The following is a 60,948-nucleotide window of genomic DNA, read 5'->3' as shown; positions in this document are numbered from 1 at the left end:
ATGTTTGTACAGATTTATTACTCTATTTATTTATTTATTTATTTTACTTGTACCTATCTATTCTATTTATTTTATTTTGTTAGTATGTTTGGTTTTGTTCTCTGTCTCCCCCTTCTAGACTGTGAGCCCACTGTTGGGTAGGGACTGTCTCTATATGTTGCCAGCTTGTACTTCCCAAGCGCTTAGTACAGTGCTCTGCACACAGTAAGCGCTCAATAAATACGATTAATTGATTGATTGATTGATTCTAACCGTGGGCCAAACACTGAACCAAGCACTGAGAACTAGACCTAGCTGAGCATCATCATCATCATCATCATCATCAATCGTATTTATTGAGCGCTTACTATGTGCAGAGCACTGTACTAAGCGCTTGGGAAATACAAATTGGCAACATATAGAGACAGTCCCTACCCAACAGTGGGCTCACAGTCTAAAAGGGGGAGACAGAGAACAAAACCAAACATACTAACAAAATAAAATAAATAGAATAGATATGTACAAATAAAATAAATAAATAAATAGAGTAATAAATATGTACAAACATATATACATATATACAGGTGCTGTGGGGAAGGGAAGGAGGTAAGATGGGGGGATGGAGAGGGGGACAAGGGGGAGAGGAAGGAAGGGGCTCAGTCTGGGAAGGCCTCCTGGAAGAGGTGAGCTCTCAGCAGGGCCTTGAAGGGAGGAAGACAGCTAGCTTGGTGGATGGGCAGAGGGAGGGCATTCCAGGCCCGGGGCACCCAGGAGCACCCTAACTGAGGCCCAGAGAAGTGAAGTGACTTGGCCAATTAATTTTTTTCACAATGTGTATATATCTATAAGTCTATTTATATTGATGCCATTGATGCCTGTCTACTTGTTTTGTTGTATTGTTTCCCCCCTTCTAGACTGTGAACCTGTTGTTGGGTAGGGATTATCTTTCTTGGTTGATGAATTGTATTTTCCAAATGCTTAGTACAGTGCTCTGCACACAGTAAGCCCTCAATAAATACAATTGAATTGATTGATGAATGAATGAATGAATAAATAAATGAATGAATGAAAGGTTACAGAACTGACATGCAGTTTACGGTAGAGGCTGGGTTCGAACCTAGGCCCTTCTGATTCCCAGGCCCCGGGCTCTGTCCACCTGGGCCATGCTGCTTCTACCTCTCCTTCCACTCCTCAGAATGCCAGGTGCTGGCTACACAGATGGCCACACACCACCCTCTGCGACTTGCCACCCTCTGGTGGCTTGGCCACCCCTGTTGGGATCAGTCATGGTAATTATGATGGTAATTATTGAGCACTTACTCTGAGCAGAGCCCTCTAGTAAGTGCCTAGGAGAGGACAATAGAACAATACAGCATGGGCCTGGGAGTCAGAAGTACTAGGTTCTAATCCTGAGAACCAGCCTGGCTCAGTGGAAAGAGCACGGGCTTTGGAGTCAGCGGTCACAGGTTCAAATCCCGACACCGCCAATTGTCAGCTGTGTGACTTTGGGTAAGTCACTTGACTTCTCTGGGCCTCAGTTCCCTCATCTGTAAAAATGGGGACTAAGACTGTGAGCCCCCCGTGGGACAAGCTGATCACCTTGTCACCTCCCCAGCGTTTAGAACAGTGCTTTGCACATAGTAAGCGCTTAATAAATGTCATCTGTATTATCATCATTACTATTCTGGCTCTGCCACTTGCCTGCTGTGTGATTTCCCTTCTCTAGGCCTCAGTTCCCTCATCCATAAACACATGGACTTGTGTCCAACCTGATGACCTTATATCTACCCCAACGTTTAGAACGGTACTTCATACAGTGCTTAAACATACCATTGAAAAACTCATATCATCAAAAAGAGAGAGATTGATGATGATGATGGAATTTGTCAAGAGCTTACTACGTGCCAGGCACAGAACTAACCGCTGGGCTGGATACAAGCAAACCCATGGACACAGCTACTGTCCCATGTGGGGCTCACAGTCTCAATCCTCATTTTACAGGTGTGGTAAGTGAGGCACAGAAATGTGAAGTGACTTACCCAGGGTCACACGGCAGACAAGTCGTAGAGCCCATGACCTTCTGACTCCTAGGCCCGTGCTCTATCCACTAGGTCATGCTGCTTCCCCAGCATGCTGGACCTCTAATCCCAGTCACTAGCCTGCTCTGTGTGACCTTGGACAACTCTGTGACTGTGATAAAGACAGTGAGCCTCACATGGTTTGAAAAGGGACTGCGTCCAACCTGATCACCTTGCATCTACCTTAGTGCTGAGAACAGTTTTTGGCACCTAGTCAGCGCTTAAGAGCCATTTATTTATTCTGCTTGTACATATTTGTTCTATTTGTTTTGTTGTCTGTCTACCCCTTCTAGACTGTGAGCCCGCTGTTGGGTAGGGACCGTCTCTATATGTTGCCAACCTGTACTTCCCAAGCGCTTAGTACAGTGCCCTGCTCACAGTCAGCGCTCAATAAATACGATTGAATGAATGAATGATCAATGATTATGATCATGTCCATCATGACTGTTATTGATTTCTGACTCCATCCGTCCCCCTCGCCAAGGTCTGGGGCTTGGATCGCACTCCTCTCCAGGGATTCCTCGACGGCGGACAGAGCCGGTCCGGGGAGGGGCCTCGGTCCGGGGAGGGGCCTCAGTCCGTAGGACCCCTCTCCCCTTTCTAATCTCCCCGGCCCCGGATACTCGGCCAGAAAGGAGTCGCCCACCAGCTTCCCCGCGGGGCTCTGCGGCGACGTTCTGCTCTGGCCACCGCCGCCCCTCTCCTCGGCTGAAAGGGTACGCGGGCCCTTGGACCCCGGATAGCGACCGTCCACCGTCCCCGCCCCTTGCATCATCATCATCATAAGCAGAAGAACTGTGGTATTTGTTAAGCGCTGACTGTGTGCCAAGCACTGCACTAATCGCTGTACAAGCCCCCCGGCTCCTCCCGGGCGCTCCCTCCTCCCTCCTGCTCCGTGGGCTGCAGTCCCCTGCCCTCCATCTCTCTCTCCTCCGCCCGCCGGCGGCGGTGGAGCGCTGGCCGGCTGGCTCCTCCTGCTCGCTCCCCGCCTGGCTCCCCGTGCTCCACGCCAGACTCTCCGTGGTCCCCTCGGGGCCTCCGGGCCCGGCTCGGCCCGACCGGCGGCTCCCCCGCCTACTGCTCGATCCCTCCCAGGAGGCTGGCCGCCCGGCCCACCTTCCCAATCCCCATGGAAGAGAAAGAGGTCAGCAGGCTCCCGGTCTCCCGACCCCCTCCTCACTTCCCTTCTCCCCCAATCTCCCCCCTCCGCTCCCCTAACCTTCTTCCCAAGCCACTTCGTTTCTCTGCGCCAGTTATTTCATCTGCAAAATAATGAGGATTGTATTTGTTAAGCGTTTACTCTGCCTAGCACTGTTCTAAAGCGCTATTGAGACTGTGAGCCCCACATGAGACAGGGACTGTGTTCGACCTGATTAGCTTGTAATAATAATAATAATATTAATAATAATAATGTTGGCATTTATTAAGCGCTTACTATGTGCAAAGCACTGTTCTAAGCGCTGGGGCGGTTACAAGGTGATCAGGTTGTCCCACGGGCGGGGTGGGGAGCGGAGCTCGCAGTCTTAATCCCCATTTTACAGATGAGGTAACTGAGGCCCAGAGAAGTGAAGTGACTTGCCCAAAGTCACACGGCTGACAGTTGGTGGAGCCGGGCGCTTAGTACAGTGCCTGGCGTATAGTAAGCGCTTAACGAATACCGTCATTCTTATCATCATTATTACCCCTACCTCATTCCTCCACCTCTTTCTCCCCTTTCTCCTTCCCCCAGGTACCCCTACCCGCTTCCTCCACTGCCGCCTCCCCATCTCCTCCCCACCTCCTTCTCCCTCAATCTCCTTCCTCCACTACCCGCAGCCCCTTATTCCCACTTCTTTCTTCCCCCACCCCCACGCCCCCATCTCCTCCCCATCTCCCCCCTACCTCCTTCCCTCACGTCCTTCTCCCCCAATCTCCTCCCCGCTACTACCTCTGGCCCCTTGTCCCCACTACCTCCTTCCCCCATCTCCTCCCCTGCTATCCCTACCTCCCACCCCCCTCTTTCTCCCTCTGTCTCCTGCCCTCCACAGCCCCTAGCCCTTTCCCCCACTTCCTCCTTCCCCATCTCTTCCCCTGCTACCCCTAGCCCTCCCCCCTCCCCCTGCCCAATCTTCTTCCCAGTCTTCTCTCCCCGCTTCCTTATTTATTTCCATTAATGCCAGTCTCCCCCTCTAAACTGTCAGCGGTGGGCAGGGAATGTTTCTGTGTCTTGTTTTATTGTATTCTTCTCAAGGACTTAGTACGGTGCTCGACACACAGTTAGCGCTTGGTAAATACGATCGAATGAGGGAATGGATGATAACTTCTCCACCCCTTTCATTCATTCATTCAATCGTATTTACTTAGCGCTTACTGTGTGCAGAGCACTGTACTAAGCGCTTGGAAAGTAAATTCGGCGAGAGATAGAGACAATCCCTACCCCACAATGGGCTCACACCCCGGCTACCCCTACCTCCTCCCCCCACCTCCTTCTCCCCAATCTCCTCCTCCCGCCCCCCCCCCCCGTTACTGTTATCCCTTCCCCCCCACTTCCTCTTTCTCCCATTTCTTTCCCTGGTACCTCTGCCTCCTTTCCCCCACTTGCTCCTTCCCCCACTAACCCTACTTCCTCTTCCTGCTACCGCTACCCCTAAGCGCTGGGGTGGATACAAGCAAATCGGGTTGGACAGAGTCCCCGTCCCAGGTGGGGCGCACATTCTCAATCACACTCTGGGCGTGTCACCCTGCTCCTCAAAAATCTCCAGTGGTTGCCTATCAATCTTCGCATGAAGCAAAAACTCCCCACAATCGGCTTTGAAGCTCTCCATCCCCTTTCCCCCTCCTACCTCACCTCCCTTCTCTCCTTCTAATAATAATAATAATTATAATAATGGTGGAATTTGTTAAGCACTTACTATGTGCAAAACACTCTTCTAAGCGCTGGGGGGGGATACAAGGTGATCAGGTTGCCCCAATTGGGGCTCACCCTCTTAATCCCCATTTTACAGAGGAGGTAACTGTTATCGACAAGTAGGGTGCAAAATAGGTTAATCGGTGTAAATCGGCCGCAGGGTTCTTGTACCCAGGGTGGTGATGCAGATAGGAAAAATGACTCGGAGACATGAGTTCAGATAGAGCAGTAAAGAAGGAAAGTGGCTACCTGCCCGTTCACCTCCCGGGAGAGGTACGAGTGACAAGCAGCCCCGATCCCATTCTCACTGTGTCTTTTATTGAGTCACAGCAACATGGGAGGGAGCATTTAGGAATTTCAGGAATCCAATTAGGACCGACAGGATGGATGAATGTAAATTCTATGATTTTACTGCCTTGTTAAGGTTGTTATCTGCCTTATGGCCTTGTATAAATAGGTGTGTAAATTCCATTATCTTCTGTTGTTACTGTCTTGTCAGGATGTCATCCTAAATTCTGTTATCTTCTGTTGTCACTGTCTAGTCAGGATGTAGTCCTAAATTCTGTTATCTAATGTTGTCAGGATGTCATCCGACCTACGACCTTACATATATAAGTGTTACTTGTTAATTGCCTTGAAGGCATCTGTTGCAGACAATACAAAAAGGAGTTGTTCTCTCAGCCTGCACAAAATGGAGGGTTACTGTTAGCCTACACAAAATGGAGTCAGTCATGTCAAGTCCGCTGTGGACAACAGTAACTGAGGCACAGGGAAGTGAAGTGGCTTGCCCAAGGTCACACAGCTAAGTGGTGGGGCCAGGATTCAAACCCATGACCTCTGACTCCCAAGCCCACGCTCTTTCCACTGAGCCACGCTGCTTCCCCTACAGCCCAGCCCGCACACTCCGCTCCTTTGCTGCTAACCTCCTCACTGGGCCTCGGTCTTACCTGTCCCGCCATCGACCCCTGGCCCACGTCCTACCTCTGGTCTGGAATGCCCTCCCTCCTCAGATCCACCAAACTAGCTCTCTTCTCCCCTTCAAAGCCCTACTGAGAGCCCACCTCCTCCAGGAGGCCTTCCCAGACTGAGCCCCCCCTTTTCCTCTGCTCCTCCTCCCCTCCCCATTGCCCTTACTCCCTCCTTCTGCTCTACCCCCTTCCCCGCCCCATAGCACTTGTGTATATTTGTACATACTTATTATTCTATTTATTTTATTAATGATATGCATAGATCTATCATTCTATTTATTTTGGTGCTGTTGAGGCCTGTCTACTTGTTTTGTTTTGTTGTCTGTCTCCCTCTTCTAGACTGTGAGCCTGCTACTGGGTAGGGATTGTCTCTGTTGCCGAATTGTATTTTGCAAGCACTTAGTACAGTGCTGTGCACCCAGTAAGCGCTCAATAAATACGATAGAATGAATGAATGAATGATAAAAACCCATGACCTTCTGACTCTCAAGCCCATGCTCACTCCACTACATGCTTTGCACATAGTAAGCACATAATAAATGCCATCATTATTATTAAATACAGACCCCGGGACTGGGTGGGGGGGGGGCCTGCTAGTGGACCAGAGGCATCCAGCAGTCAATCCATCAATTGATCAATCAGTTGGTGGTGTTTATTGAGCGCTTACTGGGTGCACAGCACTGGACCAGCGCTTGGGAGAGGACACTAGAAGGGAATTAGCAGACACATTGCCTATCCATAATGAGTCTAGAGAGGGAAACAGACAGGCATTCATTCATTCATTCATTCAGTCGTATTGATTGAGTGCCTACTGTGTGCACAGCACTGTACTAAGCACTTGGGAAGTACAAGTTGGCAAGTTAGAGAGGGTCCCTACGCAACAGTGGGCTCACAGTCTAGAAGGGGGAGACAGAGAACCAAACAAAACATATTAACAAAATAAAATAAATAGAATAAATATGTACAAATGAATAAATAAATAAATAAATAGAGTACTAAATACGTACAAACATATATACAGGTGCTGTGGGGAGGGGAAGGAGGTAAGGCGGGGGGATGGGGAGGGGGAGAGGAAGGAGAGGGCTCAGTCTGGGAAGGCCTCCTGGAGGAGGTGAGCTCTCAGTAGGGCTTTGAAGGGAGGAAGAGAGCTAGCTTGGCGGATGTGTGGAGGGAGCGCATTCCAGGCTAGGGGGAGGACATGGGCCGGGGGTCGACGGCGGGACAGGCGAGACCGGGGCCCAGTGAGGAGGTTAGCAGCAGAGGAGTGGAGTGTGCGGGCTGGGCTGTAGAAGGAGAGAAGGGAGGTGAGGTAGGAGGGCGCAAGGTGATGCCTTGAAGCCGAGGGTGAGGAGTTTTTGCCTGAATGGCATGGGAAGTGGCAGGGTGTAGGGATAGATGCTTAAGTGTTGTGGGGTGGAGACGGGGTTCATTCATTCATTCATTCATTCAATCGTATTTATTGAGCACTTACTGTGTATAAACCACTGTACTCAGCCCTTACAGACAAAGGCATAAGGAGGTTAGGGAGCCTAGGATCTAGTGGATTGAATTCGCTAGGACTGTGGTTCCTGCAACAGAGATTTTTGTCTCTACTCTGCAGTTGCTCTCTCTCGATTAACCGGCGGCGGAGCCCATAAAGGTGTCACAGAAGGCGAAGAAGCTGACCGAGTGACCGAGGCGACCGAGCCACCGGCCCCCGCGTCCCCAGAAATCCAGCAGAATTGCCTCCACACAACCTCATCTTCCGATCCAGCGTGCGGAGAGGCTTCGGCTGCGTTCTCGGGGTCTCCCCATATCTGGGGGCCTCTTTGGGCCGGAGTCTCCCGCCCCCACAGAGGGACCTTCTAGTGGGCTAGCGACTGGACAAGTGGCATCCGTCCTGAACCCAGCGCTCCCGGTTTGGCGTCCACGGTCTTCTCTGGAAAGGTCAGTCGTGGCTCCCCCGCCGGGATCGCAGATACCGCTTTGTTGGGTAGATTGAATCAAGTCTGGTTTTTTGTTTTTTTTTTCCCCAAAATAAAGGCAGAACGCGCGCTTCTTCCTTAGCCGACTTCACTCATCCAAAAGAAATGCATTCTGAAAAAAAGCGCCTCCAGAACACCTGCACTTCACAGTTTGGGAGCGTGGAATGTCAGAATTCATTTAGTTGTATTTCTTGAATGCCTACTGTGTGCAGAGCCCTGTACTAAGCACTTCGAAGAGTACAATAGAACCCTCAACAGGCACATTCCCTGCCCGCAACAAGCTGACAGTCTAGAGGAGCTGGGTTCTCGTCCCAGCTCCCACATTTAATAAATATGGTACTTGCTATGGTTACAATAATTATCATACTTGTTAAGCGCTTACTAGGTGCCAAACATTGTTCTAAGCACTGGGGTAGGTATAAGTTCATCAGGTCGGATGCGGTCCCTATCCCACATGGGGTCAAAGTCTAAGTAGGAGGCCAAACAGGTATCAAATTCCCATTTCAGACATGAGGAAACTGAGCAGCAGAGAAGTGGCAGAGCTGGGTTTCGAACCCAGGTCCCCTGTTTCCCAGGCCTGTGTTCTTTCCACTGGATCACTCTGCTTCATAGCCTGCTGTGTGACCTTGGGCAAGTCACATCACCTCTCTGGGCCTCAGGTCCCTCATCTGTAATCTTAATCTTAATCTGTGAGCCCCTGTGGGACATGGGCTGTATCCAACCTGATTAGCTGTACCCCATCACTTAGAACAGTAGTAGGCCCATAATAGGTACTTAGCTAATACCATAAGAAAAAAAAGAAAACTGATAAAATGAGAAGGCTCATGAGTCATTTCTGAAACCTGACCTTAGCATCAGCGATTCCCTCCCATCCTCTGCCCAGAGGAAGATCTCCAGGAAAGTTCTTCAAACAGGGCCGGGTCTTTTGAAAGATATCAATCAACTTCGTATTACCAAAAGGGATTTTCAAATACATATTGATTACTATTATCATTGTTGTTATTATTATGGTCATCATCCCTCACAGCACAAGTGTATCTACCGACTGCATTATACCCTCCTAAGTGCATAGTTACAGTGCTTTGCCCAAAGAAAGCACATCGTAAACACCATTCATTGATACCTTCTACACCGGAAGCTCGTTATCGGCAGGGAATATGTCCGCTAGTTCTGGTGCGTCCACTAGTTCTCGCCCAAGCGCTCAGTGCAGTGCTCTGCATGTAGTGAACGCTCAGTAAATTGGCTGAAGTGACTTTGTGGTCTCGGCATAAAACCTGCCCCCTGACTCTCCCCTTGCCTGATTGACAGACAGCTGCTCTGCAGGCAGAGAGTCAATCACTCAACCAATCAGTGGTGTCTGTTCAGCGCTATGTGCAGAGCACTGTCTGTAGCACCTGGGAGAGGACAATCTAACAGAATTAGCAGACCCTGTCCCATAATGAGCTTACAGCCTAGAGGAGGGGGTCCTGAGGCATCCCAAGTGCAAACAGTAAGCGCTCAATAAATACGATGGATTAATTGATTGACTGACTCTTGGCCTAGTGGAAAGTGCACAGGCCTGAAAGTCAGAAGACCTGAGTTCTCATCTGGGTTCCACATGGTATAGAGGATAGAGCACGGGCCTGGGAGTCGGAAGGTTCTAATCCTGACTCCATCACTTGTCCGCCTTGGGCAAGTCACTTCACGTCAGCTGTGTGACTTTGGGCAAGTCACTTAACTTCTCTGTGCCTCAGTTACCTCATCTGTAAAGTGGGGATTAAGACTGTGAGCCCCCTGCGGGGCAATCTGATCACTTTGTAACCTCCCCAGCGCTTAGAACAGTGCTTTGCACATAGTAAACGCTTAATAAATGCCATTATTATTACTATTATTATTATTATTATTCTCTGGGCCTCAGTTCCCTCACCTGTAAAATGGGGATTTAGACTGTGAGCCCCACAAGGGACAGGGACTGTGTTCAACTCCATTTGCTTGTATCCCCAGCACTTAGCACAGTGCCTGGCACATGGTAAGCGCTTAACAAATACCATTATTATTATTATTATTATTATTATTATTATGCCTGCTGTGTGACCTTGGGCAAGTCACTTCACTTCTCTGGGCCTCAGTTCCCTCATCTGCACAATGGGGATTCAATCCCTGTTCTCCCTCCTCCTCAGAGTGGGAGCCCCTCGTGGGACCTGATGATCTCCTATCTACCCTAGCACTTAGAACAGTGCAGGGTACAGAGTAAGCATTTAACAAACACCACAATTGTCCTTATTATTTGTGTGTTCTTGTGTGAGAGGGTGTGTATGTGGGCGCCCGCTAGTATGTGAATGTCTGCCTGCCTGACTGGGCATGCGTGGGAGGCTGTGGGTGAATTTGGAGGGGGAAGGGGGTGGCTCACAGCTTACAAGCAGCAGAAACATGGGGAAACATTGTTCCGTGTCTTAATCGGTCTTGGGCCGGGTTACTCTTTCACTTGCCTACACGTCAGAGAAGGGAGTCGTCCCACCCAAACCACGGTGGGTCGTCCACCCACGCACCAGAGAGTGGAAGTTCACCGGGACAGGCACGTGCCTGCCCAGTCTTGTGCTTTCCACTTCCGTTGTGGGCAAGGAATGTGTCTGTATTATAATAATAATAATAATAATGTTGGTATTTGTTAAGCACTTACTATGTGCAAAGCACGGTTCTAAGCGCTGGGGTAGATACAAGGTAATCAGGTTGTCCCATGTGGGACTCAGTCTTCATCCCCATTTTACAGATGAGGGAACTGAGGCCCAGAGAAGTCAAGTGACTTGCCCAAAGTCGCACAGCTGACAAGTGGCAGAGCCGGGATTTGAACCCACAACCTCTGACTCCAAAGCCCGTGCTCTTTCCACTGAGCCACGCTGCTTCCCCATTCCATTGTACTCTCCTAGGCATTTAGTACAGTGCTCTGCACACGGTGAACTTTCAATAAATACGATTGAATGAATGAATGCATTCCCACCAGGCAGTAATGTGACAGGATTCCTGTGGTGGGGGTGAGATTTGCATCATCACCACCATCATCATCACCATCATAATAGTACTTGTTACGCACATATTGTGTGTGAAGTACTGTTCCAAGTGTTGGAGTAGATCTAAATTAATCAGGTTGGACACAGTCCCTATCCTACGTGGGGCTCACACTCTTAATCCCCATTTTACAGAGGAGGTGACTGAGGCACTTAACAGAGAAGTTAAATGACTCACCCAAGGTCACACAGCAGATCTGAGTGCCAGATCTGGGATTAGAACCTATGTCTTTCTAATTCCCAGGCCCTTGTTCTAGCCGCTAGGCCATGTTGGCTTGGGAGGAGCCAAGTGTACAAGTTGGGGTAAAGTGGGAGAAGAGAGGGAAAAAGCAAAGAGGGAGTTGATGGAAAGTCTTGCTGCCAATGGTTAGGGGATCTGTTCCATGTGGAGAGAAATGGGTAACCACTGGAAAGTTTTGAGGAGGGGGAGCATATATTTTAAATGATGTTCTCAGACTTCAAGTTCACTTTGGGAAGGGAATCACTGAATCGTATTTATTGAGCACTTACAGTGTAACGGGATAACAGAGATGGAGGGTACGTTCCCTGCCCTCAAAGAACTTAGAGTTAGTCATGTTTATTGAGCGCTTCCTATGTTCAGAGCATTGTACTAAGCACTTGAGGGAGTACAATACGACTGTAGACAGATACATTCCCTGCCCACAGTGAGCTTACAGTCTAGAGGGGGAAACAGCCATCAATATTAATCAATCAATCAATCAATCAATCAATCACAGATATGGACATCGTGCTGTGAGGCTGGGAGCGGGGGATGAATAAAGGGACCAAGTCAGGGGGATGCAGAAGGGAGTGGGAGAAGAGGAAAGAAGGGCCTAGTCTGCAAGGCCTCTTGGAGGAGATGTGCCTTCAGTGAGGTTTTGAAGTGGGGGAAGAGTCACTGTCTGTCAGATATGAGGAAGGAGGACGTTCCAGGTCAGAGGCAGGACGTGGGCGAGAGGTCGGTGGCACTAGAGACGAGATAGAGTAACGGTGAAAAGGGTAGCACCGGAGGAGCAAAGAGTGTGGGCTGGGTTGTCGTGGGAGTGTGGCAAGGTGAGTAGGAGACTAGCGAGGTAGAAGGGGGAAACATGTCTACCGACTCTGTTGTATTGTCAAGCGCTTTGTACAGCACTCTGCATGCATTAAGCACTCGATAAATACCATTGATTGATGGATCAATTGATGTTTTCAGAAGATGATCTGGGCATGAGAATTCAGGATGAGCTGAGACGATAAGAGGATAGGGGCCGGGAGACCGGCAGGGAGACTCATCCGAGAGTCCAGGTGGGAGGTGATGAGACTCTGAAACCCCGGGTGTGGATAAAGGGTAGGGAGGAAAGGGGCAGATCCAAGAAACACTGTGGAGGGAAAACCGGCGGCAGGATGGAGGGACGGACGCATAAAATAAGTCAGAGGCCACTGCGGTAGGATTGAAAGAGGCCAGCAGAGGTGGGTATACCCCTCCCTGTCAGGAATCCCCTCCCTTTCCTGGAACAGTCTAGGAAGTTAAGAATTCCTACAAGAGCTCGTTGTCTCTAGACTGTAAGCTCATTGTGGGCACGGAACATATCTGTTTATTGTTCTTTCTTACTCACCCAAGCGTTTAGTACAGTGCTCTGCACAAAGTAAATGTTCAATAAATACTATTGAATGAATGAATGAATGAAAAAGATCCCTTTAACATAGTATAAAGTGATAAACAACAAAGGAGGAGTGGTGGATAAGGGGCTGTCCTACAGAAAGGAAGGGCCTGCATCAGTGAACCAATTCAGAATTTTATTTTATTTTTTTTTAGCATTTGTTAAGCACTTACTATGTGCCAGGCACTGTACTTAGCACTTGGGGTAGATACCAGCTAATCAGATTGGACACAGTCCCTGTCCCATCTAGGGCTCACGGTCTCAACCCCTATTTTACAGATGAGGGAACTGAGGCACAGAAAAGTGAAGTGACTTGCCCAAGGTCACACAGTAGGCAAGTGGCAGAGCTGGGATTAGAGCCCAGGTCCTTCTGACTTCCAGGCCCTGGCTCTATCCATTAGGCCATGCTGTTTCTGTAATACTACCTATATTGGCATTTTCCATATACTCTAAAATGCCAAGGCTTGACCTCTGTGGTGTTTGATTCAATCTGTCCTTGTCCCAAAGGTTTCCCGGGTTATCGATAGGTGTGGTATCAGCACTCACTTGTTATAACTGTCTTTGATCTGTAACTCTACTCAAGTGCCTAGTATCTGAGCCCCTAGGTGGGTCCAAGTAGATTTTTTAGTGGGAGATTCCCCCCACATTTAGGGGGTCTTTGAAACCTTCCAGCTTGTCCATTTCAAAAATAAGTGTAACTGGAGTTTCAAACCTATAGATTTATTCTTGCCATATTTTCTGCCAAGGTAACCATGAAGGTGATGATGATGATAATAATAATAATAATAACTGTAGTATCTCTTAACCATTTACAATGTGCCAAGCACTGTTCTAAGCACTGGGGTAGATACAGGCTTATGGGGTCGGACAGAGACCGTGTCCCAAATGGGGCTCACAGCCCTAATGCCCATTTTACAGATGAGGGAACTGAGTCACAGAGAAGTGAAGTGACTTGCTCAAGGTCTCACAGTAGACGTGGCGGAGCCGGGATTGCAACCCATGACCTTTTGACTCCCAGGCCTGGGCTCTATCCACTATCCTACACTCTGGATGTCCAGCCCAAACAGCTCTAGGGGAAACAGTGCACTCCTTCCACTCCCTCCCCCCCAACCCCAAAACACGGTCCAGGACCCAGGAGTGGCATGCTCCCTGTGGTCTGTGGGAAGCCTGTCGGGCTCTGAGACCATTTCATTCATTTAATCGTATTTATTGAGCGCTTACTGTGTGCAGAGCACTGCACTAAGTGCTTGGTAAGTACAAGTTGACAACATATAGAGACGGTCCCTACCCAACAATGGGCTCACAGTCTAGGAGGGGGAGGCAGACAATAAAACAAAACATATTAACAAAATAAAATAAATAGAATAGTAAATATGTACAAGTAAATTAGAGTAATAAATCTGTACAAACATATATACAGGTGCTGTGGGGAGGGGAAGGAGGTAGGGCAAGGGGGATGGGGAGGGGGAGAGGAAGGAGGGGGCTCAGTCTGGGAAGGCCTCCTGGAGGAGGTGAGCTCTCAGTAGGGCTTTGAAGGGAGGAAGAGAGCTAGCTTGGCAGATGTGCGGAGGGAGGGCATTCCAGGCCAGGGGGAGGATGTGGGCCGGGGTTCGATGGCGGGATGGGCAAGAATGAGGCACAGTGAGGAGGTTAGCGGCAGAGGAGCGGAGGGTGCGGGCTGGGCTGGAGAAGGCGAGAAGGGAGGTGATGTAGGAGGGGGCGAGGCGATGGAGAGCCTTGAAGCCGAGAGTGAGGAGTTTTTGCTTGATGCCTAGGTTGACTGGTAGCCACTGGAGATTTTTGATGGGGGGAGTAATGTGCCCAGAGCGTTTCTGCACAGAGATGATCCAGGCAGCGGTGTGAAGTATAGACTGAAGTGGGGAGAGACAGGAGGATTGGAGATCAGAGAGGAGGCCGATGCAGTAATCCAGTCCGGATAGGATGAGAGATTGAACCGGCAGGGTAGCGGTTTGGATGGAGAGGAAAGGGTGGAACTTGGCGATGTTGCGGAGGTGAGACCAGCAGATTTTGGTGACGAACTGGATGTGAGGGCTGAACGAGAGAGCGGAGTCGAGGATGTCGCCAAGTTTGAGGGCTGGTGAGATGGGAAGGATGGTAGTGCCATCTACAGTGATGGGAAAGTCAGGGAGAGGGCAGGGTTTGAGACCAGGGTTGGGCCAAGCGGCCCAGAGCCGCTTGGCTTAAACAAAGAGGAATTTCCATTTCCTCTTGTCGGGCAATCATTATCATCATCATCATCAATCGTATTTATTGAGCGCTTACTGTGTGCAGAGCACTGTACTAAGCGCTTGGGAAGTACAAATTGGCAACATATAGAGACAGTCCCTATCCAACAGTGGGCTCACAGTCTAAAAGGGGGAGACAAAACCAAACATACTAACAAAATAAAATAAATAGAATAGATATTCTATCATTGAGCACTTATTATGTGGAGAGCACTGTACTAAGGCCCCTCGCAGGGTCATGCTGGAGAGTTTCCAGTACTCTACTAGTCTCGATTACCAGAGGGAGATCAAGCAGAGGCCTACCCGTTCCATTCCTAGCTTGGGCCATGGCTAGCGAGTGGAAGGGAATCTGTTACAAGTCAAAACTCGCCTGGGCTGGGCACCAGCAGCAAGCGAGAGAGTTGAGGGCGGAGATTCAAGTTTACTGTGCGAAAGGTGGCAATGGTAAACCACTTCCAGATTTTTACCAAGAAAACAATCTGTATACACTACCAGAACGATGGCAGATGCAAGTGGGACATTCTGGGAGAGATGCGTCCATGGTGTCGCTATGGGTAGGAGAGGACTCGACAGCACAAGACAGCAACTGTACTAGGGGTTTGGGAGAGTACCTGGAGCCCTGCCCTGATTCTTGCCCTCTGCTATGGATGGGGCTGGGCCCCGCTGCCTCCCCGACTCACAACCTTGTGGAACACTCTGTCTGTCTATCTCTGGCTCTGTTTCCCTCTCTTCTCTCCATATCTCTGTCTTTCTCTCTTACTCTTTTCTGTCTCTCCATTCTCTCTGTGTCTGTCGCTCTCCTCTCTCTCTGTCTCTCTTTTCTCTCTCTTTCTCTCTCCCCTGGGGAGGGGGCCGCCTTTGGTGACATCTCCATTGGTCAGGGGCTCTAACTTGGGGGGAGAACGGGGCCCTCCCTACCAATACAGCTGCTTTCTTCACATTCCAGGCCAATGACTTCACTTCCTCCTCCTCCTCCTCCTCCTCCTCCTCCTCCTCCTCCTCCACCTCTCTTGGCTTTAACTGGCTCCCCTTTCCTGCCAGCTCTCTGGCCAAGCTCCAGGTGGGGTAAAGGTGGGTTCCTCATGAGCCAACCAGTTGGGGCACAGGCTGGGCAGCCCACCCTGACCCCTTCCTGTCCCCACCCCAGCCTCTGCCCTCCCCAGCTCCCCAAGGTCTTCCAGGGGTCCAGACAGACAGAGCCTGGGCCTGGGAATCAGAAGGACCAGAGTTCTAATGCCGATTCTGCCACGTATCTGCTGTGAGACTTTGGGCAAGTCGCTTTACTTCTCTGGGCCTCAGTTCCCTCATCTGGAAAATGGAGATTAAGAGAGTGAGCCCAAGCTTCTTAACTTGTATCTACTCCGGCACTTTGAACAGTGCTTGGCATCTAGTGGGTGCTTAACAAATACCATTATTATTAATAATAATAACACTATTAATAATCATAATGGTAGTAGTAGTAATAGTAATGCTAACTTTGTTAAGTGCTTAGTACATGCTAAGCAGTGAGTGTAATAAGCACTGGGGTAGATACAACATCATCAGATCGGACACAGTCCCCATCCCACATGGGCCTCACAGTCCATGAGGGAGGGAGAAGAGGAATTTACTCCCCTTTTTGCCAATGAGGACATTTAGGCCCAGAAAAGTTAAGTGGCTTGTCCGAGGTCACGCAGCAGGCAAGGTTCGGTGGTCAACATTCTAAAGTTCCCCTGTCATTTTACATAATTCATTACATTAAACGTGACACAAGAACACCGTTGTTCAGTTGAAAATCACTTTGGCAACAAAGCCCAGGTAGGATTTAGTTCTACAAATTAGTCTATCTCCCGGCCTTACTACATGCACAACCTCTCCAAGAGGCCTTCCCTGACTAAGCCCTCATTTCCTCTTCTCCCACTCCCTCCTGCATCACCCTCACACTTGGATTTGCTCCCTTTATTCACCTCTCAGCCCCGGATCAATTACTGTAACTTCTTTCTGTCATGTTTGTCTCCCCCATGTAGACTCTGAGCTCACTGTGGGCTGGGACTGTGTCTCCTGACTCTGTTGTATTGGGTTCTCCCAAGCACTTAGTATGGTGCACTGCACACAAAAATATCACTGATTAATTGATAGATAATTGGCTTAAGGAAAAGTCATCTCCTGTCTTGGCACCCTTGTGACAGGAAGAGAGTTTGGGAGAGTAAATTACTACAGAGTAGGCAGACACAACTCCTGCCCACAAGGAGTTTAAAGATTAGAGGGAATAATAATAATAATAATAATAATAATAATGATAATAAAAGCACCATGGCATAGTATATAGAGCACAGTCCTGGGAGTCTATGGGTCATGGGTTCTAATGCCAGCTCCACCACTTGTCAGCTGTCTAGTGGCCTAGTGGCTAGAGTTTGGACCTGGGAGCCAGAAAGGATCTGGGTTCTAATCGCTACTCCACCATTTGTCTGCTGTATGACCTGATGCAAGTCACTTGACTTCTCTGGGTCTCAGTTACCTTCTCTATAAAATGGGGATTGAGACTGGGAACCCCATTTGGGGCAGGGACTGTGTTCAACCTGATTTGTTTATATCTACCCCAGCGCTTAGTAGTGTGTGGAGCACACAGTAAGTGCTTAAATACCATTATTATTATCATTAATATAATTATTAATAATTGCACTATTTACTAAGCCCTTACTTTATATCATGCACTGTTCTAAGCGCTGGGGTGGATACAAGCAAATCAAGTTGGACACTGTCCATGTCCCACATGGGGTTCACATTCTAAGTAGAAGGGAGAACATGTACACTAACTTGGGTTATTAGACTCTAGACTGTAAGCTCGCTGCGGGCAGGGAACGTTTCAGTTATATTGTTAGTCTCTGCAAGCGGTACACACTCAAGTATGATCGACTGATCGGTATTTGTTAAAAAGAATAATAATGATAATAATTGTGTTATTTGTTAAGCACTTACTATGCCAGGCACTGGGGTAGATCCAAGCTAATCAAGTTGGACACAGTCCCTGTCCCACGTGGGTGGGGCTCATAGTCTTAATACCCATTTTCCAGATGAGGGACCTGAGGTCACACAGCAGACAAGTGGTGGAGTGGTGATTAGAACCCAGATCCTTCTGACTCCCAGGCCCAGACTCTCTCCACTAGGCCACACTGCTTCTAGACAAAAGCAGGTGGAGCTTCAGGCACCCCCGGGATTAGACTCTAGACTGTAAGCTCATTGTGGGCAGAGACTATGTCTGTTATATTGTTCTGTCATCCTCTCCTAAGTGCTTAGTGCAATGCTCTGCATACAGTAAGCTCTCAATAGGTACTCTTGATCGACTGTAGAATCGATCGATTATACTAAGGCTTAAGAATTTGTTAAGCGCTTGGGGTAGGGGGCCCTTGCCCCACCCTTGAATTCTCCCCCTCTCAGATAAAACCCCTGTGGCCCTGAGACTCATAGAGACCTACACCCTTCCCAGCAGCCAGGGTTTCCGGCTCCAGGGAGACCCCGCCCCCGCCTCACCAGCAGCCAGCAGGACCCCAGAAAACTGCTGTGGTCTGGGATGGGGAAGGGGAGGAGGAGGGGTGGAGGAAGCAAATGGAGGCCTCTAGTTTCCCTGCCCATTTTTGCTGCTCAGGGAGGTGGTGGGTGGCAGGTTTCAGAATTTGGCTTGCTGGCGGGGCCCCTTTGAGTGCCCTATATAATGATAATAATAATAATAATAATATTGTGGTATTTGTGAAGTGCTTACTAGATGCCAAGTACTGTAGTAAGCACTGGGGTGGATACAAACAAATTGAGATGGATGCTATCCCGGTCCCACGTGGGACTCACAGTTTCCATCCCCATTTTACAGATGGGGTAACTACGGCACAGAGAAGTGAAGTGATTCGCCCAAGGTCACAGAGCATACACGTGGCGGAGCCGAGATTGGAACCCATGACCTTCGGAATCCCAGTCTGCTACTGACCCAAAGTCTCTCTTTGTCAGATGAAGTGGGTGTTTCCTTTTCTGGCACTCCTGAAAGGGATGGGGGTAGGTGCCTTGCCCCGTTGGCAGGGAGTGACCAGCTCAAGATGAGTTTCCCAGCCAAATGTGGACCTTGCTGAGCTGAAATTGGAAGATCTCAAGGATGGTTTCAGTGAAGGCCCCTGGGGATTCTCGGAGGAACAGGAAAAATTCCCAGACAGCAGAGTGCCCTTCCCTGAACTTCTCAAGATAATAATAATAATAATAACAATAATTACGGTACTTGTTAAGCACTTAACTATGTGCAGAGCACAGAGCAGAGCAGACAGCCGGCGGGATCAGAACCCACGTCCTCTGACTCCCAAGCCCGTGCTCTTTCTACTAAGCCATGCTGCTTCTTTATTATTATTACTACACTTGAAATGCAAGTCTCTGGCAGGTACCTGAAACTCGCCGAGATGTCAGAACCTGGAGCCAGGACCGGAACTGGGAAACCCCAGTGCTCGGATTTCTGAGCTGTCGGGGAGACTGGTGCCCTCCGGGACTCCCTGCCGGTGAGTCCTGCACGGTACTGTGGGCCGGGCAGTGTACGAAGCATTTGGGAGAGCACGGTGCATTAATATGACAGACACATTCCCTGCCCACAACAAGTTTCCAGTCCAGAGGCTAGAACTGATTCCTGCCATCCTGAGGTGCTAGCCCCATCCAGGTCCAGCCTGTATCCCCCTGGGAGAAAGAGGGAGCAGTGTGGCCTGGCCGCTAGCCACTAGGTGCTAGCCGGTGCCCTCAGCCTTGGTGGGCTCGGTTAACCTTACCCAGAACGGTGAGCAGCAGCCGCCACAGGCATTTGCCCCCAGCCTTTCAATTCTGCTGCTGGGCGAACATCACCTCCAGCTTCTTCCGGGTTAATTACAGCCCCATTGTCTCCTGCTCTTAGAAGACGTCTCGCCCGGATCCCTGCGGGGCGCCGGGGTGGTGTCAACAAGCTTGGCGACGATAGGTTCGGCTCACCTGCGATCCCGGAACGCGAAATGCCTAAAGGGCATTTACAATCGAATCCGGTGATGAGCGAGGAGCCAACTGCACACTGCAGAGAGGCAGGCCTCACTGTCCGCGGCTGAGAAGCCAGAAGCTGTGTGGTGCAGTCACTTTCACCGGTTCTCTGCCCTTTTCCTTTTTGTTTTTAGTTTTCACTGATATTTGTTAAGCACTTGCTCTGAGCCAGGCAATGTACTAGGCACTCAAGTAGATACAAAGTTGATCATGGACTATGCCAGGCACTGTGGGATAGATGCAAGCCAATCGGGGTGGATAAAGTCCCTGTCCCACAGGGGGCTCACAGTCTTCATTCCTATTTTCCAGGTGAGGAAACTGAGGCCCAGAGAAGTGAAGTCACTCACCCAAGGTCAGCTGGCCACAGACAAGTGGCAGTGCCGGGATTAGAAGGACCCACGTCCTTCTGACTCCCGGTCCCGGGCTCTATCTGGGCATTTCCGAACCGGCATCACCCTGGCAAGCCGGACTGTTCGATTCCCAAAACCCCATCGGAGGAGGAGGGGTGGAGAGAGAAGCAGCATGGCTCAGTGGAAAGGCCACGGGCTTTGGAGTCAGAGGTCATGGGTTCAAATCCCGGCTCCGCCAATTGTCAGCTGTGTGACTTTGGGCAAGTTACTGCACCTCTCTGGGCCTCAGTTCCCTTATCTGTAAAATGGGAATTAAGACTGTGAGCCCCTCGTGCGACAACCTGATCACCTTGTAACCTCTCCAGCACTTAGAATAGTGCTTTGCACATAGTAAGCGCTTAAAAAATGCCATCATTATTACTATTATTTGCCATTCCCCAGTCTCTGACTCCTCGAGCCTTGACTCATCATTTGGGAGGGCTGTGTTGAAATTCAGGCAAAATTGCGATTCAAACATTCACGACCCAGTTTACAGTCTAGAGGACTTTATTCATCCCCACCCTCAGTCCCACAGCATTTAAAAAAATTGAGTATTCTAAGTTATTTCTTTATATTGATGTCTGTCTCCCCCTCTAGATTGTAGGCTCGTTTTGGGCAGGGAATGTGTCTGAATTCTGTTGTATGGTCCTCTCTGGAGGGCTTAGTGTGGTGTTCAGCACACAGTAAGCGCTCAGTGAATTCCATTGATGGACTGATTGATTATGTGTATATCCGTAATATCTGCCTCCCCCTCTATCAATTCGGTTACATTGTCCTCTCCTAAGAGCTTAGTACAGTGTTCTGCACAGTAAATGCTCAATAAATACCATTGACTGACTGACTTCCTCTCTTGACTATAAGCTCAATGTGGGCCGGGAACGTGTTTACCAACTCTGTTGTATTGTACCTCTCCCAAGCACTTAGCACAGTGCTCTGCACACTGGAATCGTTCAATGAACCGTGAGCCCGTTGTTGGGTAGGGACCATCTCTATATGTTGCCAACTTGTACTTACCAAGCGCTTAGTACAGTGTTCTGCACACAGTCAGCGCTCAGTAAATACGATTGAATGAATGAATACGCCTGATTGATCGATCGATCGATCCTTGTTGGATTCTGGAGGAACTAACCAAGATTGTGCCTTGCCGGCCCTTCCCAAGCCTCGGGCGCCACCTGCCGGTAGGTCCTGGTTCTACCGCGTGAATCTCAACCCGGCGCCCGGGGAAAAGAACGGTTCCCAGTGGCTTGGGCCGACCCAAACCCAACCCAAGCCAGGGGGGTCTCCTGGATAAGTTTATTCTATGCAGAATCCTCCCCCCCAAGGTGGTGGGGGAGGTATCTAGATCGTATTGTCAATCCATCAGTGGTAGTTATTAAGCACTTCCTATGTACAGAGCACTGTACTGAGCACTTGGGAAAGTACAATCCAACAGAATTAGCAGACAGGGTTTTCTGCTTATAACGAGCTCACAGTCTAGTGAATGAGTTTACAGTCTAGAATCAGATGGCATTAATAATAACTAATATTATCCACCCAACTAATCATGGAAAAGCTGAATGGCCTACTGGAGGAGCAGCTTGGCTCAGTGGAAAGAGCACGGGCTTTGGAGTCAGAGGTCATGGGTTCGAATCCCTGCTCCGCCACATGTCTGCTGTGTGACCTTGGGCAAGTCACTTAACTTCTCTGAGCCTCAGTTCCCTCATCTGTAAAATGGGGATTAAGACTGTGAGCCCCACGTGGGACAACCTGATCACCTTGTATCCCCCCCCCAGTGCTTAGAACAGTGTTTTGCACATAGTAAGCACTTAACAAATGCCATCATCATTATTACTATTATTATTATGGAGCAGGGGCCTGGGAGTCAGAAGGATCTGGGTTCTAGTCATAGCTCTGCCACTGGTCTGCTGTGGGACCTTGGGGAAGTCACTTACCTTCTCTGTGCCTCAGTAACCTTATCTGTTATTGGGGGATTAAGACTGTGAGCCCCATGTGGGACATGTACTGTATCCAATTGTTAGCTTGTATCTACCGTAGTGCCTAGTACAGGGCCAGGTCCTTCTGATTCCCACACCTGTGCTCTTAACCACTATCCACTAGACTATGCTGCTTCTCTTCCCTCTAGGCCACGCTGCTACCGTTGGAGAGATTTTACTGGTGCTCAGGAGCACAGCAGTGCACGGGGTGGGACTATAGAGATCTCATCTCCTGTGACCTTGGGGCATTTTTTTGCAATTGCCCCACGGGGCAAAAAAATATCCTTCTTGACAAACTGATCTTCCCGAGGTCGCTACCCAAATTCAGTTATCCACTTTCTGATTGCTGCCTGCCAAGCTGACCTGTCTCCCAGCCGTCCGATGCCCTACCCTCAAAAGTCTCCTTGTTGCTGTGGCCAATGAAGCCCCCGACTCCGTCATGGGCACCTTCTCCCTTCATCCTCACCCTGTCCCCTGCCCTCTCCTGCCTTCTCATCATCTCATGTCATCCCTATTTTATAGATGAGGGAACTGAGGCCCAGAGTAGTGAAGTGACTTGCCCAAGGTCACACAGCAGACAAGTGGATAGCGCCTGGGCCTGGGAGTCAGAAGGACCTGGGTTCTAATCCCAGCTTCACCACTTGTTGGCTGTGTGACCTTGGGCAAGTCCCTTCATTACCCTGAGCCTCAGTTCCCTCATCTGTAAAATGGGGATTTAGAGTGGGAGCCCCACATGGGACAGGTACCGTGTCCAACTCGATTTGTCTGTATCCACCCCAGCACTCAGTGCAGTACCTGGACCATGGTAAGCGCCTAACAGATAGCACTATTATTATTATTATTATTTGTTATCAGGACTAAGACCATGAGCCCCATGTGGGACGGGGACCGTGTCCGACTGTCTATCTACCCCAGTGCTTAGGGCAGTACCTGGCACATAGTAAGCACTTAAAAAATACCACAGTTATCATTAGTATTCTCACCATGACTTGGCACCCTCCAGACAACACTGACTGCCCTGCTGCCCTCCCCCAAGGGGGCCTCATCTCTTTGCAGTGCTCTTGTCTCCCGGGAAAATTGAGAGGTCAGCGGGCTCCTCCCCTCCCAGTTCCTTCTCGTCTTTGAAATCCCACAATGTCCATCTCTCCTGCCATCCGACGGCCACCTGTCCCTGTTGTCTTCCGGCCTCATGGTCTACCCTCGCTCTCCTTACCAGTAGTAGTAATAATATTGTTTGAGTCCTTACTGTGTGCCAGGTGCTGGGAGGCAGTGTGACCCCGGTGGATAGAGCATGGGCCTGGGTTCTAATCCCTGCTCTACCGCTTGCCTGCTGTGTGATCTTGGACAAGTCACTGAGCCTCATTTTCCTCAACTGCAAAATAATAATAATAATCACAATAATTGTGCTATTTGTTAAGTGCCTACTCTGGGCCAGGCACTATACTAAGCACTCGGGTAGATAGAAGGTTGGACATGGTCCCTGTTCCATGTGGGGCTCATAAACTTCAATTCCCATTTTGCAGGTGAGGGAACTGAGGCCCAGAGAAGTGAAATGACTTGCCCAAGGTCACCCGACAGACAAGTGGAACCCAGGTCCTTCTGACTCCTGGGCCTGGGCTCTAGCCACTAGGCTTTGATGCTTCTCAGTAGTAGCAGTAGAACTGATTAAGCCCTTACTATGTGCCAAGCACTGGGAGGCTGTGTGACCCAATGGATAAAGCATGGGCCTGGGTTCTAATCCCAGTTCCACCATTAGCCTGCTGTGTGAATAATGACCACAATAATTGTGGCATTTGTGAAGTGCTTACTATGTGCCAGGCCCTGTACCTAAGCGCTGGAGCAGATATCCCTGTATCTGTTCCAGGCAAATTGGGTTGGACACAGTTCCTGTCCCACTTATGGGGCTCACGGTCTTAATCCCCATTTTACGGATTAGGGAACTAATAATAATAATAATGTTGGTATTTGTTAAGCGCTTACTATGTGCAAAGCACTGTTCTAAGCGCTGGGGAAGTTACAAGGTGAGCAGGTTGTCCCACGCGGGGCTCACAATTTTAATCCCCATTTTACAGATGAGGTAATAGAGGCACAGAGAAGTTAAGTGACTTGCCCAAAGTCACACAGCCGACAGTTGGCAGAGCTGGGATTTGAACCCATGACCTCTAACTCCAAAGCCCAGGCCCTTTCCACTGAGCCACAGCAGCTTCTCAGCCACAGCACCTTCTCTAAGCTGCTTCAACTAAGGCCAAGAGAAGTGAAGTGACTTGCCCGGGGTCACCCAACAGACAAGTGGCGGAGCTAGGATTCGAATCCAGTCAGAAGTACTCCCAGGACTCCCAGGCCCATGCTCTATCCCCTAGTCCAGGCTGCAAAATGGGGATTCAGTACTTGTTCTCCCTCCTACTTGCCTGTGAGCCCCATGTGGGACTGAGACAGTATCTGGACTGACTAACTTGTATCTCCCCCAGGGCCTAGAATGGTACTTAATACATAGAAAGCGCTTAATGAATAATGTCATAAAGGCACTGTGTCAAGCACTGATAATAAATAACTGAATGAGATGACAGTCCTTGATGCCCTGGGGGCGCCAGTGACAGACAGATGGGAGCCTATGAAAAATAAAAACCCAGGGACCAGAGAAGAGAGGACAGTAATTACTGCAACCAGAATAATAGGGTATGTGGCTTCAGGAGAAGCTTTTCAGGTTCCCCCCAGATCAGAGTCCACAGTCACGATGCCCACAGCAGCCACCTCGGCAGCCTCCACAACGGCTGGAGTAAATTCGTCCACGGGAACGACTCCACTTGAAAGATTCCAAGAATTCCTCCCATACTTACTTTCCTTCCCCGAAGAAAATGATCTGCTAGAGAATGTCCTGGGATCATCTTCCATCCTACCTGCTACTTCTCTACCGTCCTACCTCACCTCACTGCTCTCCTACTACTACTCAGCACGCCCACTTGGCTCCTCTAATGCCAACCTTCTCACTGTACCTCGCTCTCGTGTACCTCACCACTGACCTCTCGCCCATGTCCCGCCTCCGGCCTGGAACACCCTCCCTCTTTCAGAAGCAGCATGGTTTAGTGGAAAAAGCACGGGCTTGGGAGTCAGAAGTCATGGGTTCGAATCCCGGCTCTACCATTCATTCAGTGCATTCAATCAATCAATCAATCGTATTTATTGAGCGCTTACTATGTGCAGAGCACTGTACTAAGCGCTTGGGAAGTACAAATTGGCATCACATATCAGTCATATTTATTGAGGGCTTATTGTGTGCAGACCACTTGTCAGCTGGTTGACTTTGGGCAAGTTACATAACTTCTCTGTGCCTCAGTTCCCTCATCTGTAAAATGGGGACTAAGACTGTGAGCCCCCCGTGGGACAACCTGATAATCTTGTATCTACCCCAGCGCTTGGCACATAGTAAGCGCTTACCACTTACCATCATTATGATTGTTATTATCATTATATCATCTATCAGTATATCTGATAGATGATCACTCCCCTCTTCAGCGAAGCCTTACTGAAGACACATCTTGTCCAAGAAGCCTTCCCCAACTGAGCCCTCGTTTTCTCATTTCCACTCCCTTCTGGCCACCCTGATCGACTCCCTTTATTCACTCCTCCCTTGGCCCCTGGGCACTTGAGTCCATACCTGTAATTTATTCATTTATATTAGTGTCTGTCTCCCCCTCTAGACTGTAAGCTCCCTGTGGGCAGGAAACGTGTCTACCAACTCTGTTCTACTGTATTCGTTCATTCAATCGTATTTATCATGCGCTTACCTTGTGCAGAGCACTGTACCAAGTGCTTGGAAAGGTACACAGCAGTACAATAAAGAGTGACAATCCCGACCCACAGCGAGCTCACAGCTAACCCAGGTGCTCTGCCCACAGTAAGAGGCATGGTGTAATGGATAGAGCACAGTGCTGGGAGCCAGAAGGTCATGGGTTCTAATCCCGGCTCGGCCACTTGTCTGCCGGGTGCCCTTCATTTCTCACTTCATTTCTCTCTGCCTCAGTTACCTCATCCGTAGAATGGGGACCAAGACTGTGAGCCCTATGCGGGACAGGGACTGTGTCCAACCTGATTTGCTTATATTCATCCCAGCCCTTAGCACAGTGCCTGGCACATAGTAAGTGCTTAACAAATACCACAGGTATTATGATCATTACTACTATTAATAATAATAATAATAATAATAATAAATGTGATTCATTGATAATGCAGGATTTTGTAGCACTCCCTAGATCCCTTCCCTCACCCTATATCGTCACCCATCGAGCAGGTCTCGGTCACTGGGTCACTGCAGTCACTGACAAAATAAGCCGCAGGCTTTGAGACTGTGCTTCTTCATTCATTCATTCATTCATTTAATCATATTTATTGAGCTCTCATTACTTAAAGCTGTTCTACTTTCCTTGCTCAGATCACAGATGAAATCATTCGAGTCAGAGGTGGTGTTGGGGCGAATCCAGGTCCCTCAGCCATGCTGAAGCTTGGGGCCCACAGTCCTCCGGAACTTCAGTTCCATCAGAAGTCTGAAGCCAGATTCTTTTTCTTGCTCTATCTGGGTTCGATTTCTACCTCTGGTTGTACTTGGATTTGCTCCCTTTTTTCACCCCACCCACAGCCCCACAGCATGAATGGCCATATCTGTCATTTGTTGATTTGTATTCACGTCTGTCTCCCCCTTCTAGACTGTGAGCCCATTGTTGGGTAGGGGCCGTCTCTATATGTGGCCGATTTGTACTTCCCAAGCGCTTAGTACAGTGCTCTGCACACAGTTAGCGCTCAATAAATACGATTGAATGAATGAATGAATAAATTCATTGCGGGCAGGGAATGGATCTACTCATACTGTTGTACTGTACTCTCCCAAATGCTTAGTACAGTGCTCTCCACACAGTGAGTGTTCCATAAATACGATTGATCCTAACCCTAACCCTAACCCTAAACCTAACCCTAACCCTAACCTTCACACACCTCCGCTCCGCACACAGTAGGCTCTCAATAAATATCATTCATCGATTGATGGTGACCACCCTCAGTTCCGTATTGCAGATAAAAATCTTAGATTGTCTGCAGGGAGCCCTGGTTGCAGACAGAAATATTAACCCCCGAGAGCAAAGGTCACTCCAATCCTTTCTAATAAAAGAATGTACTCGCTCTTCAACTCCCAACACGTGATGACTGGCCTGCTGCCCATATAGGTCTGAAGATGTGAGGAAAAGATCATATCCTATTTGACGCCACGCGGTGTCATTTTGGATTTAATCAGTCATGTGATAAATTGGGACATTTTCCTGTTTTATAAAAGAGTTGTATAGGAAATTTACAAGAAAAAGTACAAATAGAGTACAAGCATCACGTATGCCATTCTATGATTTATAATTAGGCTGTCAATTACACCAGTTTCATCAGGTCCTTGTAAGATGTAATATGTGAAAATGAACATTTTGGGGGCGGGTGAGGAAGAATGAATGGAGAAGTACGTACAGTTTCTCCAAATGTGCTGACCTATTTAATGATATACTTACCTTCAGAAAAATAAGTTGGTAAGTCAGACACAGTCATTGGTATAATCCAGTAGTCCGATTTGATATTATCAGAGAATCAAAAAATGTGGCTTTTTTCCCCAGTGGTATTTGTTAGTCAGTCAATCGTATTTATTGGGCACTTACTGTATGAAGAGCACTGTACTAAGCGCTTGGGAGAGTAAAATATAGAAAAAACCAGACACATTCCCTGCCCCCAATGAGCTTGCAGTCTAGTTAAGGGCTTCCTATGTGTCAGGAACTGAACTCAGTGCTGGGGTAGATACAAGCTAGCCAGTTTGGACAAGGTTTGTACCACAGGGGGCTCACGGTCTTAATCCCCATTTTACAGAGGAGGGAACTGAGGGCCAGAGAAGTGAAGTGACTTGCCCAAGGTCACACCTTGGATGCTCACCCCAATGAAGTGTCATCAGAGCATTCAGGGTGGATTGGGTCCTACCTGGAGTTTGAGTCCAGAACACGGAAGACTGGCAGTTCGATCCTTCCTCAGCTGGTCCCACTGAGGACGACTCACACGGATTCCCCAAACATTGGTAGGCTGATCTTCAAACACTGTGAAATTCCCAGTGATTTCAGAGAAGCTAGTGGAAAGAACCTGGACCTTGGAGTCAGAGGGCCTGGGTTGTGATTCCAGCTCTGCCACTTCATTCATTCATTCATTCATTCATTCATTCATTCATTCAATCGTATTTATTGAGCACTTACCATGTGCAGAGCACTGAACTAAGCGCTTGGGAAGTACAAGTTGGCAACATATCGAGACGGTCCCTACCCAGTAACGGGCTCACAGTCTAGAAGGGGGAGACAGACAACAAAACAAAACATGTGGACAGGTGTCAAGTTGTCAGAACAAATAGAAATAAAGCCAGATGCACATCATGAACAAAATAAATAGAGCACTAAATCTGTACAAACATATATACAGGTGCTGTGGGGAGGGGAAGGAGGTAGGGTGGGGGGATGGAGAGGAGGAGAGGAAAAAGGGGGCTGAGTCTGGGAAAGCCTCCTGGAGGAGGTGAGTTCTCAGTAGGGCTCTGAAGGGAGGAAGAGAGCTAGCTTGGCAGATGTGCGGAGGGAGGGCATTCCAGGACGGGGAGGACGTGGGCCGGGGATCGATGGCGGGACAGGCGAGAACGAGGTACGGTGGGAGGTACGGTGAGAAGGTTAGTGGCAGAGGAGCGGAGGGTGCGGGCTGGGCTGGAGAAGGAGAGAAGGGAGGTGAGGTAGGAGGGGGCGAGGCAATGGGGAGCCTTGAAGCCGAGAGTGAGGAGTTGCTTGTTGTGTGACCTTGGGTAAGTGGCTTGACTTCTCTGGGCCTCAGTTTCCTCAACTGTGAAACAGGGATTCGGTACCTGTTCTCCCTCCTACTTAGATCGTGAGGCCCATGAAGGACAGAGACTGTGTCCGACGTAATTGACCTGTACCCACCCCAGTGCTTAGAACAATGTTTGACACGTAGTAAGTGATTAACAAATACCATTAAAAAAAAAGAATATTCAAGACTTGGGGACCCTTCCCTGTTCCTTGTTCCAGTTCTAAAGTCCTTGGGAGTCTCAGGGTGACCAAAATTGTGCTTCTCCTTCTCTGCCTGCAGGAATGGACATGCCCTCAAGTCACTTTAGTTCTCTGGGCCTCGGGTTCCTTAGCTGGAAAATGGGGATTAAACCCTATTTCCTCCTATTTAGACTTTGAGCCCAATGTGGGATGAGGATTGTGTCCCACAGATTCTATATAAAAAAAAAGAAAATAAGAAAAACGAACCCAAAACCCCCAACAATAATCGGGGATATTTTATTTCAGAAAATGATAAGAATTAACGATTGTGGTGTTTGTTCAGCACTAACTGTGTGTCAAGCACTGTTTTAAATTGAAGCCATTAGCAAGATATTTGGCTGGATGGGAACACATTGAAGCACATGGCGTAGCAGAAAGTACATGGGCTTGGGAGTCACAGGACCTGGGTTTTAAACCCATCTTGGCCACTTGGCCACAGTGTGATCTTGGGCAAGTCACTTCACATCTCTGGGACTCTGTGACCCCATCTGGAAAGTTGGGATTAAGATGGTGAGTCCCACGTGCAACAGGGACTGTATCCAACCTGATTAGCTGGTATCTACCCCAGCGCTTAGTTTACAGAGCCTGGCACAAATGCCACAATAACCAGTGAAGCTTCGGCAATGAAACCAATGGCAGATTTGGAGATCCTTAAAGAGGGGTTCGGTGTTGTCTGTCCGGGATGGTTTAAAAGTAGCCTCGCCTGGAGGCAGGGGAATATTCTAGACAACCTCTCAAAGTCCCCTCCAGGCCTCTGACTGGGTGTTACGGCAAATTTGGGTAGGGATATATCCAACTTAGTAAAATGTATTCCCTTAATTACAGCCCCCTGGAGATACTGGGGAGGAAATCTTGTATTCATTTTTCATGTCTTGTAAGTGTCTGTCTTTACCAAAGTTCTGTTTCAGTCCCGTTAATAAATAAATAAATAAATAAATAAACTGTATCTGTTTCCTTTTAGCCAGAATATAAGATTGCTGACCCTATCTGCACCTGTGTAGTCTCAATACATGTGGCGTTTACGACACTGAAAATCAAATGGGATACGTAGTAATTATACCGGAAGGCAAGAACTGTGGATAGAGGATTGTTTGACCTCCATTTTTATCCCTGTCACCTGGGAGCGCATCAGTCTCCTTCTAGTTGCCTGCATTCAAACCATTTTCATGCACTTTTTAAAAAAATATAATTTGTTAAGCGCCTACTATGTGCCTGGCACTGTACTGAGCACTGGGGTAGATACAAGTCAATCAGATTGGACACAGTCCCTGTCCCACATGGGGCTCACAATCTTCATCCCCATTTTACAGATGAGGTCACTGAGGCCCAGAGAAGTGAAGTGACTTGCTGAAGATCACGCAGCAGACAAGTTGTAGAGCCAGGATTAGAACTCAGGCCCTCTGACTCCCAGGCCCATGCCATATCCACTAGGCCACGCTGCTCCTCCTGCTTGAAATATTGACAATGGTACCGTGTACTGGCCAGTAAATATCACAAAGCGTTTGTTGTTCTCTCACCTGTAGACTGTACACTTCTTCTGGGATGGGAACATATCTACCAACTCTGCTTTACTGTGCTTTCCCAGGTTTTCAGTCCAGTGTCCTGCACGCACAGTAGGCATTCATTAAATGCCTTTGATTGAACAATTCTTTCATTCATTCATTCAATTGTATTTATTAAGTGCTCACTGTGTGTAGAGCACTTGTACTAAGTTCTTGGATAGGAACAATACAACAATCAATAGTGACAATTCCTGCCCACAGTGAGCTCAAAGTCTGGGGGAGGGGGGAGGTGGGGAGATGGGCATCGATATAAGTAAATAAAATTACAGATATATGCATAACTGCTGTGGGGGGTGGGGAGAGGGGAAGATCAAAGGGAGCAAGTTAGGGTGATGCAGAAGGGAGTGGGAGATGAAGAAAAGTGAGGCTTATCCATCATCATCCTCAGCAGCATTTATTGGATGCCTGCTTTATACAAGAGCACTCTACTAGGTGGCTGGGAGTATAAAAAAACTTATAAGACCTGACACCTCCTGATCTTTTAGGAGCTTATGGCCTAATAATGCAGGATCTCTGGTAGGATTAAGTGCGCTGGGGCAGGTAGAGGTGGGGAAATTCAAATTAGTCCATGTTTCCATTGGTTAGAAAGATTTTAGGAGGCAGAGGGAGAAGGAATGGAACCTAATGGGATTCTCAATTGATGTTCATTTATTCAATCATTTATTCAATCAAATTTATTGAGCGCTTACCGTGTGTAGAGCCCTGCACTAAGCACTTGGAACAGTGCAAAACAACAACAAACAGACACATTCCCTCAACAACGAGCTTACAAAATTCTGAATATTCTTGTCTTTTTTTTTACATGGCATTTGTTAAGTGCCTATGTGCCAGGCACTGTACTAAGCACTGGGGTAGATAGAAGCTAATCCGGTTGGACGCAATCCATGTCTCACATGGGGCTAACGGCCTTAATCCCCATTTTCCAGGAGATGGAACCTAAGCCCAGAGAAGTGAAGTGACTCACCCAAAGACCCACAGCAGACAGGTGGCGGAGCTGGGATTACAATCCAGGTCCTTCTGACTCTCAGGTCAGAGCTCTATCCACTAAACCACGCTGCTTCTCGCCAATAATCTGTGTATTCAGCATTTGACTTTATTTTATGGCTCTCTGCTGAGAAGCCCAAAACATTTTGCAAACGCCATCTCCTGACAGTCCACCACATCCGGCAAATATCATCCCATCCCGGCTTGACTGTCCTATCGGTCTCCTAACTGGTCTCTCTGCCTCTGGCCTCTCTACCGCCCAGGGCATTTTCCAAAAATCTCACCCAGAACAGCGATAATTAAAGCCGTGGAAATGAATGAACTCCCTCCCTAAGGGAGTCACTGTAAAGTCAGATGGAAAGGGTCTCAAAAGAGAACCTTAAGGGACCCACACAAGTTAAGGGATGGAGGAAGAAGGGGAACTGGTTAAAAACTTTTTAATTGGCTCTTTTTTTGAATGGTATTTGTTAAGCACTTCCTTGGTGCGAGGCACTGTCCTAAGTGCTGAGGTTAATACAAAATAATCAGGTTGGACAGAGTCCCTGTCCCCCATGGGGCTCACAATCTTCATCCCCATTTTACAGATAAGGTAACTAAGGCACAGAGAATAATAATAATAATGGTGGTATTTGTTTAAGCACTTACTACGTGCCAGGCACTGTTCTAAGCGGTGGGATAGATACAAGGTAATCAGGTTAGACACAGTCCCTTTCTCCCATGGGGCTCACAGTCTTAGTCCCCATTTTACAAACGAGGCCACTGAGGCACAGAGAAGTGAAGCGACTTGCCTAAAAACACAGAGCGGACAAGTGGTGGAGCCAGGATTAGAGCACAGAACTTCCGACTCCCAGGCCTGGGCTCTACCCACTAGGCCTCTCCACGTATAGTCTCCAAGACCGTCGACGGGCAGCCGAGAACTGTGTCGATCTGTGTTCGGCCCATCTGTCCAGGATTCCAGCACACCTGGTCAGGCACTGTGATGCAGGAATTATTTTGTACTTACTATGTGCCCGACACTGTATTCATCGCTGCGGCAGAAACCAGATAAACCCATCAGACACAGTCCCTGTCCCTCTTGGGGCCCACAGTCTTCATCCCCATTTTATGGATGAGGGAACAGAGGCATAGAGGAGTGAAGTGGTTTGCCCAAGGTCACCTAGCACCTACCTGTACTAAGCGTTGGGGTAGAATCAAGATTATCAGATCCCACACGGGGCTTACAGTCTACATAGGCAATGTGGGCAGTGAATGTGTTTGTTATATTGTTCTACTGTACTCTCCCAAGCACATAGTACAGTGTTCTGCATGCAGTCAGCGCTCAATAACTATGACTGATTGATTAATTAAGGAAGACCGGGTTTTGAATCCCCATTTTGGAGATGGGGGAACTGAGGTCCGGAGAAGTGAAGTGGCTCACCCAAGGTCCCACAGAAGACCCACCCAGGTCCTCTGGACTCCCAGGCCCGTGCTCTTTTGACTAATAAAACGATGTTGTGTAAAGAAGGCTTTGGGGCCAAAGGACTAACTAGCCCTAAGAACAGAATTACAAGATTTTGCATTAGGAAGGCCTAATTTTGCATTAGGGGGGCCTAAGGCCAAGTAGCACTAATAAGAAAATTCTGTGGTAGAAATACCTTGGGGATTAAGCCTCAGGTGCATTAGTTGGATGTATTTCTTCACTGTGATAATCAGTCATATCTATTGAGTCCTTACTGTGTGCAGGGCATTGTACTAAGCGCTTGGGAGATTACAGTGTAACAATACAACAGGCATCTTCTAGACTGTGAGTTGGGTAGGGACTGTCTCTATATGTTGCCAACTTGTACTTCCCGAGCACTTAGTACAGTGCTCCTCACACGGTAAGCGCTCAATAAATACGAATGAATGAATGTTCCTTCCCACCAGGCCCTTACAGACACACATTCATAGAAATAAATAAAATTAGAGATATGTACATAAGTGCGGTGGGGATGGGGGGGTGTGTGTGTGAATCAAGGGAGCCAGTCAGCATGCCCCAGAAGGGTGTGGGAGAGGAGGAAATGAAGGCTTAGTCAGGGAAGGCCTCTTGGAGCTAGAGATGTGCCTTCAATAAGGCTTTGAAGGTGGGGGGTGTAATCATCTTTCAGTTATTACAAGGGAGGGAACTCAAGGTCCTCGCACTCTCATGCTCCTATATCTCCTGTGGAAGTGTCTGTCTGGGGCTGCATGGGGTCTCCATTAATGATAATAACTGTGGTATTTGTTAAGTGCCTACTATGTTCCAGGCACTGCACTAAGCTCTGGGGTGGATACAAGCAAATCGGGTTGGACCCAGTCCGTGTCCCTCGTGGGGCTCCCAGTCTCAATCCCCATTTTTCAGATGAGGCCCAGAGAAGTGAAGTGACTTGCCCAAGGTCACACAGCAGACAAGTGGAGGAACTGGAATTAGGACCCATGACCTTCTGACCCCCAGGTCTGTGCTCGATGCACTACACCATGCATTAGACTGTAAGCTCCTTGAGGGCAGGGATAGCATTTTTTTTAAAAAAAATGGTATGGATTAAGTGCTCTTTAAGTGCCAAGCACTGAGCTAAGGTACAAGATAATCAATCAATCAACCAGTCATATTTTTTGAGCACTTATTTTGTGCAAAGCACCATACTAAGCACTTGGAAGGGTGAAATAGAGCAATACAACAGACAAATTCCCTTCTCACAGTGAGCTTAAAGTCTACAGGGGGAGACAGACATTAATAGAAATGATCAATGGTATTTATGGAGAGCTTACTGTGTACAGAGTAATCAATCAATCATATTTATTAAGCGCTTACTGTGTGCAGAGCACTGTACTAAGTGCTTGGGAAGTACAAGTTGGCAACATATAGAGACAGTCCCTACCCAACAGTGGGCTCACAGTCTAGAAGGGGGAGACAGAGACCAAAACCAAACATACCAACAAAATAAAATAAATAGAATAGATATGTACAAGTAAAATAAATAAATAAATAAATAGAGTAATAAATGTGTACAAACATATATACATATATACAGGTGCTGTGGGGAAGGCAAGGAGGTAAGATGTGGGGGATGGAGAGGGGGACGAGGGGGAGAGGAAGGAAGGGGCTCAGTCTGGGAGTACCGTACTAAGCACTTGGGAGAGTTTAATAGAACAATATGACAAATACATTTCCCGCCCCCGTGAGCATCCGTGCTAGATAAGCCCATGAAGTTTAGAGCCAGTGCTTAAACTCCGTAACTGAAGAGCGGCCAAGATCCCCTACCTTGAAGGGAATGACGTACATGGCTACCGACACTCTGCACCAAGTCCCTCAGGACGTGGAGAAATGCTCCTCTTGGTGCCAGTCGTGCCCGGTGGTTACCGCGTTCTACGGTTGTGGCCCACCCTGGCCTTGCTTTCGAAATCAGTAAATGAATAAGGATCTTCCAATAAAATAGCTTGGGAAGCCCTGGGAATTTCAGCCCCTAAATTTTCCTTTCCCTGGGATACTTCAAGCTTCTAATTGTTTCCAGGATTCAGATGGCGGAACATCAAGTGCCAGTCAAAAACCCACCCCTTTGAATTTTTGTAAATAGGAATCTTCTATTTTCTTGTCATTTCCCAGCGGCTCATGGCCCTAACAAAGATCATTTCCTTAATAATAGTATTTATTTAAACACTATGTGTTAAGCCCGAGGGTAGGTGCAAGAGTATGAAATGGATCAGTGGTATTTATTGAACTGGACATAGGCCCCGTCCCAAAGGGGGCTCACAGTCTGTCTTATCCCCACTGTACAGATGAGGAAACCAAGGCCCAGAGAAGTTCGGTGATTTGCCCAAGGTCAAACGGTACTTGAGTCTCCTGACTTCCAATCTTGCGCTCGATCCACTAGGCCACACTGCCTCCCCCCGTGCCTTCCCAGAGAATCTTTCCCCAGTCAAAAGCGGGTATTAAAACTGCAAGTTCAACTGATTTATTCTGTAACCCTGTGCTTTCCTGACTTGCTGAGATGTACTCAAATGACATGTATTCTTGATTTTTGTTATTCTTATTTTGTTATTGATATAACATCAAAATAACATCTTGAACTCTTCATTATTATTATTATTATCATCATTATTTTGTTATTATTATTTTGTGCTTTCTGTGTGTGAAGCCCTTTTCCAAGTCCCGTGGGAGATAATGAGGTAATCAGGTCAGACATAATCCCAGTCCCATGTGGCGCTCAAAATCTAAGTGGGAGGGAATAGGATTTAATCCCCATTTTACAGATGAGGAACTGAGTCTCAGAGAAGTGAAGTGACTTGCCCAAGGTCACACAGCAGTTAAGTGGAGGAACTGGGACTAGAATCCAGGTCCTTCTGACTTCCAGGCTTGTGCTCTATCTACTAGACCACGCTGCTTCCTCTGCAAATGGGCCGGGAAACAGGAAGTGGGGCCTTGGAGGCGTGTGAGGGTTGGCCTCTGGGTCCTCTTAAAATCCCACGTGTCGGTCTCCTACGGTAGAAATGCTAACGTCCCCATGAAGAGCTACCGTAAAGGGCCCGGGATATTCCATTTGGAGTCTTCCCATTATATTTTTAGGCGGAACGTACATTTCCCCCAGAGCAACTTACCGGCTCCTTTTCGCTTTGGCTTGCCCTCTTGATCCCCTGCGTGTAATACTGCTTCTCTGGCATCTGCCTCCCGGTGGTAATTCCTGCAGGAATACAATAATAATTGTGGTATTTGTAAACTGCTTACTGTGTGACAGGTACTGTACTAAGCGCTGGGGTGGGTACAAGCAAATCAGGTTGGACACAGTCCCTGTCCCACAGGGGTTCACAGTCTCAGACCCCACTGAGACCCCTTAGACCCCTCAGATGAGGTCACTGAGGCCCAGAGAAGTGAAGTGACTTGCCCAAGGACACACAGCAGACATGTGGCAGAGCCAGGATTAGATCCCAGGTCTTCCTGAGCCCTAGACCAATGTTCTATCCAGTAAGCCATGGTGAACCAGTCTCAGCCCTGCTGGCCTCCCTCAATTTCAGGATTGCAGAGGTGGGGTGAGTTGAAACTTATTGAACCTGCTGTGAGCACGTGTGTATGATTGCTATCTCCCTATCTCTCTCTCTCTCTGTCTCTCTCTTTCTCTCCCTTTCTCAGCGACAGAATCCATCTCCTCTCCTTGGACTCTGGCCCAGCACTCCAAATCTGGAGATTCAGAGAACAAGAAGGAAAACCCTAACAATAATGATGATAATAATGGCATTTTTTAAGCACTTACTATGTGCAAAGCACTGTTCTAAGCGGTGCGAGGTTACAAGGGGATCGGGTTGTCCCACGGGGGGCTCACAGTTTTCATCCCCATTTTACAGATGAGGTCACTGAGGCCCAGAGAAGTGAAGTGACTTGCCCAAAGTCACACAGCTAACAAGTGGTGGAGCCGGGACTTGAACCCATGACCTCTGACTCCAAAGCCCGTGGTTCTTGGCACGAAAGACCTACTTCGAACCAAATACAGCATTAGAAAATTCAGGCTTTGGTTGGAAAGTGGCCAGTTTGTGTGTCCTTTAAGAGCAGAATCAGGCCCTCGCTGTAAGACCGAGAAGCAGCATGGCCTAGTGGATAGAGCACGGGCCTGGGAATCCGAAGGACCTGGGTTCGAATCCCGGCTCTGCCGCTTGTCTGCTGTGTGACCTTGGGCAAGTCACTTCACTTCTCTGACCCTCAGTTCCCCTATCTGCAAAATGGAAATTTAGTAACCTGTTCCCTTTAGTAACATGTGAGCCCCATGTGGGATCTGATCTTGTATCTTGTATCTGATCTTGTATCTACCCTAGGGCTTACTACAGTGCTTGGCACACAGTAAGTGCTTAACAAGTACCGCAGTTATCATTATTAGTATTATTATTATGCCATCAAATGTGTTAAAGAAGCACTTTGGCCTATTGGAAAGAGTGCCAGCCCGAGGATCAGAGGACCTGGGTTCTAATCCTGACTCTGGCCAAAGGTTGCCTTCTGAACTTGGGCAAGTCACCTCGATTCTCTGGGCCTCAATTCTCCTGTTCTCCCTCCTACTTAGACTGTGAACCTGATGCGGGACAGGGACTGTGCCCAACCAAGTAAACGTGTATCTATCCCAATGCTTAGAACGGTGTCTGACATGCAGTAAACACTTAACAAATACCATAAAAAAAGAAAAAGAAAAACTGGCATTGTGTGCTGATCTAGGCAGAGATCTGCTGAGTATAATATACAGGGATTGGGTCTGAGCTGGTCATCTTAGGACTTAATACTGCGCTTAGCACGGTGCTTGGCCCAGAGTAAGTGCTTAACAAATAGCCCAATTGTTATATTAGTCCTGAGGCACAGGGGCTTGAATGAACAGTTTCAGTCCCAGTTAGATTTCAGTTTAGGCAGTGAGCGGCAACTGGGCTGACCAGTTGCTCTCCCCAGTAAATCGCTATGGAGGATTCCTTTGACTCGTTATTATTATGGCTATTATTAGGGTATTTGTAAGCACTTGGAACATGTCAGGCAATGTTCTAAGCGCCGGGGTAGGTCCAGCCTCCGTCCCACATGGGGCTCATAGGGAGAATGGGTGTTGTGTCCCATTTTCTGGATGAGGAAACTGAGCTTCCATATATGAATCCCTAGGCCACTCAGAGTGAGTCCAGTGCAAGCAATGGGCCCAGTTTAATGTCTCTCTCCCCCTAGACGGTAAACTCATTGTGGGCAGGGAATGTCACTGTTTATCGTTGCATTGTACTTTCCCAAGCGCTTTGTACAGTGCTCTGCACACAGTCAGTGCTCAATAAATACTACCGAATGAAAGGGCCATGAAGCTATCGGTGGCCTTCTCTTTTAATTGAAATCAGATGAAAGGTCCGCCCTACAGGGCAAACCATTTGAGTTTCAACACATTCATTTTAGTCTGCCAGAGGATGAGTCAGCAAACCTGCCTGGTTCCATGTGACCCCATCAGAGGAGGAAATACTGAACTCATTTTATTTTATTTTATTTTATTTTATTTTATTTTATTTTATTTTTGAGTCCTGACCCAGTAACTTCTAGTCTGTGGTGGAGGCAAACCGTGAATCACAGGGGGCTTACTTTCTTGGAAGTGATTTTCATTTTATGGCTCTTTTATGTGGCCCAAAAGGAAGGCAGCCAATTGGAATGTTTCATACGGTTCTGTGATGTTTTTCTCTTCTCTTCCTCTTGGAGAGCGTGGAGTTTTGGGGTGCCTTTGGTCCCCCTCACCCCCAAAGGAAGGACTGTTGGATCCTGGATGTGATCCACCGAACCTGGGCCGGAGGGAAGAAAAACATGCTGTTGTCATTTCTTAGGCTGTTCAGCAAACTAAGCAAAGGCACCCAGGTATTCTACATATGAGAGATGTGCAGATTGTGTACGGCGTGGCTCCTTCTAAGATACAGTCCAGTTCTGCCTATCCTGAAGGCCCTTCTTCTCCTGGCTGAATGCAGTTAATTAGCAACCATTTCCATAGCAACTGCCTCCTAGTCCAAAAACATTGTCCAGTTTTTGCAGTTTAGCTTATCACACTGTCTACCTGAAGGGCTCTTCACTGCTTTGAGTTTCACTTGAGTTGTCCCTGTGCCTGTTCATGGATGTGAATGGTCAAGATAGAAAAACACCGTGGCAGCAAAATGGTAGTGAGTTCAATCAAACCAGAAATGCCTCTCAAGAATTCTGGAAAAGCCAAAGTTGGAAGTGGGTAATATTGACACCTCGGTTTTCTCATCTGCCACAAGTCTGCCCCCCCCTAAAATAGCAACTCCAGGAGGAAGAATTCTTATCAGTTTTTTAAATGGGGGAAATGGAATCGAACCCATTTCACTGTCTGCATCCCCCGCCCCCTCCCCACCCCCCAATTATAGTGCATTCCTGCTGTGAGCCCACTGTTGGGTAGGGACTGTCTCTATATGTTGCCAACTTGTACTTCCCAAGCGCTTAGTACAGTGCTCTGCACACAGTAAGCACTCAGTAAATATGATTGATGATGATTAATTAAGTCCCTAAACCCTAGGCACAGACAGTTGCCATGCCTAGAATTCGAGGTAATTTCATTTCCCCGAGGGTCCCCCATTTCTAAAGGCTCTTGGATGGGAGATTAAGAATTTGACGGCGGCGGGTGGGGTATCAGACAGCTCCTGGCCCAAAGCGTGTGTTTGATCCCAACTGGGAAGGTCTCCCGGCTATTGTGCGGAAGCAGTCTGATCCCCGTCGAAGGGGCCCCAGAGACTCAGTACTCGTGGATGGGGAGCGATAAGGTAAACCCGGCAGAGGGTGAGGTACAGTCTTCCCGCTACGGAGAGGCGGCTTGGAGTGGTAGGAGAGCTGCGGCCCTGGAAACCCCGGCTTCTAGTCCCAGTTCTGTCTCCCATCTGCAGCGAGGCCTTGGGCAAGTCACTTCACCTCCCTGGGCCTCAGTTTCCCCATCTGGAAAGCGGAGTGGTAATACCTGAACCCAACCTCACAGGGGACCTGTGGAGAACAAATTAAAATAACTAATGTGCATGGCAAGAAGAGCACCAGCTAGAAACTCAGGTAAGCGCTTAGCACGGTGCTCTGCATGGGGTAAGCACTCAGTAAATACCACTGATCGACTGAGGTGAGACCGGCCCCCTGGTTTCATCTCTGAATGACAAGGAGGCAGGTTTTGGTGGGCAGAAGAGTTCCTCGTTCCTCTAGACTGTAAGCTTGTTGTGGGCGGTCCCAAGTGCTTAGTGCAGTGCTCTGCACCCAGTAAGCTCTCAGTAAATAAGATGGAATGAGCAGCTAGAGCATGGGCCTGGGAGTCAGAAGTTCATGGGTTCTAATCCCAGCTCCATCACTTGTCTGCTGTGTGACCTTGGGCAAGTCACTTGGCCTAAATTACCTCATCTTTAAAATGGGGATTGAAACTGTCAGCCCCATGTGGGACAGGGACTGTTTCCAACCCAATTTGCTTGTATCCACCCCAGCACTCAGAACAGTGCCTGGCACATAGTAAGCACTTAACACATACCATTATTATTATTATTATTATTATTATTATTATTATTATTATTATTATTATTCTGTCTCACCCCTTCTAGACTGTGAACCCGTTGTTGGGTAGGGATTGTCTCTATTTGTTGCCAAATTGCACTTTCCAAGCACTAGGTACAGTGTTCTGCACACAGTAAGCACTCAACAGATACGATTGAATGAATGAGTGAATTATTATTACAAAACGCAGTCTCTCCGTCGGTTTCGAAAGTTCTGGTCCCTCTTCTCTCTTCCAGACTGGTTTGAAGAGAAGAGCCCCCCGAGCCTTACTGGGAACTTTGGAGGAAAAGGACTCTGTCAATGCCAAGTGTGCTAACCCAGGCAATGATTAACAATGGCCTCTTGGCCTTTCCTCAGTTGGAATTCTTTGTGGACACTTCACCCAAACCAGTGACCCGGCGCTTCTGGGGACTGCTGGGGAGCCTTAGAGGATGACATCAGCAGTCAGGAGAACCGTTAGGTTGGGGTTTTGGAGACCCTGAACGAGCCCAGGCAAGGAGAAGGAAGGGAGGCTTTTGAAAAGTGAGGGGATCCTGCCTTTGGGCTTCGATTTCTAAAGAAATAATCAGTCCACAGGGTATTTGTCTAGCGCTTAACCGGTGTGCAGAGCACTGTACTAAGCACTTGGGAGAGTAAAATTCAATAGAGGTGGTAGACACGGTCCCTGACCACAAGGAGTTTATAGTGTAGAAGGGGAGACAACACCTGAAAATAAGTTCCAGATAAGGGAAATGGCCAAACGTAAGGCTGTATGTGTAAGGGCTTGGTCTGAGAGTCAGGTCCACATTTCCATGGGGATGGTATTTGTTAAGTGCATACTATGTGCCAAGCATGGGAATAGTCCGGAAGAGATTTGGAATGCCTGTGGCCAGGGGATTTTATATGTAAGGTTTAATCCTGATATCTATTTGCTCTTTCGTCTTTTGTTGTGTACGGCACACGATGTGCTGTTTTTCTATGGGAAGCCCTTTCCTAGAGATGTTCACAGAGGAGTTACCCAGGAATTATTCTTTGCCAGTGTTTACACTTTTATGTTACCTCAGATTTATTTCAGTCCAGCACTCCAACCACATTAAGAGCACTGTGGGGTTTTTTGTTTGTTTTTGTTTTTTTTAATAGTATTTGTTAAGCACTTACTAGGTGCCAGGCACTGTACAAAGCACCAGGGCACATACAGGTTTGTCAGGTTGAACACAGTTCCTATCCCTCTTGGGGCTCACAGCCTTCATCCCCATTTTGCAGAGGAGGTAACAGAGGCCCAGAGAAGTGAAGTGACCTGCCAAAAGCCGCACAGCAGGCAAGCGGCGGACCCGGCATTAGAACCCAGGTCCTTTGGACTCCCAGGTCTGGGATCTTTCCACTACGCCCCTCTGCTTCTCATTAGAATGGCCACACTGTTTCTCATTTTCAGTTGTCATAAAGTTACTTTCCTATCTCTCCGGATTGCTGTAGCTTGGTTCAGTTTTCCTGTAGTCCCATCAAAATTAACCATTTTTAAATGTTCACAATTCTCTGCCACAATTTTTAATAGAAATATGAGCCCAGAAATGCCTAGTACAGTACTCTGCGCACAATAAGCACTCAGTAAATACTTTTGAGGAGGATGATGATTTGTAGAAATAGCAGATAATAATAATAATAATAATAATGATAGCATTTATTAAGCGCTTACTATGTGCAAAGCACTGTTCTAAGCGCTGATGCCATTATTGACAGCCCATGTCCCTACAGATAACATCCTCCTAGGAGAAATTTTTTTTTGTTTTGCAGTAATGTTGGTGTTTTTTTTTTTAGAATAACGAATTCTTTCTTCAGTTCTCTGCTTCCCAAACCTCTGTTGACCTCCGAGGGTTAAATCCCTAGACTGTAAGCTCGTTAAATATGAAAGCATCCTTGTACGGTTTTGAAATTGGCCTTCCCTCAGGATCAAGGCACACCTGCATTGCTCCCTCTAGATTGTAAGCTTGTGTGGGCAGGGAACATGCCTTCTAACTCTTTTGTCTATTGGACTCTCCCAAGTGCTTAGTACAGTGCTCTGCAGATAGTAAGCACTCAATAAATACTATCGGTTGAATGAATGAATGATTGGTCAGCTCTCTGGAAGATACTTTGATAAGAGCAGCAGCGTGGCCCAGGAGATTAGAAGCACGGGCCTGGGAGTCCGAAGGACTTGGGTTCTAATCCCAGCTCCGCCACTTGTCTGCTGTGTTACCTTGGGCAAATGACTTCACTTCTCTGCAGCTCAATTCCCTCATCTGAAAATGAGGATTACGACTGCGAGCCCCATGTGGGACAGGGACAGTGTCCAACTTGATTAGCTTGTATCTACCACCATTGATTAGTACAGTGCCTGGCATGGAGGCACTTCAAGTACCATTAAAAAAAAAAAAACCCAAACACACTTCTGTATCACAAGCCTCAAACACACTGATAGAAAGCAGCCGAGTTTTGTTGTTGTTGTTGTTGTTGTTTTTATTTTTTGAATGTGCCTTGGAAGAGACGAGTTAATGGTCTTCATTGTTTTTCCTCAGGTTTTTTTTTTATGAGAATGATAATAACTGCGGTACTCCTAAAGCACTTACTATGTACCAAGTAGTGTACACTGGGGTAGCTGCAGGATAATCTGAAATACCTCCAGTCCTAAGCAGAGTAGCTGTAAGCTGTTCCTAAAGCCTTTTTGTCACAAAGTGTGTGATCGCAGGCCTTTTCCCTCCCAGACCCGAATGTCATAGATTGGTTGTATTTACCTATTTATATTTACTTATGTTATATTTGCTACATTTACCTCTTTCTGGCACTGGACTAAGCACTGGAGAAGATGGACGCTAATCAGGCTGAGCACAGTCCCTGTCCCAGATGGGGCTCACAGTCTTCATTTTACGGATGAGGAAACTGAGCTGCAGAGAAGTGAGGTCATTTGCCCAGGATCACACGGCAGACAAGTGCATGGCTTCGTGGAAAGAGCACGGGCTTTGGAGTCAGAGGTCTTGGGTTCAAATCCTGACTCTGCCAATTGTCAGCTGTGTGACTTTGGGCAAGTCACTTAACTTCTCTGGGCCTCAGTTACCTCAATCTGTAAAAGGGGGATGAAGACGGTGAGCCCCCTTTGGGACCACCTGATCACCTTGTAACCTCCCCAGCGCTTAGGATGGTGCTTTGCACTTAGTAAGCACTTAGTAAATGCCATTATTATTATTAGTATTAAGTGGCAGAGCTGCGATTGAAATCCAGGTCCTTCTGACTCCCAGGCCTGGGCTCCTATCCGCTAGACCATGCTGCTTCTCAGCGTGCAGACTAAATTTGCAGAAAACATTTCACTTGTAGAATGAATTTGGAAATTGTGTGGTTGGCCCTTTGTGGGAAAGGGAATACAAAGAAGTGGTTTCCACGAGGGAATTTCATCTCTCTAGGTATTTCTTCGCATGACCGTGCCGGGATAAGAATAAAACGTCGAGATATCTTGAAGAATTCCTGTTGTCCGGAACAGCTAAACCCTATCAAAATGATGGTCAGATGAGTAGAATGGGAATTAGGTGTTGCAATTCAGGTCAGGATTGAACCTGAATCTCTATAGCAGTAGGCACAGGGGACGCGTAATGTGAAATTTTCCACAATTGCGAAATCGCCTGTGAGAATTGTAGGTTGTATGGGACACTCATATGAATGGTTGGGCTGTCTCCCAGAGGCAAAATCCTGAGTTCGTTTAGGTAAAAACCCAAAATATAGCTCAAGGTAAGTGGGTTGGAGCAAGAAACCAATAAATCCTCATACAGCTTTCTGGGAAGAAAATTGTCTTCTAGGTTGTTTAAAAGGATGATGGGAAAATACAGTGTAAAATTGGATGGACCAAAATGTGATGCCAGCTTACACATTAAAAAAATAATAATAAATCTCGAGTTTTGAGAGGATCTCCTTTTTGAAATTACATTTGGAAGCAATAACACTTCTGGGTACGCTTGAGCCTTTGGAGAGTTTTATGTTACTGGCTTTTAGGAGCTCTTTGGCCTCTGCCGCTCTGTGTTTTCCATGCTGGTGGGTCTTAATAATATTATTAATAATATTGTTATTATTATTATTTTGGTATTTGCTAAGCACACTAGTGTGGATGCAGGCAAATTAGGCCTGACAACAGTCCCTGTCTCATGTGAGGCCTGCAGTCTCCATCCCCATTTTACAGAGGAGGTAACTAAGGCCCAGAGAGGGTGAAGTGACTTGCCCATGGTCATTAGTTGGGCTCATCCTCTTCCTGCTCCGGCTCACCTTCTGGCAAGGAGGGGCCAGGGGATGCGGTTCCTTATGAATCATTCAAAGTCATTCCTGTGGTACGTTCATGGGAAGCTGCTGGGTGAAATCCGGCAGAGGTGGGAAGGCTATCGGTGGGGTAGAAGTGATAGTGTTTATTAGGTGCTTACTTGGATCATGGCACTGTACTAAGCCCTGGGAGAGAATACCCAGGTGAGAATTAAATGCAGTCCTTCCCCTTCATGGGCCTCACGGTTTAAATGGGTTGCCCTTCACTGGCCCCTGTGTGTTCTTGACATTTCAAGGAAAAAGGAGGGGAAGCAGCATAGCCTAGTGGATGCAGCATGGGCCTGAGAGTCAGAAGGACCTGAGTTCTAATTCTGGCTCCGCTACTTGTCTGCTGCGTGACTGTGGGCAAGTTCCTTCGCTTCTCTGGGCCTCAGTTCCCTCACCTGTCAGGTGGGAATTAAAACTGTGAGCCCCATGTAGGATCGGGACTGTGTCCAGCCTGATCAGTTTGTATCTACCCTAACACTTAGTATGGTGCCTGGCACATAGTAAGTACTTAAGTACCATTTAAAAAAATATTTTAAAGAAAGCGAAAATATTTTCACGTAGGAGAACTTGCTAAAGGTGATGAGAAAAATTCCACTGATGTTTAAAACCTCCACCTGGACTTTAACTTTAAAATAAGTAGTTAACTTTAAAATAAGTAATTAACGTTTCTAATGTTTAGGAAAGCAGCGTGGCTTAGAGGAAAGAGAACAAGCTTGGAAGTCAGAGGTCATGGGTTCTAATCCTGCCTCCGCCACTTGTCGGCTGTGTGACTTTGGGCAAGTCACTTTCCTTCTCTGTGCCTCAGTTCCCTCCTCTGTAAAATGGGGATGAAGACTGTGAGCCCCATGTGGGACAACCTGATTACCTTGGATCTACCCCAGCACTTAGAACGGTGCTTGGCATATAGTAAGTGCTTACCAAATACCAATATTATTATTATTATTATTATCATCATTATTATTATTATTATCATAGCATCCTTAGTACAGTGCTCTGCACAAATTTAGTGCTCCGTAAATGCCTCTGATTTATATAAAATTTCCTCTACGCTGTGAGCTCACTGTGGGCAGGGAGCGTGTTTACTAATTCTGTTGGATTATTGGCTCTCAGATGCTTAGTTCAGTGCTGTGCACACAGTAAGTGCTCAGTAAACACCATTAATTAGAATAATGATGGTATTTGTTAAGTGCTTATTATGTGCAAAGCACTGTTCTAAGCACTGGGGTGGGATACAAGGTGGTCAGGTTGTACCATGTGGGGCTCACAGTCTTCATCCCCATTTTACAGATGAGGGAACTGAGGCCCAGAGAAGTGAAGTGACTTGCCCAAAGTCACACAGCTGACAAGTGGCGGAGTGGGGATTAGAACCCATGACCTCTGACTCCCAAGCCTGTGCTCTGTCCACTGGGCCACGCTGCTTCTCTAACTGACGCTTCTCTAATCATCATTGATGACGATAAAGTGCTGGGTTTAATAAAACAGGTATAACGACTGTAAGCTTGTCATGGACAGAGAAATTGATGGCTCATTCTGTTGTATTGTACTCTCCCAAATATTTAGTTCAGTGTGCTGCACATAGTAAGCGCTCAATAAATACCATTGATTTGGTTGATTAATATTTAAATTTTCTATTTTGTCTCTGCTTCCTCTAAACAGCAAGTAGTGGTCGTTACTCCAAAAAGGGTCACCAGTGGCTGAAGACTTAAAGGCAGGTTATCCATTTTTTAATCTGAGGGATAGCAAAGGAAGGTCTTTACTTTAAAGAGAAAGAAGATGATGTGACACAGAAAAAGGAGAATTTCCCTTTCTCCAGAAAGCAGACGCACTTCCAACAAATTGCATCTGGAGGTAGCTCAGGGAAAGCAGAGGAGAAAGGAAAAGATGGTTCTTGTGGACAGAACGGGAGGGGAGGTGAGGCCTGGCACTACTCATCCTAACCAGGGACCTAGAGAACTGCCCTCTGTCCCAGGCACAGATATTCTAGTGTTACAGACAGCGGGAGCACCATGAGCAACTGGTATGAGGATGGGAGCCCAGGTGGTTAGCCCCGGCACTGTCACCCCCCTGCTCACTCCAGCAATATCTCTGGGGCGTTCCAGCAATCAGCAGCAGGCAAACTGAGGCAGGGGTGAGAGGTTTGGCGAAGGGGGAAACCACAGAGAATGGCAGTTCAACAGTCTGGCTTAAGTGGCAGGGGCGGGACTAGGGGACAGGGGACCTGGATTCTAAGCCTGGCTCCGTCACGTGCCTGCCCTGTGAGCATGGGCGTCAGCCTCCTCTCTGATCTCCCATCGTCCTGTCTCTCCCCAGTTCAGTCTACACTTCATGTTGCTGCCTGGATCATCTCTGTGCAGAAACGCTCGGGGAGTGTTGCTCCCCTCCTCAAAATTATCTCTAGTGGCTGCCAGTCGACCTACGCATCAAGCAGAAACTCCTCACTCTCAGCTTCAAGGCTCTCCATCACCTTGCCCCCTCCTACCTCACCTCCCTTCTCTCCTTCTATAGCCCAGTCCGCACCCTCGGCTCCTCTGCCGCTAGCCTCCTCACTGAACCTCGTTCTTTCCCGTCCCGCCATCGACCCCCGGCCCATGTCCTCCCCCTGGCCTGGAATGCCCTCCCTCCACAAGTCCGCCGAGCTAGCTCTCTTTCTCCCTTCAAAGCCTTACTGAGAGCTCACCTCCTCTAAGAGGCCTTCCCAGACTGAGCCCCCTTTCTCCTCTCCTCCTCCCCTCCCCCCTCCCCACGGCACCTGTATATATGTTTGTACAGATTTATTACTTTACTTATTTTACTTGTACATATTTACTATTCTATTAATTTTGTTAATGATGTGCATCTAGCTCTGTTTGTTCTGACAATTTGACACCTGTCCACATGTTTTGTTTTGTTGCCTGTCTCCCTTTTCTAGACTGTGAGCCCGTTGTTGGGTAGGGCCTGTCTCTTTATGTTGCCAACTTGCACTTCCCAAGTGCTTAGTACAGGGCTCTGCACATAGTAAGCGCTCAATAAATACGATTGAATGAACGAATGATGGAAGACAGCTTCTCAGTTTCCTCGTCTGTAAAATGGGGATTAAAGACCACTCTCCTCCCCACCCACCCAATTCCCATCCCACGAGAAGCAGCTTGGTGTAGTGGATAGAGCACGGGCCTGGGAGTCAGAGGGTCGTGGGTTCCAGTCCCAGCTCCGCCACTTGTCTGCTGTGTGACCTTCGGCTGGTCACTTCACTTCCCTGGGCTTCAGTTACCTCATCTGTAAAATAGGGATTGAGACTGTGAGCCCCACGTGGGACAGGGACAACGTCCAACCTGATCTTCTTGTATCCAGCCCACCGCTTAGTACAGTGCCTGGCATATAGTTAAGTGCTTAACAAATACCATAATAATAATTATTATTATTATCATCCCCATTGGTAACGTGGGGTAGGGATTTACCCGTGTGGTTATCTCGCATTTGCCTCAGCATTTAGGGCAGCGGTTGGCACATGCTAAGTATTTTTTTTAATAGTATTTGTTAAGCATTTACTACGTGCCGGGCCTGTACTGAGCGCTGGGATGGATGGAAGTTAATCACGTTGGATACAGTCCATTTTACAAATGAGCTAATAGGCTCAGAGAGGGTGAAGTGACACGCCCTAGGTCACATAGCGGGCGGGTGGCGGAGTGGGGACGAGAATCCCCGTCTCCCTGACTCCCAGGCCCACGCTCTATCCCCGGGCCCACGCTGCTTCTCTGAAGCTGCTCCTTTCTCCATCGAGACCGATTAGTCCTCTAGACTGTAAGCTCGTTGTGGGCAGTAATCATGTCTGTTGTACTCTCTCAAGTGCTTAGTACAGTGTCCTGCACTCACCAGGTGCTCAGCAAATGCAATCTACTTGATAGATCTGAGGCAGTTGTCTTCCAGCTTTCCATGTGATGCACTTTTCCTGTGCTCTACTGCGTGGGAGTCAGAAGGATCCGAATTCTAATCCCGGCCCTGGCACTTGTCAGCTGGGCGACCTTGGGCAAGTCATTTCATTTCTGCACCCTCTGCTCCTCTGACGCTAACCTCCTCACTGTACCTCGTTCTCGCCTGTCCCGCCGTCGACCCCCGGCCCACGTCCTCCCCCTGGCCTGGAATGCCCTCCCTCCGCACATCTGCCAAGCTAGCTCTCTTCCACCCTTCAAAGCCCTACTGAGAGCTCACTTCCTCCAGGAGGCCTTCCCAGACTGAGCCCCCTTTTTCCTCTCTCCACCTCCCCACCCCCCAGCCCTATCTCCTTCCCTTCCCCACAGCACCTGTATATATGTTTGTACAAATTTATTACTCTATTTATTTTACCTGTACCTGTTTACTATTCTATTTTGTTAATGATGTGCATCTAGCTTTACTTCTATTTATTCTGAGGACTTGACACCTGTCCACATGCTTTGTTGTCTGTCTCCCCCTTCTAGACTGTGAGCCCGCTGTTGGGTAGGGACCGTCTCTACGTGTTGCCAACTTGTACTTCCCAAGTGCTTAGTACAGTGCTCTGCACGCGGTAAGCGCTCAATAAATATGATTGAATGAATGAATGAATGAATGAATTTAAGTGCTTGGTACAGTGCTCTGCATACAGTAAGCACTCAATAAATATGATTGAATGAATGAATGAATTTCTCTGGGCCTCAGTTCCCTCATCTGTAAAATGGGGATTGGGACTGTGGGACTGTGGGACAGGGGCTGGGTGGGAAGAGCTTACCCAGCTCTCAAGACCATGCTTGACACATAGTAAGTGCTTAGCAGGTACGATCATTGTTATCAGTCACCCCATCACGGCTCACTATTCAGCAGTTAAGTTTGAAGCTTGTTGTGGGCAGGGAACGTGTCTACCAACTCCGTTATACTGGACTCTCCCAAACAATTAGTACAGTGTTCTACACCCATCAAGCACTCAATAAATGTGCTTGAGAGAGCATGGGCCTGGGAGTCAGAAGGACCTGGTTTCTAACACTGGCTCTGCCCCATGTTCCCCTAGACCGTAAGCTCACTGTGGGCAGGGATGTGTCCCTTTATTGTTATAGCCAGCTCTCCCAAACACTTAATGCAGTGCTCTACACACAGTAAATGCTCAGTAAATATGATTGACTGACCGGCGTGATGACCGATTGAATATCCAATGGGCTATCCTTTCTCCCTATGTATCCCACCCAGGAAAGTTGTATTTAGGTGAGCAGAGTTTCAGAGCTGTTAGAATGACAGCATTCTAAGAATTCCTGGTTTGTGATCCAGTCTCGCCACTTGATGTAGGAGGGGTAGACAAGAGACTTTCTTTCTTGACAACTGTTCAAGTAAAAAGAAGCGTCATGGTAGAGTCCAGGTAACACGGGTGCTGAATAGCAATAGCAGTGTTGTCGGTCTCCCCCTTCTAGACTGTGAGCCCATTGTTGGGTAGGAACTGTCTCTATTTGTTGCCTAATTGTACTTTCCAAGTGCTTTGTACAGGGCTCTGCACACAGTAAGTGCTCAATAAATGCGATTGAATGAATGAACGAATTATGGTATTTATTAAGAGCTTCTTATGTGCCAAGCACTGTACTAAGTGCTGGGGTGGATACAAGCAAATAGGGTTGGACAAAGTCTCTGTCCCACGTGGGGTTCAGAGTCTCAATCCCCATTTTATAGATGAGGTAACTGAGGCCCAGAGAAGTGAAGCGACCTGCCCAAGGTCACACAGCAGATAAGTGACGGAGATGGGATTAGAATCCATGACTTTCTGACTCCCAGGGCCCATGGTCCATCCACTGTGCCATGCTCTCAGATTAGGACTGGGAGCCCCAGGTGGGACAGGTACCGTGTCAAACCTGATTTGGTTGACTCCACCCCAGCTCTTAGTACAGTGCCTGGCATAGAGTAAGTTCTTAACAAATATGACAGTTATAATTATCATTATTGTTATTATCATCATCATCATTATCATCAAGGTAGGGTAAAAGGGAGAGCTTGGTTCAACACGGTAGCAGTTTGGAGAGGAAAGGGTGGATTCTATCAATACTGTGAAGGTTGAACCGACAGGAGTCAGTGATGCACTGAATGAGAGATAAGTTCAAGGGAACAGCAAGCTTACCCCAGGGACGAGGGTGGTGGCCTCTATGGTTAGGGGAAAGTCAGGGGAGGTGTCTGGATGGGAAGGTAAGATGTTCTGTTTTGGACATAGTAAGTTTGAGGTGTCAGCCTCCGCAGTACATCCAAGTAGAGATGTCTTTGAAGGCAGGAGGAAATGTGAGATTGCAGTGAGGGAGAGAGATCAGGACTGGAGATATCAATTTGGGAATCAACCTCATTGAGGCATAATTTTGATAATAGCGATGGTATTTGTTAAGCACTTACTATGTGTCAAGCACCAGGGTAGATACATTACTCGAGAGTTGGCCTATCCTGCTGGATCGTAAGCTCCTTGAAGGCTGGTGCTCGCCTGTGCTCAGTATAGCGACCCGCAGGCAACATGTCTGCAAATGTTCCCGATGGATTTATTTCCATCCTCCTGGAGGCCTCATGGACGGATTGCTCGGCAATGAGGCCTGGACCGCAGATTCAACCCCCGACCCCCATTCCCCCATCCTCTGGCCTGAAACTCTTGCCCCATTAATCCTTATCTCATGTCTTCTTCTCCTCCTCCCTTTTGTGTCGCCTTTGCCCACACTGTAGTGACCCTCTCAGCCCCGCAACACTTACATCCATAGCCATAATTTATCTATATTAATATACACCCCTCTAGATTGTAAGGTCATTGCGGGGAGGTGACAGGCCTACCAACTCTTGTTTATACTGTCATCTCCCCAGCTCTTTGTTCTGGGCTCTGCACACACTAAGTGATCAATGGAAACAATGATGGATTTCTCCTGCAGACACTCCCTGGCTCACTAACTCCAAGAGCAGGTGCCAAGAATTCCCTGTTGCTACCGACATCAGCAGCTCATCAGGGTTTGTGCTTCTGTTGTTTGAGCAGAGTCATGAGCGCTGGAAATGGAGGTTAATAGGAGAAGAAGGAAGAGGAGGAGGAGAAGGAGCTGTTGCAGCAGCAGTTTTTTATTTTAAATGGTATTTGTTAAGTACTTTCTATGCGCAAGGCACCGCATAAAGCGCTGGGGTAGATGCAAGCCAATCAGGTGTCGGACACAGTCTTAATCCCCATTATACAGATGAGGGGAATGAGGCACAGAGAAGTGAAGTAACTTGTCCAAGGTAACCCAGCAGACCAGTGCGTGCCAAGCACTGTACTAAGCTGTGGCGTAGAGACAAGGTAATCGGGTCGTATACAGTCGCCGTCCCACATAGGGCTCCCAGTCTTAACCCCCATTTTGCAGAGGAGGGTTAGAACTCATTCTCTTATTTTCCATTGAAATACTGGTTCAGAACCCTCAGGTTCACCAAAATCACATCAGTGGGGGACTTACCAATTATGAACCCGTGTTTCAAGGGAAATGAGGTCTCATGTCCACCTGTGTAGTCTACCTTAGAGTTCATTACAGTGCTTGGCACATAGTGCTGATTCCTACTATTATCACTATTAATGTCTTTTCAAGAAAGACCATGTCTGTCTTCGCTAGCGGGACTTTCATAGAGTGAACTCTTGTATTCACGAATGACGCTAAAGAGAACCCTTCACTTTGAAAAATATTCCTAAAGCGACCAGAGGAATCTTTTGGTTGCAGTGTGTTTTTAGTTCAGAAAAGAATGAAATTCAAATCAACCCAAACTTCACTTGGGACTCCACCCGAGATTTCTGCAACACTTGTAGAGGCTACAGTTATGATGATTATTAATAGTGTATTTGTTAAGTGCTTACTATGTGCCAGGCACTGTACTAAGAGATGGATAAAAGGAAATCAGAGTGGACACAGTCCCTGTTCCACCTGGAGCTCACAGTCTCAATCCCCATTGTACAAATGAGGTAGCTGAGGCCCAGAGAAGTGAAGTGACCAGCCCAAGGTCACACGGCAGACATGTGGCATGGTTGGGATTAGAACCCGGGTCCTGCTGACTCCCAGGCCCAGGCCCTATCCACTAAGCCACGCTGTTTCTCCTAAGCATTCTCCAGTGGCTTGCTCTGACAGACAGATCTCTCAGTCAAAAAAAAGAAAAACAAATGAACCATACAGAACACTGCCCATTCCTTGTTTAACTCTGCAAGAAAAGCACTACGCAAATGAATCAATCAGTCTTATTTATTGAGGGCTTACTGTGCTCTTGAGAGAGTACAATATCTATTCCCTGCCCACAACAAGCTTACCATCTAGCCAAAATGTTTTTCAGTTCGCCACATTGCCAAGTGGTTTTGATAAATTTTTCAAAACCATGTTAAAACCAAAACAGATTTTGCTTGGACTATTCCCCAGAGAAGGACAGGTAAACTTGACACCTTATTTCTTTAGATAGAGCTCAACCTCTGTGGCTCACTTTGAAGACTGCTGTTCTAAATTGGCATTTTTATTACCAATACATAGACGTACCACAATAAACACTTTGATACTCACCCCAACCCATAGTTCTTATGTAAATCTCCTTATACTCTACTTCCCCATTCTGTCATTTATTTTAATGTCTGCCTCTTCCTGGAGACAAATCTTCTTGTGGGCAGGAGAATGATAATAATAATGATGATGGCATTTATTAAGCGCTTACTATGTGCAAAGCATTGGGGTGGGTACAAGGTGATCAGGTTGTCCCACGGGGGGCTCACAGTCTTAATCCCCATTTTACAGATGAGGTAACTGAGGCCCAGAGAAGTGAAGTGACTCGCCCAAAGTCACACAGCCGACAATTGGCGGAGCCGGGATTTGAGCCCATGACCTCTGACTCCAAAGCCGATGCTCTTTCCACTGAGCCACGGATATTACTACTGTATAAAGAAGAATAGTAATAATACAGTTGCACGATGGTTCACGTGGTGCCACGCAGCTCTCCTGCCTCACCTTCCCCTCTCAACCCAGCGGTATCCCCCACCGTCAATCAGTCCCCTGCTCCACAAACTGAGGTTCTCAAACTCTCGGCCACCGTCAAAACTCTGGTCTTTGCTAACGATCCAATCGGCTGCCTGAAGCCACTTTGCTTCAATTGTCAGTTTTCCTAAGTGGCTGGAGAGTTTGACGATCAGCTCCTTGCCAGCTGTAATGCCACAACCAAACGCGAGACAGATGAGAAAGAGGCCCAGGGAGTAAGCAGGTGCTGGAGGATCAAAGTGCCAGCAGGTGACGAAAGAGACGTGCGGCTTCGTCTGCGGGAGAAGCAGCGCCGCCTAGTGGATAGAGCGCAGGCCTGAGGGTCAGAAGGACCTGGCTTCTAATCTATGGCCTGCCACTTGTTCGCTGAGTGACCTTGGGCAAGTCATTTCACTTCTCTGAGCCTCAGTTACCTCATCTCTAAAATAAGAATAGCAAAGTCACTCCCCTCCTTTCTCCAACCTCCCGGCTCTCAACACTCTCTGCTACTCTCCCATCCTTCCCAGCAGTATCCTCAGAGGAGCTCTCCTCCCTCCTCTCAAGTGCTACTCCGGCCACCTGTTCTTCTGACCCCATTCCCTCTCATCTCATGAAGTCTCTCGCTCCATCCCTTCTCCCCTTCTTAACTTCCATCTTCAACCGCTCACTCTCCACTGGTTCCTTCCCCTCTGCCTTCAAACATGCCCACGTCTCTCCCATCCTAAAAAAACCCTCCTTGACCCCACCTCACCTTCTAGTTATCACCCCACCTCCCTCCTACCATTCCTTTCCAAACTCCTTGAACGAGTTGTGTACACGCGCTGCCTCGAATTCCTCAATGCCAACTCTCTCCTCAACCCCCTCCAGTCTGGCTTCCGTCCCCTACATTCCACGGAAACTGCCCTCTCAAAAGTCACCAATGACCTCCTGCTTGCCAAATCCAATGGCTCTTACTCGATCCTAATCCTCCTCGACCTCTCAGCTGCCTTTGACACTGTGGACCACCCCTTTCTCCTCAACACGCTATCCAACCTTAGCTTCACAGACTCCGTCCTCTCCTGGTTCTCCTCATCTCTCCGGTCATTCATTCTCAGTCTCTTTTGCAGGCTCCTCCTCCCTCTCCCATCCCCTTACTGTGGGGGTTCCCCAAGGTTCAGTGCTTGGTCCCCTTCTGTTCTCGATCTACACTCACTCCCTTGGTGACCTCATTCGCTCTCACGGCTTCAACTATCACCTCTATGCTGATGACACCCAGATCTACATCTCTGCCCCTGCTCTCTCCCCCGCTCTCCAGGCTCACATCTCCTCCTGCCTTCAGGACATCTCCATCTGGATGTCTGCCCACCACCTAAAACTCAACATGTCCAAGACTGAACTCCTTGTCTTCCCTCCCAAACCCTGCCCTCTCCCTGACTTTCCCATCTCTGTTGACGGCACTACCATTCTTCCCGTCTCACAAGCCCGCAACCTTGGTGTCGTCCTCAACTCCGCTCTCTCATTCACCCCTCACATCCAAGCCATCACCAAAACCTGCTGGTCTCAGCTCCGCAACATTGTCAGGATCCGCCCTTTCCTCTCCATCCAAACCGCTATCCTGCTCGTTCAAGCTCTCATCCTATCCCATCTGGACTACTGTATCAACCTTCTCTCTGATCTTCCATCCTCATGTCTCTCCCCACTTCAATCCACACTTCATGCTGCTGCCCGGCTTGTCTTTGTCCAGAAATGCTCTGGGCATGTTACTCCCCTCCTCAAAAATCTCCAGTGGCTACCAATCAATCTGCGCATCAGGCAGAAACTCCTCACCCTTGGCTATAAGGCTCTCCATCACCTTGCCCCCTCCTACCTCACCTCCCTTCTCTCCTTCTACAGCCCACCCCGCACCCTCCGCTCCTCTTCCGCTAATCTCCTCACCGTGCCTCGTTCTCACCTGTCCTGCCATCGACCCCCAGCTCACGTCATCCCCCGGGCCTGGAATGCCCTCCCTCTGCCCATCCGCCAAGCTAGCTCTCTTCCTCCCTTCAAGACCCTACTGAGAGCTCACCTCCTCCAGGAGGCCTTCCCAGACTGAGCCCCTTCCTTCTTCTCCCCCTCGTCCCCCTCTCCATCCCCCCATCTTACCTACTTCCCTTCCCCACAGCACCTGTATATATGTATATATGTTTGTACAAATTTATTACTCTATTTATTTATTTATTTATTTTACTTGTACATATCTATTCTATTTATTTTATTTTGTTAGTGTGTTTGGTTTTGTTCTCTGTCTCCCCCTTTTAGACTGTGAGCCCACTGTTGGGTAGGGACTGTCTCTATATGTTGCCAACTTGTACTTCCCAAGCACTTAGTACAGTGCTCTGCACACAGTATGCGCTCAATAAATACGATTGATTGATTGATTGATTAATGATGATGATGATGGTAATTGAGGTATTTGTTAGGCGCTTACTATGTTCCAATCACTGTCATAAGCACTGGGGTAGAAACCAGGTAATCAGGTCAGACACAGTCCCCATCCCACCCGGGGCCCATTTTACAGATTCATTCATCCATTCATTCAATCATATTTATTGAGCGGTTACTGTGTGCAGAGCACTATACTAAGCGCTTGGGAAGTCCGAGTTGGCAACATATAGAGACGGTCCCTACCCAATTCATTCATTCATTCATTCAATCGTATTTATTGAGCGCTTACTGTGTGCAGAGCACTGTACTAAGTGCTTGGAAGTCCAAGTTGGCAACATATAGAGACGGTCCCTACCCAACAGCGGGCTCACAGTCTAGAAGGGGGAGGCAGACAACAAAACAGACCACAGGCATGGCTTCAACTATCATCTCTACGCTGATGACACCCAAATCTACATCTCTGCCCCTGCTCTCTCTCCCTCCCTCCAGGCTCGCATCTCCTCCTGCCTTCAGGACATCTCCATCTGGATGTCTGCCTGCCACCTAAAACTCAACATGTCCAAGACTGAACTCCTTGTCTTCCCTCCCAAACCCTGCCCTCTCCCTGACTTTCCTACCACTGTTGACGGCACTACCATCCTTCCCGTCTCACAAACCCACAACCTTGGTGTCATCCTCGACTCCGCTCTCTTATTCACCCCTCACATCCAAGCTGTCACCAAAACCTGCCGGTCTCACCTCCGCAACATCGCCAAGATCCACCCTTTCCTCTCCATCCAGACCACCACCCTGCTCGTTCAAGCTCTCATCCTATCCCATCTGGATTACTGTATCAGCCTCCTCTCTGATCTCCCATCCTCCTGTCTCTCCCCACTTCAATCTATACTTCACGCCGCTGCCCAGATCGTCTTCGTCCAGAAATGTTCTGGGCATGTTACTCCCCTCCTCAATAATCTCCAGTGGCTACCAATTAATCTATGCATCCGGCAGAAACTCCTCACCCTCAGCTTCAAGGCTGTCCATCACCTCGCCCCCTCCTACCTCACCTCCCTTCTCTCCTTCTACAGCCCAGCCCGCACCCTCCACTCCTCTGCCTCTAATGTCCTCACCGTGCCTTGTTCTCACCTGTCCCGCTGTCGACCCCCAGCCCACGTCATCCCCCTGGCCTGGAATGCCCTCCCTCCACACATCTGCCAAGCTAGCTCTCTTCCTCCATTCAAGGCCCTACTGAGAGCTCAACTCCTCCAGGAGGCCTTCCCAGACTGAGCCCCCTCCTTCCTCTCCCCCTCCTGCCCCTCTCCATCCCCCCTACCTTACTTCCTTCCCTTCCGCACAACACCTGTATATATGTATATATGTTTGTACATATTTATTACTCTATTTATTTATTTATTTTACTTGTACATATTTATTCTACTTATTTTATTTTGTTAATATGTTTTGTTTTGTTCTCTGTCTCCCCCTTCTAGACTGTGAGCCTGCTGTTGGGTAGGGACTGTCTCTATATGTTGCCAATTTGTACTTCCCAAGTGCTTAGTAAAGTGCTCTCCACATAGTAAGCGCTCAATAAATACGATTGATGATGATGTTGGGTAGGGACCATCTCTATATGTTGCCAACTTGGACTTCCCAAGCGCTTAGCACAGTGCTCTGCACACAGTAAGTGCTCAATAAATGCTCTTGAATGAATGAATTAATGAACAAAACAAAACATATTAACAAAATAAAATAAATATAATAAATTCATTCATTCAATCGTATTTATTCATTCATTCATTCTTCCTTCAGTCATATTTATTGAGCGCTTACTGTGTGCAGAGCACTGTACTGAGCACTGGAGAAGTCTAAGCTGGTAGAGACGGTCCCTACCCAACAGTGGGCTCATAGTCTAGAAGGGGGAGACAGACAACAAAACAAAACATATTAACAAAATAAAATAGAGTAAATATGTATAGATAAAATAAATACATAAAGAGTAATAAATACGTACAAACATATATACAGATGCCATGGGGAGGGGAAGGAGGTAGGGGTCTAGGGACACTTCTAGACTGTGAGCCCGCTGTTGGGTAGGGACCGTCTCCATATGTTGCCAATTTGTACCTCCCAAACGCCTAGTACAGTGCTCTGCACACAGCAAGCGCTCAATAAATACAATTGAAAATGAAAAGTGATAGTAAGGCGGGGGGGATGGGGAGGGGGAAGAGGGGAAGAGAAAGGAGGGAGCTCAGTCTGGGAAGGCCTCCTGGAGGAGGTGAGGTCTCAGTAGGGCTTTGAAGGGAGGAAGAGAATAACTAGAGTCACAGCTATATGCACATCATTAATAAAAATAAAAATCAATCAATCAATCATATTTATTGAGCACTTACTGTGTGCAGAGCACTGTACTAAGCACTTGGGAAGTACAAGTTGGAAACATATAGAGACAGTCCCTACCCAACAGTGGGCTCGCAGTCTAGAAGGGGGAGACAGAGAACAAAACCAAACATACTAACAAAATAAAATAAATATAATAGATATGTACAAGTAAAATAAATAAATAAATAAATAAATAGAGTAATAAATATGTACAAACATATATACAGGTGCTGTGAAAGAGGAGTAAATATGTGCAAATAAAATAGAGTAATACAGCTGGACAAATATATCCAAGGGCTGTGGGCAGGCCCTGCCCGGGGCCGGACAGGGGGAGACAGAGAACAAAACAAAGTATATTAACAAAATAAAATAAATAGAATAAATATGTACAAATAAAATAAATAAATAAAGTAATAAATATGTAGAAACATATATACATATATACAGGTGCTGTGGGGAGGGGAAGGAGGTAAAGCGGGAGGTTGGGGAGGGGGAGGAGGGGGAGAGGAAGGAGGGGGCTCAGTCTGGGAAGGCCTCCTGGAGGAGGTGAGCTCTCAGTTTGGCTTTGAAGGGAGGAAGAGAGCTAGCTTGGCGGATGTGCAGAGGGAGGGCATTCCAGGGCAGGGGGATGACGTGGGTCGGGGGTCAATGGCGGGACAGGCGAGAACGAGGCACGGTGAGGAGATTAGCGGCGGAGGAGCGGAGGGTGCGGGCTGGGCTGTAGAAGGAGAAAAGGGAGGTGAGGTAGGAGGGGGCAAGGTGATGGAGAGCCTTGAAGCCAAGGGTGAGGACTTTCCCCTCTTCACTCTTTCCCCCTTCAAAGCCCTACTGAAGGCTAAACTCCTCCAAAGGCCTTCCCAGACTAAGCCCCCGTTTTCCTCAACTCCCCCTCCCATCCGTATCACCTCAACTCACTCCCTTTGCTCATGCCCCCACCTCTCCCCACCACACAACATTTATGTTTTTATATAGGTGTAATTCTTTTTATTTATACTGATGCTTGTATACTTGTTTTGATGTCTGTCTTCCCCCTTCTAGATGGTAATTCCTGTATGGGCAGGGGTTGTCTGTCTTTATTGCTGAATTGTACTTTCCAAGCGTTTAGTCCAGTGCCCTGCACACACTATGTACTCAATCAATACGATTGAATGAATGAATGAATGAAGTGTCCATTCCATTCCTTGCTGCGAAGTGGAGTTTGTGGTGAGCAAGGGTGAGTCCATCTTTTAATGCAGAATCCATTTCCTTAGAAATTATTCTATGACCCCGACAGCAACCAGGGCAATGGAGGAACTGGAAGGGAAACTGAATTATCTTGCCGAAAAGTTTGATGGGGACTTGAATGGCTGAAGAGAAATGGAATTGCTTTGCAGAGGGATTTGAGGAGCTGCTAAATTGCTCTCCTGGGCAGAATAAAGGCTGCCGGGTGGGTTGGAGTCCGAGGGGTAAATAAGCACGGGGAGGGTGCGGTTGCCTTCCCCCCAGGCTTCTCCTGGTAATGAGCCTCCTGAGCTGAAGTTGTCAGCAGGAAATCAGAGCCACAAAGGAGAAGTCCAGCGGCAATCCTCCCCCTTCCCCCCAACCTCCCAAACAACCGATAAAAGGGGGAATGAACTGGTCCCCGGAGGCCGCGGAACAAAAAAACCCAAAAAACTATAAGACCTGCGCTGAGACATTTACTGGGGTCGAGGCCAAAGCACCGAAGACTTGAACCAGGATGGCATGCTGTGGGGGGCCAGACTCTTTGAAACTCTTCTGACGTGGGTCTGTCTTCATGACACCTGGGGAAGCCAGTCAGATTGGTAGCTATTTTGTGTCGTAATTGTGTGTATGTGAATGTGTGTAAGAAACCCATTAGTACAGTGCTTTACACACAGTAAGCGCTCAAAAAATATGATTGAATGAATGAATGAATAATAATAATGGCATTTATTAAGCGCATACTATGTGCAAAGCACTGTTCTAAGCACTGGGGAGCTTACAAGGTGATCAGGTTGTCCCACGGGGGCTCACAGTCTTAATCCTCATTTTACAGGTGAGGTAACTGAGGCACAGAGAAGTTAAGTCCAGCGCTTAGAGCAGCGCTTTGCACATAGTAAG

The 60,948-nt window shown here is 47.9% G+C and overlaps 1 long non-coding RNA gene across 1 annotated transcript; it reads left to right on the top strand.

Moving 5' to 3' along the window:
* The first annotated feature begins 3,086 nt into the window (after positions 1-3,086).
* LOC119944763 lies at positions 3,087-41,140 on the top strand. Its single transcript, XR_005455955.1, has 3 exons — positions 3,087-3,201; positions 7,513-7,838; positions 41,086-41,140. It is a non-coding gene; the product is annotated as an uncharacterized LOC119944763 (long non-coding RNA).
* The last annotated feature ends 19,808 nt before the right edge of the window (positions 41,141-60,948 follow it).

The sequence above is a fragment of the Tachyglossus aculeatus genome, chromosome 23, assembly GCF_015852505.1.
Source record: "Tachyglossus aculeatus isolate mTacAcu1 chromosome 23, mTacAcu1.pri, whole genome shotgun sequence".
NCBI classification, from domain to species: Eukaryota; Metazoa; Chordata; class Mammalia; order Monotremata; family Tachyglossidae; genus Tachyglossus; species Tachyglossus aculeatus.
This window is presented reverse-complemented; position numbering and strand designations above follow the sequence as displayed.